The sequence below is a fragment of the Ictidomys tridecemlineatus genome, unplaced genomic scaffold (assembly GCF_052094955.1).
Source record: "Ictidomys tridecemlineatus isolate mIctTri1 unplaced genomic scaffold, mIctTri1.hap1 Scaffold_3482, whole genome shotgun sequence".
Lineage (NCBI taxonomy): Eukaryota > Metazoa > Chordata > Mammalia > Rodentia > Sciuridae > Ictidomys > Ictidomys tridecemlineatus.
This window is the reverse complement of record NW_027522413.1, coordinates 82,456-154,544: the sequence shown is the minus strand read 5'-3', so window position 1 is coordinate 154,544 and position 72,089 is coordinate 82,456. Positions and strand designations below refer to the sequence as shown.

General features: G+C 39.7%; 1 long non-coding RNA gene and 3 pseudogenes across 4 annotated transcripts; 1 reads left to right on the top strand and 3 right to left on the bottom strand.

Moving 5' to 3' along the window:
* Positions 1–20,501: 20,501 nt before the first annotated feature.
* On the bottom strand, positions 20,502–23,168 carry LOC144373285 (autophagy-related protein 16-1 pseudogene; annotated as a pseudogene).
* Positions 23,169–23,242: 74 nt separating this feature from the next.
* On the bottom strand, positions 23,243–24,396 carry LOC144373288 (myb/SANT-like DNA-binding domain-containing protein 3 pseudogene; annotated as a pseudogene).
* A 6,551-nt stretch (positions 24,397–30,947) lies between these two features.
* LOC144373284 (poly [ADP-ribose] polymerase 1 pseudogene) lies at positions 30,948–31,801 on the bottom strand (annotated as a pseudogene).
* A 2,079-nt stretch (positions 31,802–33,880) lies between these two features.
* LOC120890512 (uncharacterized) lies at positions 33,881–45,998 on the top strand. 4 transcript variants are annotated; one of them, XR_013433008.1, is made up of 4 exons: positions 38,926–39,662; positions 39,810–39,993; positions 43,194–43,368; positions 44,451–45,179. It is a non-coding gene; the product is annotated as an uncharacterized LOC120890512 (long non-coding RNA). The 4 variants fall into 4 exon arrangements; XR_013433010.1 differs by adding an exon at positions 45,592–45,998 and having other exon boundaries at positions 38,927–39,993; positions 44,451–44,656; XR_013433009.1 differs by lacking the exons at positions 38,926–39,662; positions 39,810–39,993 and adding an exon at positions 33,881–34,224.
* Positions 45,999–72,089: the final 26,091 nt, after the last annotated feature.

Genomic DNA, 72,089 nt, shown 5'->3' with positions numbered 1-72,089 from the left:
CAAGGCTATACTTGACTGAACATTCCCCATGGAGCCTGTTGGCTTATTTGCTGTCTCCTCTTTTCTAGCTGTTCTTGTCTTTTATTACTCCCAGGAAAGACTGTGTTTTGGCTTAACTGGTTTTGGTAGGTGTTTAAGATCAAGTTGGTCAAAATTGACTTTGTTTCTATCTATTGTTAAGAGTCAGCTGAGTTCCCATAGGGGTCGCTCGTGGGGGAACTTGAGAGCAGCTTCTTAGTTCTGCTAATGCCATTTGTGCTAGGATGGGTCCAGGTCTTGCTTGATCATGTGGGTTCCCTTGGAAACATCAGGGATGTCTCCTGTCTCCAATGACCCTCCTATTCACAGAAAGTGCACTGATTGGCTTTTCATTCTCCAGTGGTCTCAATAATCTCCCTGACTAGGAGGTTATGTGGCCCAGAGTTGCAAAGCTCTTTAGAGAAGTTCCCTGTTCCCTGGATTCAAACTGACTCAGAGGGCCAGAACCAAATATTGGTTTTCTTGGCCATTTCAATTTAACTTTAAGTCTTGATTATAACATCCAGCAAAGTCATTTTCACCCTAAATTAAGAGTATTGGGCTTTAGCTAAATTCTGGCCTACTTTGGAATCATTCTGACATGTAGTAAGATGGGAAGCATAGCCTTATCTCAGGTAAGGCTAAGATTTATAAATCTTAGGTAAAGTGTTCTACTATCAAACTGATCTTTGTTTTTAAATATTATTTTATAAAGTTTATATATGTTGTTACTTGATGTCACATTAATTCTAGGTAAAACAGTATATTACATTTAAATTGTACCCAGTGTATAGAATTTTATATTAATCTTATTGATAACAGGTTCAGTTTTAGAAGACTAAATGATATAAATAAATCTCCAATATGTTATTTTTATAATCCTAAAATAACCATGCAACCTTTTGTAGAACACTAGCTTGATAAAATTTTTTAAAGCTTCCATCTTAATGACATATACCTGGAAAATATGAACGCATTTAATATACAAAGAAGAGTAATAGTACCACGATTATTATTGATGTTTTTATATTAATCAAGTTTAGCTTTTAAAGAAATAACATATTACAATATTGCAAAATAACAGTTGTTGTTTAACCATAGTTGTATACACAGACCTTCTTTAGCACTTACTTAAACCTATGTAGCCAGCATACACAGACTTTCTTCATCACTTGCTTCAATCCTCTTATTTACTTAATAGACTCTCTTATCCAAAAACACATTTTTCTTCTATTAAATCCATACTTAGAACCTTCTAATTTCTCTCTCCTGTTAACTACTTCTTTATTCACACTTTGAAACAATCCTTGTAAATTTCTGAATTTAGGCAAATTATTCCATTTTAATAAGAGATATTTTGTTGTTTGCAGCACACATTTAATCACATCTGTTGACCATTTCATGAAAACATGAACAATGTTTAAGTATATAGAATTATACTGTAGTAGGGACAGACAAGGCAAGGCACCTAAGATAGCACTGAAGATAGGGAAATAGTTTTATTTGGTTGCAGCCAGATTCAGAAGGCACAGCTTCTGTTGTAATCAATTAATCCCCTGAACCCCAAGTTTAGATTGTTTCAGAATTTTGTACCCAACATGTAAGGGAAGGGGCTCAGAAGTTCACAGTCTGCAGAAGTTCACAAAAAGCAGTTTTTGTGTATTTGTGTGTGTGTGTGTGTGTGTTCTGGGCAAGTTAACCCTTCCAAGGACACACCTGGGAAGGGGAGAGCTTTTTCTTCCTTTTCTCTCCTCCTCACCCCCCCCCCACCAGCTGTTATCATGGAGCCCAGTTTGAAACTTCCTTATCTTAGAAATGTAGCCTTCTCTGTGAAACCCCAGCTCAAGGCCAGAGGCCTTGTTTACATATTTTGGGAAAACTAGTAAGGAGGTGTCCAGGGTCTGGAGTGCTGATTTTTTTCCAGACAGTGGCCAAGTAAAACAGGGCAACAGGAAAATAGGAAGTTTATCTACATTAATATTTTTGGAGAGATTCTTTTGCTGAAAGTCCTAAAATCAGCCATGGTGAAGATTTGTGGGGAAGGTCAGTTAAGACTTTTCTGTGGGCCTGGGTAAGGAGGGGAAGATGGGAAGGCAGGGCTGAGAGTAGCTGTGGATCTGAGAATGAGGAAGGAGTGATGTAAAAGAATAGGATTTTCTCTAGCAAGGAAAACTTGAGCAGTAGAACAGGTAGAGCAGAGGGGAGGATGGGAGTGGATATCCCAAAAAGCCTGTAAGGGACAATTCTTAGTAACCTGTTTTCAGTGATGACAAAGCAACTTTAAAGGCCATTTTCACCAGATCTCTGATAGGGTCCAAGGGCTCTCCTCAGCTAGTTTGAGCTTTGGGTTAGCTGGTAAGAGGACCTGGTGGGACCTGGTGTGGTTGCTGACAGAAGAATAGAGAAGTGGTTTACCCCTAAATGTAATCTGCTTCCTTTCTCTTGTAGCTTTTAAAATTCTCTCCTTAATCTGTATGTTGAGCAACTTCATTATAATGTGTCTAGGTGTGGATTCTTATGATTTTGCACATTCGGCATCCTGTAGGCTTCTAGGATTTGGGATTCTGTCTCGTTCTTCAAGTCTGGGAAGTTTTCTCGTTTATTTCATTGAATAGATTGCTCATTCCTTTGGGTTGTGCCTCTATACCTTCCTGTATCCCAATGACTCTTAAGTTTGGTCTCTTTAGGTTAGCCCATATTACTTGGATGTTCTGCTCATGGTTTCTTAACAGTCTTGCTGAGCTGTCTATGTTCTTTTCAAGTTGAAATACTTTCTCTTCATTGTCTGATGTTCTATCTTCTAAGTGTTCTACTCTGCTGGTAGTATTCTCAATTGAGTTTTTAAGTTGGTTTATTGCTTCCTGCATTTCTAGGATTTCTGTTTGTTTGTTTTTTATAACCTCTATCTCCCTGTATAGTTGATCTTTTGCTTCTTGGATTTGTTTATGTAATTCATTGTCAAAGTGATTTTTCATTGTCTGATTTTGCTGTCTAATGTCTTCCTTGAGACTCCAGATCATCTGAAGTATGTATATCCTGAATTCTTTATCTGACATTCCATCTGCTGCAGATATTACCTCTTCTAATATTGAGTTGACCTAAATGGGCTTGTGGTCCTTTCTTTTCTTGTCTTTTCATACTGTTGGCGTTTCTTTCTGCTTGGTGAAACTGTTGGTTTATTGAATTTTCCCCCTATATATTTATATTGCTCTTGTATAGTTGCAAAGTCTCCCTCCCAGGTGTGAGCGGCGGCTCTGCCCCTCCTCCAATTGGGGCAATGTTCTGCTGGTTGGTAACAGGTCTGCCTACCTTGCAGGCGTGGGTGGTGGCTCTGCCCCTCCGCAGGCCGCTGGGCCTGTTCTGTGGGTGGTCGCATTTCCGCCTACCTTTGCAGATGGGGGAGGGGTGGCTCTGTCCATTCGCAGGCCGCTGGGCCTGTTCTGCCAGTGGGTCGCCTCTCTGCCTACCTTGCAGGCGCGGGGGGGCAGCTCTGCCCCTCTGCGGGTTTCTGGACCTGTTCTGCTGGTGGGTGGCAGGTCTGCCTACCTTGCAGGCACACAGTGGTTCTGCCCCTCCCCCAATGGGGGCGGTATGTCTACCACAATGGCGGGCCGCTGGTCCTGTTCTGCCAGTGGGTCACAGGTCCACCTACCTTGCAGGTGCGTGGGGTGGCTCTTCATAATTTATTTTCAGTAATTAAAATGTTTAAAAGAAGGTAATTTTGGTAATTAAACCACAACATTATAAATATCACTATTTAATTTATTTTTTGATGGACACTCTTATGAGAATTCCACCTCAATAACACCAATAAGAAAAAAGTCTTGAAAACACTGAAGTCTATACAATTATAGCTAGAGGTGACAGAAATCAACTATGGAATTGGACATAACTTCCTTATCTTTGTATTTGAACACACAACCAGAGTAACTGCATTATGTAGGACCACAAAAATTGAATCCTAAATACAATGTCATACTCCATGTATGTGTAATATGCTAAGATATATTCTGTCATCATGCATATCTAAAAAGGACAAATAAAATAAAATAAAGAAACTATGAAGTTATACTCTCCCACATGTACTCTGCATCACCAAACTAAAGCATGAATGGTTGCACTGGAAACCAGAATTCAAGAGCTTTCTCTGTATCAGGCAGTATTGTTGTTTCATTGTTTACTTTGTCCTTATCTTTACAGTATCTTGAGCCCTGATTGGAAGACTTCTGGTCTTACAGATGAGTACACTTAGTTATAGGAATGACTGATTGTTCCAAGGTCACCATCTATGCAGACTGAGGCTCTGACAATCAATTTGTGTGATTTACAATCTACTGTATCAAATGAGAAAGAGAACAATCCCATTTTTAACAACAAAATCTATGAAACAGATCTTGGCTTCAATTCATTTTTGAAAACAAATTATATAATATTAAATAAAATATAATACTTGTGTATTTATGGGTGTATATATGCTGATTGACTGATTGACAGAGGAAAGATACCATATATTTACTTTTAATATAATAGGAAATTTCCAACAATTTACTATATTTTCCCTGATTCTATAAAGTTTACCAAGTCTTTTTTATGGCTATATCCCATGTTATTCTCTTCAACTTTAAGGTAACACAAATACTAAATTCACTTATTTATTTGACAAGGGTTTCTTTTTGGGAACTGTCCTTTGCTGGGCCTCATGAGGGTAGAAATAATAAACTTTGTTAAAGTTTTTAAACTCAGAATCCATACACTCTTGTATGGAGAAACTCAGGATGAGATGTATATCTGGTTGATGCATGGTTGGCTGTAGCATAATAGCAGGGATTTCATTCCAAGGAACCAGAAAAAAAATATGTATTCACAATATGTAGAGAAATAATCCTAGAATGCCAAACATCTCTTGAATTCTGCAGTGTCTCAAGAGCATTGACTTCCAATGTATGTAAAAATTGATGCAATTTATAGAAAAGTTGGAGGCACTGATGTGTTCTCTGTGTGTGCTGTAGGCCATGCTTATATCAAACAGGGAATGTTGAGAATCCATCATCCTCAGTGTTAGAGTCTGTAAACAAGTCTGAATGGCGCCTGGCAAAATGACAGAGGGAGTGGTTTGTGAAGTAATAGCAGCGAACCATTAAGTGTGGAGATTCCTTGTTGGTTGACTGATGTATTTAGTTTATGTTAATTAGATAAGCTGTGTGGAATGTGTAAATACTGTTCCTGTCTTACAATAAACGGCTTCCAATCCTGCTGTATCAATCTACACAAGTTGTTCATCACCCCCCCCACCCCGGGTTATTTTGCTGCAGCCAGACTGCGGCACCTCAGCACATTTTCAGTCAGCACATCTTCTTTTATGTCCTTCCATGAAAGCAGCAGCACTCTGCCATTATCCTAGGTGAACAAATTTCTTTCTCTTAGAAGGTAGTCCCCCTGATCTACTGTGACCACTCCCTTAGACTTCTTTCAGGACCACCTGGAACTCTTGCATCCAATATTTCTTGGTTTAATCATACACTTCATCACACAAGGCTGAACAAAGGGGGACAGGAGGAAAAGGAAGAAGTAGAAAAAGCCCTGAAGATGAGGGCCATAAGACATCCTCCACTTACTATGAACTGCCTGAAATCCACCAACTACCCTGCTCCAGTGTTGACCTGTTGGGTGAGTATGAAGTCTCTTCTCTGAGTGCAGCTTAGGAGTAGTCCATTAAAAGAGAATTATATTCACATCAGTCATTTTTCTGGGGGGAGGGGGTCAATGAAAATTTAGGATGGTGAACCCAGGAATAAACAGAGTGGGGTGGTTGTGGAAGAAGAGTCTTCTTTCTCATCAGCAATGTTACCTAACCAGTGAACTGAGCACCTGAAGCCCTCTCTCACACTCCACCCTCCTTCTGAAAATCCCAGGAAAGTCAAACTCTATAGTCAGGGGATTTATTTGTTCCCCTGCTTTGAAGGGATAAACACTCTGCTTTCTGGAGCTTTTCCTTGAATGTTTTAACCAAGACCAGGTGAGTCGTTGTACAGTCCAATATTTCAATTAGAGCATTCTGCTCTCCTTATATACCAGGTCTCAGCATGGAGCTGCAAGTAGAGGAGGACATGAATGAAGTGCTGATGAACTCATTGAATGAGGTGCTTTTGCTCATTTCAGTTGCCATGACTTGTCTCACTCATCTGGCCTCCCAAGCAAGAGTTAAGCCTCCCTCTCTGAGGAACATGTGGTGTACTCTTCTCTGCATGTGGCTAGCGAGTACACCATGCTTACAAGAAAAAGGTGGTGGAGTGGGGCTGTAGCTTAGTGGCAGAATGCTTGCATTGCATGTGTAAGGCACTGGGTTCAATCCTTTGCACTGCATAAAAAAAAACTAAACAAATAAAGGTATAAGAAATGAACAAATAAAGCTGTCCATCTACAACTGTTAAAAAATTATAAAGAAAATTGCAGCTCCTGAGGAAATCTCAGGTAGCTTCCCTATTCTTAATTTAAGTCATCTACATGGGTAGAGAGATCTCCCTGCAGGAAGGTTCCATAGTTACTCATTGGTTTAAGTCAAACTCTAGGACATGGTCTGAAGAACAGACATTGGGTGGGTAAGGTAGTTTGCACTCTTCCTACTTTTAGCCCCACCTGTCCCAACTGGCATTCACTGGCAATTGCAAGTTATGGAACATTGCAGGCATGGGTGAGGAGAGTGAATGTATCCAAAGAAACTTAGATAGTTCTTCAACATTCAGATTCCTCATTTATACAGAATTCTTTTCCCATGTTTCCTCTTATAAAGATTCTCAACAGTGCTTTTGAGCATTTGTGGCTATACAAGGATGGCAAAATAGTTTACATTTTTAGATATGGTATGTTTTCTTAGCTCTAAGCTCCAGTTCCAAATTCTCATTGCCCATATATTACATTTTATCTGAAGGGAATGCTTTACCCTGTCACCTGCAAAACCCATGAATGGCCAAGCGTCTTGTGTCCATGGAGCACCAATAATTCTTTCTCATATTCCATCTAAATCTACTTTTATTATCTTTTCTAATCTGAACCAACATCAAGCAAAGTGTCTGCTGAATCAAGTTACCCATGTGTTTTAGAAGGCAGCTAGGCACTTTTAACAGGATCTCTGGGAGAGAAAAAGTGCATGCTCCACTTTTGCCCTGAGTTCAGACAGTGGATCTGGGTGAATAATTTATCAGAACAAGACTGCATACTCACTTGGTCTCCAAAACAAGGCCATATTTTATCATAAGTTCAGGGTACCTACATTTAACTTCTCCTTCAGTGTTTTCCCCACGATGTCCCATTATATCTAGAGAAACATTTATATGCGTGTGTTTGCAGTGTGTAAAGCAGGGGTGGTATAATGTTGCTGGTCCAGTCTGATTTTATTGGCAAAAAACAAACAAGATAGTAAGGATGAAGAACAAGAGTCAAATTCCACCGGGTAATTCTGATCATTGAGGTCTGCTAAGCTAACTAATGTGATATGTTGATTGTATATCATCTTTCCTCCAATTCCAGGGAAAAATTGGTCTGCTGTATTTATGTACCTATTGTCCACAGTTTTAAAGTGTGTTTTGAAAGGATGTCACTTGATTTCTTCAATATTCCTGTATTAAATGCCCAAACTTATTAGTTTATGAACTTATTGAAATAGAGTTCAAGTAAACTATAAATGCTCATTGACGTCTGGCATTAAATGAGTCTGAATTGCACTGAAGGACTCCCCATGATACCTTCAGAAACACCTCTCTTAAATTCTTATCTCTTCTCAATACTGCATGCATTCTGATGCATTCCCTTCTGCCTGCATCAGGAAATTCTTTGTTCTAAGTCATGCTTGAGCTTGAGAGCTGTCACCTAATTACTTCAGCAGTCACAAGAAGAGAAAGATGCCTAATTTTCTCTCAGTCAGCATCTCAAGGACTTCCTTACCAAGAAAGACACTGACAGTCCCCTGGCACAGGTCCTCAGAGAGCAAATTGCTGATGAAAGCAGGCTGGCACAACACTTTTTTTTTCTACAAGCTTAACCCAGGTGGAAGAACAGAGAGAAACATGACCACACACACACAAGCTACTGATTTTTACCAATTCCATTCACTCTAACAACAATGCCATTGCCCACATAAGTTTGTATGTCTTTTGTTGTTTTTGTTTTGTTTTGTTTTCTTGTTTTTATTTGTTTGTTTGTTTGTTTGTTTTTTGGTACTTGTAGAGTTACTCTGAATGAACCACTCTCAGGATTTCCTATACATCCAGGTCCCATCCACCTTCTCATATATGGTCTAAAGGAAGAGTTAAATTCAGACCTTCTTCCACATATTTCATCTTTTGTAGTAAGGATCTCACAGTAAAGAATACAGTTAGATATATGTCTGTACTTACATATGTTTTTACCTATACATATGTATACACATACTTACATATGATTAAATGCATAAATGTATTTTTTCATAGTATCCAAAGAATAGGACCAAGAAAGTATACAAATTACCAACATTGGGTGTTTATTAGTCGACAGAAGGTAAACTGGCAAGTGCAAAAATGTTGAACAATTGATCAAAGAGTACCAGGATATTGGTTTGAAAGCTTCAAAGGGATATTGTCACAGAAATCCCTGTCCAAATCCTACTATCTCATCATTCATTAAGTTCTTGTTATAAATTTCCCCTTGTATCTTACCTTAGGTTTTTTTAATTTTCTGACTGAGGTTCAGGCACCAGAATTGGCTCACTGAAGGCAGAAGCTTCAGGAAGGGGAAGATGCTTCTTTCTTCTCAATAGGCATATCAAAAACTCCTCATCCAGCATGACCCTGAGGGCCATTGAGAATAACTGGCTGAGGAGCACAAGCTGGCAGAGCACTTTGTAAGTTGCTCAGAGGCCCTGCTCACAGGAAGCTGCTCCAAGGTGCGCAGCTCATGAGAGATTCCATTAGGCAAGTGATATTTGTATCTGCATTTTGTTTGTAGTCTTGAATGATGGAGACTGTCTCAGTGGGAGGATAGTAGATTCATCCACTAGGTACAGGTCATACTATCCCAACGTGTTCCTACCTGAACCAGGCATGTGTCCTTTAGATGGCAGGCAGCAACTACCTAACTAACTTTCAGGAAGGAGAGAGTTACTGGTGCAAGTGTGTGAGATTGAAAAGAACGTGGCCTAAGAAAGAAAACTTTATGAAATTTGCAGGCTGATTTAATTGTGGGACAAGGGAGATTTATCCTTTCTAGTTTATGTTTTCAAATATTTTCACAAATATTGCTTAAAATGCACATTGCATGATAGCTGTAGCATTCAAACAGGGATTGTTTATGAGTGTACTTTCTAAAGTCACTCCTAAGGTTTGTTTTAGGGAGTTGAAGTAGTAAAATCTGAGGGTGGGATATAGGGTACACTGGAATACTTAAAAAGTGGCATGGAGAGAATTTTCCCTTATTAAGTGATAGAAGTAGGCCTGTAGGGTTCTGTGTAGTTCCTAGATGTATGGAGTGTCATGGGACAGGGTTGTCTTTCTTCCCTGAAAAGGAATGAGTACATTTTCTATGAAAGTCATATTGGGAGCCTAGGAAGCAGCCATGTGACAGGAGGTAGGTACAACTGGAGCTTTCCAATGTTCACTGTTATCTCCAGTCTCTGTTCATGTGGGAATAAAACGACATTTATCCCTCTACCCAGTTAAGCAACTAGCATGCTGCTAAGGATATGCTTTGGGCAGGGGACACTTGGTTTCATGGATAAGAATACCTAGGTAGGGTATTTGTTTAAAGAAATGCATGAGACCTTTCTAAGTTCATATTAATAATCTCTCTGTGCCATGATAGGTCACTGTGTTTTTAATGGAGGAGGTAAAACTGCCTAAAATCTAAAGGAACTTATATAAATTTGGTTGTAGGAAATAGTAAAGAGCATGATGATGAAGAAAAAGCATAAGTCAGATCACTTGTCCCCAGGGAAACTTTACAGGAGGGTAATTATCAGACAAAAAGAAGCACACAAACAGGCCAAGATAGCTGCAAGGGTAAAAACCATCTGCTGGTGTCTCTGGTTTACTTTGTTTAACCAGTCTGTATTGCCTATTTTCTGTTGGGTATTTTTTTTTTCATCCAAGGAGTCTGGGAGACTTTTTCCCTTAAATAAGTCACTTGTTCCCTTGAAGGAACTAAAATGAGAATGACATGAATAGCTCTTTTCTTCAGTGTTATCCCAATATCATGGATAGTTCTGCCATAGAAAAAAACAGCAGCTACACAAACAACAACATGTCAAAATGTTGTAGAGAAAGAGGCATAGAAGGCACAAGCTCTCTAGAACTTTCCACATGCAGGAAGCTATATTCACTGGATAGAAGAGTATAAAACTCAACTTTGGTTATGCATAAGGTTGACCCTCTCTTATGTTTTTCACTCTGAAATTTTCTTTTCCCAAAGCTGCTGTCCTGCTCTTCTATGTAACTGCCACATTGAAGCAGAGCCAACTCAGTGTCCAAATATTATGAAAATTGTCTTTTAAACACAAGATACTGTCCCTGAAATCCCACACTTTGTAGGCTGTTTTGCCTTTTCTCCCCAGCATCCTCAGCTCCACTGCCTGTTTTTACTAGGAGGCATGATGTTTATAAATCATTGGCAAATGGATGCTTTTCAAATACCTAGCTTTTAAAACAATAGTAAGTAAACATGAAGGCCTTTTTTTTCAGTCAATATTTAACTTTTATACAAATTAAAAAGTTTAAATTGACCAGAGCCCCAATTACAAACCCTAAAGTGCAAGGTGGATTATAGGTAGAAAACAAATTGTTCTTAAGACAGTTGTCTCTTTATCACATCTGCAGAGTTATGTGCAGGACTCTGTATGTGGTACTCATGGACTCATTGAAGGGGACACTAACTAAAAGACATTAGATAATTCGGTAAAGGGACTTCATTCTTCATTCTTTTTTTTTAATATTTATTTTTCATTTCTCGGCGGTCACAACATCTTTGTTGGTATGTGGTGCTGAGGATCGAACCCGGGTCGCACGCATGCCAGACGAGTGCACTACTGCTTGAGCCACATCTCCAGCCCAACATTCTTCATTCTTATAACAGTGGTATGAAACAACTTTTATGCATCCATTGAGTCTACCTTGCCGGGTGCCTAAGTTCTTGGACCTCACTGGAAACTATGAAGACAGAGATGGGTAGAACATTATTTTAGATTTCACAGGACTGTCAATCTGGTGAACAGCAAGCCAAAGAATTGGTAGTGGGATAATTGATGGGAGTAGCTAGTGCTCTATCAACTAATGTTGGTAGTCAGGTTGATCCCCCTACTGGTTGTTTCCAACAGATCCCAGAATCATGATGAATGAATTCTCAGATTACTGTCAACACATGCTCTCCAGGTTGACTCATAGAAATTCATACTCTCAAGGTCTAAAGGGGATTCTGATGACAGCAGTAGCTACTAAGTATTTTCTGGCCAACTGGAGAAAGAGGAAAATTAAGTAACACACATAAGTTCATCCTTGCAAAAATTATTGAGATGTTTTCTCTAGATGTCAGCATTCTCTATCCACTTAAAAACAAACTAATATTGGTCACTCCTCAAAGTGTAACTCTTGTTTTTACTCAAACTTCTTTTCAAATGCAGAGAAAGAATTGAAGTAATTTTCAGGTTTGCAGTCCAAAGGGAGGAAGGTGGAAACAAAAGCCTGGCTTTCTGAAGTTCAAGTGGATGAGAGTCAACGACTCGTGTCCAAAGAAGCAGAATAAAATAAAATTTTCAGTTTTGTTACTCAATTTACCCTATTATATTTATAAAATCTAAAATCAACCTGTATCTAGAGAACTTGCATTATAAATGAGTTAAGCTCAATGAATGCATTTGCTGAGTTCCTACAGGTGCTTGTTCCTACATTGTGCTTGTTTCACTGGGGGCATGCTAGGAAGGGTATCCAAACCTTACTGAAAGGAGCTTAAAATATCTGCTCCAAATGCAGCCATGGTTCCCAGTAGGTGAGAACATCCATAGCAGACACCAGTAGACCGACCTGCTGAAGGAAGGATTGCCATGAAGAGCAGAGTCAGCACTGGACTTTATCTGCTGGGGACATAGTAAGAGGGATCTGGAAACCTCCTCCAGTGAGTGTCCCACAGTTGAAGGTTCACAAATACTTAGCATGGTTTCCCTCCATGTTTCTATTAACTGATCATATTTAGATAGTAGCAAAATCAAGAGAATCCTCACAGAGAGGAAGTGGATAAGCCTGATATATATGACTTTGTGATTCTCCAACAAGGTCAAGATTGTGCCCAGAAAGTGAAGCCAGAGGAATTCAATGCATTAGGGGGGTTACTGTCCTTTTGGGAGAGAATATTCACTGCACTTAGGACTCTTAATGACTTCAGGAGAAAATACATTTCCATGTAATATAATTGGTGGCCCTACGCCAAATGGCAAAGACTTCCCTTGACCTGAGTAACCTGAGGCCCCTCTTGCACTTAAACAAGCTGGAAAAATAATTGTGACTCTAGGGCCAAGAAAGGAAAGGCATCCCAAGGGCTTTGAAAAGAGCACATTAGCTGGCTCAGATTAGCACTATTTCTTAGAAAAGTACAGCAAAACGTTGGACCCAGTGGATGCTAAATATGTAGTCTATGATCTGCAGCCACTCTCTACCAATTTCATCATGTATTTGTCTGAGCCAATAGGAACTTTTGTAATGGAAGTGAGGAATTCCTTCAGAGTCCTATACACCAACAGATGTCCCAGTGAGAGAAAAGAGGCCACAATAAAAATGGAGTATGACAAAAAAAAAAATTGAGAAAGGGCAGAAAACAATTTCAAACATGGTTTACTTTTTAGTGTTATAGGATTCTAGTTGTTCAGGATTTTTAATGGATTTGGAAATAATGGCTGGATAGTCAGAGAAGAACATTATGACTGTTTTAGATTGTCAGTTTTGCATTTTAAGAAAAAGTCTTATGACCACTTTAATATTACGGAAATAATGAAGTGATTACTGGGAATTCCTGCAGATAATTTTACCTTGGTGGGAAACCATTTTTACTTTGAGGATTCTCAACATCCACCCATAGGAGAAAAGTGAAATATGGTAAATTTGGAGAAGGGAACAAAGAGAAGTTGGTAATATTGGCATGAGGGTATACAACTACTGACACTGCCCAATGAGTGGTGGTCTACGTCTGTGGTGACCTTCTGAAAAAAACAGTGGATCAGGCAGCATGAGGCCATTGGATGGCAGGGGCTCTCCACATTCCATGACATCTCCTACTTTCTAATTCTGTTAGACTGTTACCTAGCACACTCATCCCTACCTCCTCACTCCTGTTTTGTGTCTGAGCTATAGATTCACGTATCTGAATCTTTGTTTGGAAGGTGAAGGAATTTGAAGTGCTGAGTACTCATTTCTCAACAGTAAGTTAATCATGACAGCAGTTGTCATCCATTAGTCCTGATGAATTCTACTTGGGTTAATTTGTGTGTGTGTGTGTGGGGGGGTCAGGGGCACTCAACCACTGAGCCACATTCCCAGCCTTTTTTGTATTTTATTAAGAGACAGGGTTTCACTGAGTGGCTTAGCATCTTGCAGTTGCTCAAGCTGACTTTGAACTCCAGATCCTCTTGTCTCAGTCTCCTGAGCCTCTGGCATTACAGGTGTGCACCACTGAAGCCCGCTCTCAGGTTCACTTGTTTTTAACCCATAACATGTTTGGGTTCCTTCTTTGCAGGCCCTAGATGTTGTGTACTGCTACAAACACCATAATGGCAGTATCTTTCGGGGCTGAAATGAACCATGAAGGAGGGCCTGGAATGAATCAAAGAAATCATATGGGAATTACAATATGAATTAGAAGAACACAAACAGAGTTTCTGAGATTTGGAAAAAAAAATTCTTATGTAAATGTACCACCTATACCCTGGCTAAGAAGAACTGTGCAGTCAGTCTTGAACATTTCTTGCTTTTAAAGAAATCACTTATTAACTTTTAAGTTATAAAATCAGGATTTTATAACTGTCTTTCTATACTAATGGTCTGAGAGTATGGACAGGTGTGCAATGGCAAGAAAAGCAGAAAGACACCCCCTATGCCCCCCCCAAAAAGTATTATGTCAAAAATGGATAGATAAATTAACAGAAGGCCCAAGTTCTCTGGCACTCTGTTATATACCAGGCTGTATTTGCTGGCCATCTATATGTAAGTGTCAATATAGTCATGCAGGAGGTTCAACCAGAGCTTTGTTTCTCATTGTGTGCTCCTTCTGAGGCCATATACCTTAGAGATGGAGTCGAGCCTTCTTCCTCATTAGCTTGTTCTCTGGCTAGTACACTGGGCACTGGTGGCTCTCCCACTCTCATAGAGTGATAACTATGTCCATAAAATTTAAAAAAAATGGTTTCCTAGATCATATTTGAAGGGAGGGACTTTCTGGGGACTCCAACCTTCAGCTTTGAAGCAGGACCAGCTGGGAGGCTCTAGCTTCTAAACAACCTTGATTTCATCTGTTATTCTTTACTGTCTCAAAAGTCTCAATGGTGAATTGCAGGAAGAGAAAGAAAATGACCTCTTGCTGATCAAAAAGTATTTTGTACCCTCTGGTCAACTTGATTCACCTGACTCACAAGAACTTCTCAGAAGCTCTGTCTTCCCATCAATGAGCCTAAAGTCAGCTCTGCTGTGGATGAAGCCAGTGAGTACTCCTATCATAATTCAGATGAGTCCAACTTGTCTCCTTAGTGAAGCACAAATTCTCTGCCCTCAACTCCACTGTGTAGGCTAAGATATATGCATACAAAGGCAGGAGACCCATTTTGTTTCAGAGTAGGTACAGAGGTCAGGTGGATCTTAAGCTTTGCTATTTTCCTATATCCTGGTCAGTTTTCTTTCATTGTGCCTTTGCTATGCCAGCCATATATTTGCATATTGTTTGCACTTAGGAGGTAGGGGCATCTTATAGTTGCTGAGTCTCGATTTGAATTCATGATTCTCCTGTCTTAGCCTCCTGAGCCAATGGGATTATAGTCCTGAGCACTGTGCCCAGTACAGTGGACATTTTTAAGGGTAGAATCAGTCAGAGTCTGTGTAGTTCTCTACACATAAAAGTAAGCATAAGAGTAAAAGAAAGGAAAAATAAAATATCAGAGTCATTATAAGCTGCATATCAACTCATGGGCTTCCTTGTCCAAAGCTGCTTTCTTCATTTGGCGACCCTCTTAGTGGAAGAGTGTGTCACAGTGAGATCATAGATAATAAAGGATTCTGTTGTCTCTGGTTTTATTTTCAGAGCTGAATTTAGATGCTTCCATTCCAATAAAAAATCATGCCAAGATAGAGGATGATGCTCTTAAAGGATCATCTGACAACACACGTGGTTTTCAAGAGCATGTCCTTAATGTTGCCAGAGGTGTCTGCAAACAGAAGATAATCAGAAGAAAAATTCTGTTGAGAATGTGCATGTAGATTCCCTGACCTTCAAGCTTCAGGTATGTTGGCTCTGGAATGCACTTGACTCCTTTTAACTCTATATTATGTTGTAGCTCCAGACAATAAATAATGCCGCCGAGCTGTAATAACAAAAACAGCATGATATTGGCACCAACATAGACCCAAAGACCAATAGGACAGAGTAAAAGACAGAGACAAATCCACATACTTAGAGCCATCTGATACTTAACAAAGGTGCAAAAGAATATACATTGGAGGAAAAACATTTTAAATAAATGGTGCTAAGACAACTGGATAGTGATATGTAGAAAAATAACACTAAAACCCTATTTTGCACCCTGCACAAAACTCAAATCAAAATGGATCAAACACTTAAGAATTAGACCAGAAACATTACAACTGCTAGAAGAGAATATAGGGCTAACATTCCATCATAAAATTACTGGCACCAACCTCCTTAACAGGATACTCAAAAGTGCATGAAATACCCTCATTTTTATACAAAATTACACATAAGAGGAAGTGAGGGGAAAGGGAAAAAAAACAAGAGAGAGAAATAAATTACAGTAGATGGGGTAGAGAGAGAAGATGGGAGGGGAGGGGAGGGGGGATAGTAGAGGATAGGAAAGGCAGCAGAATACAACAGACACTAGTATGACAGTATGTAAAAACGTGGATGTGTAACCGATGAGATTCTGCAATCTGTATATAGGGTAAAAATGGGAGTTCATAACCCTCTTGAATCAAATGTATGAAATATGATATGTCAAGAGCTTTGTAATGTTTTGAACAACTAATAAAAAAGAAAAAAAGTGCATGAATTGAAATTAAGAATAAATAAGTGGGATGCCATCAAACTAGAAAGCTTCTTTCCAGCAAAGGAAAGAAATAAGTGTGTGAACAGAGAGCCTACAGAATGGGAAAAAATCTTGACCAGCTACTCATCTGATAAGGAATTAATATCCAGAATATACAAAGAACTCAAAACACTTCACACAAAAATATTCCAAATAACCCAATCAATAAATGGGCAATATAACTAAATGGAAACTTAACAAAAGAAATACAAATAGTCAAATATATGAGATAATGTTCAACCTCACAAGCAATTAGAAAAACACAAAATGAAAACAAAACTGAAATTTCACCTCACCCGGAAATGGCAATTGTCAAGGATACACAAACAAAAAATGTGGGCAAGGTTGTGGGTGAAAGGTGCACTTGTACATTGTAACTGCAGACTAGTACCATTCCATAAGCAGAATTGAGATTCATCAAAAAACTAGAGATGTAACCATCCTATGAGCATCTTCCCATTCCTAGGTATTTTCCCAAAACTTCTAAAATAAATATACTACAGTGACAGCTTCCTCAATATTTACAGCAGCACATTTTGCAATAGCTAAATTATGAAATCAACCTCAATATTCCCCACAATAGATAAATGAATTTTAAAATTCTGATCATATATATATATATATACATTATATATATATATATATATATATATATATATATATATATAAAATGTTTGTGTGTATGTGTGTGTGTGAGACAGAGAGAGGGGGGTGGGGAGAGATGCACTGGAGTTCTACAAAACCATAAAAGAGGATGAAATTATGGTGTTTGCGAATAAATGGATAGAAATGAGAATATCATGCTACATGAACTAAGGCAAACACAAAAACTTGAAGCTTGGATGTTTATTCTCATGCTGAAACTAGAGTAAAACAAAGGAAATGGGGAGGGCAGAAAAGGATATTTTACACATAAAGGAAAGAACAGTAATGAAGAAGATTGTGAGGCAGAGTGCAGGGATGGGTAAGGGGAGGCAGTGAAGAATGATTTTTTTTTAGTTGTAGATGGACACAATATATTTATTTTTACTGGGTGCTGAGGATAATACCCAGGGACTTGGGCATGAGAGGCAAGTGCTCTTCACTGAGCCACAACCCCAGCCCCAAAAGGAATTCTGAAAAAGTTGTTATATGCACATATAAATATACCACAGGGAACTCCACCTTTATACATAGGTAGAAAGAACCAATCAAATATAAATTATTATATTAGGAAAAGGAAGTCTAGTAGAGTAGATGAAGGATATTTGGGAGAAGGAGGATGGGAGGAAAAAGAGAGAGGGAGAGGGGCAAATCATGAACTGAAATTGCATAGATGTATGAATCCACTGCTACATATGACTGTAAACTTCTAAAGTTAAAAAAATGTAATTATTGTAAAATATAAAAAGGCAAAAACAAAAAATTCTATGGAAGTTTGGCTATAGGTGGGAGACATATATTCGCCTGGAGCCTGTTTTTTCCAATTTCATTTATAGTAGGACAGGTTTTACTATATTTTTATAGTTTACACGACCCAACTGGCAAAGTGTGGCACTGAGACTTTAATAGACAAGCTGGGGTTTACACGGCTTAGAGACCTAATAAAGTGCTTAGCTTTTTAGTTGGTCTTCCTTCCACCTCACTAGGCTCTGTCTCATTATTATAGACCTTCCACACTCTCTAGAGTGGCTTCCTTTTCTTCACCTAGGGGGACCTCAGTATGTGGCAAAATGTTCCTGATTCTAAGGAAACGAGGACTGTGAAGAAAGCACTGGGTGGAAGGCACATTTATTTCACATGGTTGACTTTCAGTCCTGCCCCAATCTCTTGCCTGCCTCTTCAGATAAGTATGTTCACCAAATTTCTCTGGCTCTCTTCAATATTCCTAGGTTAATTTGAGTGTTAACAGAGGCCCCACTCCTCAAACTATTGACACATCATTCCACTCTGTGTCTTCTGTTTTGCCTTTTGGGAGCACCAATTGATTCTCAGTCTCCAATCACCTGCATGGCCATATCCTCAATCACTTCTGCTCAGGTTTCTCTAAGTCTGAACCTTGAAATTCTCATGCCAGATATTCTTGGGTCATGTTAGTCCTTATTTTCTCTGGTTGCCCTGAATACTTATTTCTCAGATGATGACCTCAATTGTCAAATAAAAATGGACAATTTCATGGATTTTTAATTGTGGCCTTTAAGTAAGAAACATCTGTGAAGTGCTAAGCACAGTACCCAGCTGGCAGGAACTGCTAAGCATACATCAGGTTGTTGACTTCCCCTTTTGGAGCTGCCATGGTGGGTGTGGTGTTGAGCCACATCTTCATTTCCTTCTAACACAGTCTTCCGCATCACTGTTTTCCCATGTACCAGCTAAGGTGTAACACCATGGCTCATCCCAGCTCTTCTTGTTCATAGACCCCAGATTCCTGAACTAGAGCCTGGCTCTGACCCGCTCTCCTCTTACCACACTACTTTTTTTGTGATACATAACATTTTGATCAACTTTCATAATACAGGAAATTTGAGCTCAAGTCCTTCTGTGTGCTAAGTAAGCATTCTGCCATTGAATAGCACCCCAGCCTTTGATCAATATTTTAACATATACATATATCACATATATTCATATGTGTATTATATATGTGTGATTCTGTACATATTTAAGTTTCATTGCAAAGCATTGAACTAGACAGCACATAAAAAATTATACTCACAATTGGTTTATAAATTTATACCTAACAAGTTTTAAACTGGAAGTTAAGTTCATTTGGAATACTTGTCCATCAAATTTTTTTGTTGTTGTTCTAAATAATAGAGACATATCTGACGACTTTTGGTTTTTTATGTGGCATATGCATGCTAATGAGAGGGAAGTCCTGGAACCTTGTGTGGTAAAGGCTAAACTGTGTATGATTTGGGGTGCAGGCTGTTTGTGGTGTCCTACACACTGGTTGTTTTTACTCCCTAGATTCAGTTATTTTCTCTGTAGTTTGGGGTGTTGGCTGGGTTCTCTAACTCTGGTCTTCGACATCTCTTCTTTTTCTTCTCCTGGCTCAGGTACTGTCATTGTCACCAGGACAAACTAAAGGACTTGGACACAATGAAGGAAAATTATTAATGCAAGTAACTGTTGGTCCTCTGTGTGTCATGTGAATTTATAAAATTTTCTGTGCACAACAAAACCTTCAGTCCTGTTCATTGAATCTTCTGTGGCTTCTTCTCATTCTTCTTCTTGCCACAGTTGTCATATTGCTCTGTCTGGGTCATTGCCCTGTACACATTCTTTTACTTGTCTGTGCCTTTTCTATCCAGAAAACTTTTCATGTTTATACTATTTGTCCTGAATAGCTCACTTACCAGTGAAGACAAAGTTTGTCTTCTGGCAAGTTTATCATTATGCAGTGATGTAAGAAAGATTATAAAAATAAAGAAATCAAAATGTCTCTATGGGCTTGACCCACCCTGTAATTTGAAGACTGCCTTTCTTGATTCTTGAAAGAAGGTTTGGTTCATAAGTAATTGCTAGGGAGTTTAAAATTAAAGAGACAAGACTCTCATTACCTTTAATACCAGCTCTGAGATGGCTTCTCCTAGCTCCTGCCTCCAGCCACCTAAAGTGGTGGCGAGGTTTACAGAAGAGGTGAGAGAGAGAGAGAGAGAGAGAGAGAGAGAGAGAGAGAGAGAGAGAGAGAGAGAGAGAGAGAACATGTCAGGGAGTGGGCTTTTATTGGGGAACAAAAACTTCCAGGGAAAGTATCATCCAATGAAGATGAAGGGGGGCAGCATCCCAAGGTCAGGGGTGATGCTTGGGTCTTCAGGGCAGTGGCCAGACATGCCTCTGCAAGGACAAGCCCTCAGACCTGGAAAAGGGTGGGGAAGGCTCTAACACAGTTGTTTCTAAGCGTCTCTCACCCAGCCAGGGAGGTAACTCAAATCACATGCAAGGATGGCCTCCCATAGCTGTGCATCTGGTAGAACTGGATGGGAGCAGCACAGCTGCGGACAAAATTGGACATGTGGGTGTCACTGGCACTGTCATCCAGTGAGAAGAGCTAGAGGGGACCCTGTGGCTCCCCAATGAGGTATGGAAGATCAGAATTACTAGTGTTTCCCACACCAACTGAGACAAGAGCCTGATCCTTGGCCAGGTGACTTGCAGGGTCAGGCTGTTTCAGTATTTTTTCCTCCGAGCCATTAGAGAGCTTAGTCAAAATTCTCAGAAATCCTGTACAAAGGAAGGCCACCATGTTGCATGACATGGGCTCTTCTCTGGAAGGACCTGTGCCCACAGGACAGGACTGTGTGCATCCCTGCTACTCTCCTGAAGGTCATCAATTCTGTGCCCTTAGCATAGATTTGCTGCTTTTGTTCACACTGACAACATGCACACTGGAGAGACACCACACCACAGTGTTGACAGAAGAGCTTCTGGGAGAGACAAGAAGAGCACTGGAGTCAAGACTGTAAACCATACCCAGTGCATTCCAAATCCAGCTGTACCTGCCTAGGCAGAGACTCGTTGACAGCAAAAGAATTCTAGAGAAATTCCCCATGCACTGTAAGTCTGGCTCACTTAGCAGTCGGGCCTCACTGAATCCAGCCTAAGGGAGCAGCTGTGCTGTTTTGAAAGAACCTTCTCCTCTTTCCCTGTGAGCACTATCCAGACATAGAGAACAGAGAGAGCCCTTGGCCAAGACTGCTGCCACATAACTGCAATCAGGCCTGAAGACTCTGGTACAGAGCTGCACTTGAATCCAGGTGCACTGAACCTCTGCTTGAGAGCATTTGTCTGAAAACCAATGATTTTCAGCAAGTCATCATGGGAAGAGCTCAGAAGTTCAGTCCTTTCTGGGTTTAGATCCAAAGCAAAAATCTTCCCCAACAGCTCCATTTCTCACACCACACTCTGACCAGATGTCCCTGAAATGACTTTTCTTGTCAAAAAGTCCACTCATCACACATTGCTCTGTGCAAACAACATCATTGTAACTGAATCCTGCAAATGCTCTCTTTATGCTTTCTTGCATAGATCCCAGAGTTCAAGAGTCAGGTCATGACTTCCTGAGACATCCATGCATTGTCCAGCAGGAAATCAGCAGGGAACACTTTCCCACTATGTCCTGTGAGCATGTGCTATAATCAATAATCATCCACAGTCCAGCTTCAAAATTATTTGAAGTTGTAAGCCCTAGTACTATCAAATGAATCCTAATGTTATATATAACCAACAAGAACCAATAAAAAATAGAAAAAGAAAAAAAAGAAAATTCAATGCTTGGGGCTGGGGATGTGGCTCAAGTGGTAACATGCTTGCCTGGCATGCATGGGGCACTGGGTTCGATCCTCAGCACCACATAAAAATAAAATAAAGATGTTGTGTCCACCAAAACCTAAAAAATATTTAAAATCTCTCTCTCTCTCTCTCTCTCTCTCTCTCAAAAAAAAAAAATTCAATGCTTGTAATTCCAGCATTACTACCAGATAGGGAGCCTTTGAACTCATATTTGTCTCCAAATGCTTCCCATAACTTAACATTTCCATTCACCTGTGGCCAGTAATAGGGAACCTGCCCTGAGCTGCACAGGATTAACTTCCCCATCATGTGCATCAAAGACACATAAGGCAGTAGTAGTTGGTACCCTCATATGTTTACCAGAGCCAGGATGAGTGCTCACATTGTCTTGGGGGAGTGGAAACGGAGAGACAGAGAATCCTGAAGACCTCCAGCGGGCTGTGAGGGTCACTTAGCAGCTGCTCTGCTGATAGCTTGCACAGGGGAGATCTCCTCTGTGTGCTCATCCCACCCACAATGACTTCAGTGTCATCATCCTGTTCAATGGGCAGCGGTTCCTTTGTGGCTTCGGCAAGCTCTTTCTGCAGCCAGGCCTGCTGTCTCCTGGAGTCCCTTTCCTTCTCTGCATTGAGGCAGCTGGCTTCCTGGGCCTTGTTGGCCATCTGCCTAGTGACTGGCTCCTGGTTCTCTGCAGTAGTTGTCCTCAGGTTCTCCTCAAAGACAGTAAAATGACCTTCATGGCATCATATTTGTCCTTCAAGGTCTGGTTGGATATGTCAACATTCCATGTGCCACTGTGTCCAGGAACTGCAGGATTATCTCCCCAAAGACTCTCTCTGCATCCAGTTACAGCACCTCAGCTCCTCTGCAAGGTGGCATGTCAGCTCGAAATGCCAGCAACACTGAAGCCTGAAGAAGTGGCATGTTGCCACAGCACCTAAGGGACTCCTATCCTAGTGGAGGCCTCCGACCACAACATAAGGGGACCAAAGGAGACAGGAAGGAGAGCAGCCCCAGAGATCAACTCCAGACACAGGTGCTCCCAATGCCATGTCCATTTTGTAATTTTTTGAGATTTACTTTTTTCTTTTTTTTTAATTCCAAGTCTTTTTTAAATAAAACAAACATAACAGTGTAGAAACCTAAATAAACATTTCTCCCTCAAAGTTGTTACATCCTTAGTTCCCAACAAAACTCTCTACTATTGGAGACAGTATTTGGAAGAGCCTTAAATGGCAGTTTATGAGCCACATTAGAAACTATCCTTTCAAATGCTGGGCTTTTTGGAAACAGAAAATCCACAGTCAGAGGATGACACTGGAAAAAGTGAAAGAGGTGCTGCAGCTTTTGCAGAAATTCCTTAAAGACCTCTAGCAAGTTCTGAGTAATAACACAGCCACTGGAGAAACGGGTGGGCACCCTGCCTGGACAGCCACTTTCAATGGGGAGAGCATTCATTTGATAGAAAAATTCTGTTGTCTGCTTAAAAAAAGAAAAAAAATCAGCCACACTCCTTTATAGTCACACTTGCATTTGATTAAAAAAAGATACAACACTCACACATCGTTCTTATATGAATTCTAATTAAGAGACAATACATTCAGAATTATAGCACTCAGATAATTTTCAGAAACTATAACAGCTTCATTGCCACTTAAGGGATACATAGGGTGCAGCTGTTTACCTGAATGTATTCTTAAATAAGTGACTACTACCACTCTAATTTTCCTAGTTGTAGCTCTGTTACAGGTTACTGACCGCAAGTTCATGTTCCAGATTTCCTTTGCCAACACAGATTAATTACAAGGGAGCCAACCCCAAAGTCTTAGGGTGAATTGGGAAAGGGCCGGTTAAATGAAGAAACAGGCCATTCCTTGGTAAAAGTTTGTAGTTTTCTTTCCCAATACATCTTCTTGTTATTGAGAACTTCCATTTTTATCCTGTGTTCCTCCTCTGCCATCTCACACTCTCGCTCTATCTGCTGGATTTTGGCCACATGCACCTCATTCATTTGTATCAGCTGCAGTTGTAAGATGGACATTTGTTGATGGTGTTCTTCCTCATGCATCTTTCTTAAAGCACCTTCCTGAGAGGTTTTGCTCCTGTAGTTTTTATTGGCTGTTATTCTGACAGCTGAACACTAGGGTTCAGGTTGAGAGGTCCCCTCACATACCGGAAAATGTGAACTCTTTCTCATCATCGCACAGTTCTCTATTTGAAACAGCAAATGATTCTGGGGCTGCGGCATCAGGATGGTACTCGGGCTCCTCCTCGGGCGGGCTCTGCAGAAAGTACAGCTGCCCGGGCAGCATGCTGGCCATCTTCTCCTTCCCCAGGACGTGGGTGCTCAGCAGTGGGCTGACGCTTCGCTTCACTTTCTCCTTTCGTGGGCCATAATTTTTTTGGTCCGAGCCTTGATCTTCTCCCAGCACTTCTTGAGCTGTTTGAAATCCCGCAGCGACACGCTGGGCTGAGAGTTGTCTTCGTGGGCAAGCGCTTGCCAGGTCCGCTGCTTGAGGGCGATAGTTCAGGCATCGCTTTTCTTGCACTCCAGCACATATTTGTGCTTTTCTACCAAAGCAAGCAAGATGCTCTTTTCCCACTCTGAGAAGTATTTGGCAGGTTTTATAATTTCATTGTTTTGCATTTTCCACTCTGTTTCTCTGGGCATTTAGCTATCCTGAGGGGGTGGCGCGGCGGCCGCGGAGACCCGGGGAGGGGCCGGCGAGGCGCGAGCGCGGCGGCCTCGACTCCTCTCGCGGGCTGAGCGGCCGGGAGGGCCGCGGGCTCCGGAGCGCCTGGCGCCGGCGGCGCGCCCCCTGCCGGCCAGGCCCCGCCGCGCGCCCCCTGCCGGCCAGGCCCCGCCGCGCGCGCCGCGGCCACAAAGCCCGAATCCACCGCCCTGTCGCGGGCCACCGCCGCCTGCCGGTCGGTAGGCGCCCTTGGGATGACTGAGGTGCTTGCTCAGCAGTAGAATCCTTGACTAGGGTTCACAAGGCCCTGGGTTTGATCACCAGCACTGAAAAAAGTGATACTAGTTATAAGTTTTAATAAAACATTTAAGTGTGGTTTGGGCATTTTGTGACCAGGATCCTTCTGACCTCATATTATGGGTTTGGCTGTATCATATATCCAGGGCATGTTATCAGAAAACTTTGGATAAGGTTAGTCTTATTTCTTTCTTAAATATTTGACATAATCACCAATGAAGTCATAGTTTTAGAGTACATTTGATATGTTTTTATAAATTTGGTTACTATCACATGTATATATACTTATTCAGATTTTTCACTTTTTTCTGGTTTTTTAAAAAAAATATGTTGTCATTGAATTAAATGTTTTTTTTTTTACAATAGAACCTTACAGGAAGATACACAATACTACATTATTGTAGTACATTAGGATCTATTGAGATGGTTTTTGTATTTGGTATTGCTTATTGCGCTTCTCTCTCTTGCTTGGTCTTGCTCTTTAGCTTTTTGAAGAATCATTTTCCATTTTATTGTTTTTCTTTATGGTGTCATCATTTTCTCTTTTATTTTTCCTCCTATCTTTATTATTTCCCTTCATCCATTTACTTTGGCTTATTTCTTTTATTTGTAGCTTCCAAGGTGGGAGCTCAAGACATCCTTGATTTTATGTGTCTTTTTCTAATGTAACCAGGTAGACGTAGAAATGCTCTTTTAAGATCTTCTTCATCTACCTACTATTGCTGTTGCTTGGTTGAATCTCAGTTATCCTTCAGCTCAAAATAATTTCCAATTTCCCTTGTAATTTTTTTTAACACACATGTATTTTAAAAAGTAATATGCTACTCGATTCCAAAAGGTTTGGTTATCTTTCAGATACTTACAATGTTGACACATAATTTAATTCTGTTGTCAAATAATATACACTGAAAAAAATTCTTAAGAAAATCTTGAGACTCACTTTATATTGTATGAGTTAACTTGCCAACACTGTGACAAAATACCTAAGATAAACAACTTAAAAGAAGGAAAAATATATTTAAGCAAATGTTTTAAAAGGTTAAATCCATGGATTCTTTGCCCCTTTTCTTTGACCTGTGGTGAAGCCAAACACTTTGGTTGGGGTCATGTGGTGGAGCAAAGGTATTCACATCATGGTGTGTGGGAAGTGAGAGAGCAGAAGAGGTCCAAGTACTTATGGCCTCCTTCCAGGACATGCCTCCAATGACTTTACTTCCTCAAAATAGGTCCCAGTTCCCAAAGTTTCCACCACTCCTAATAGTGCCATCGGTGAGGGACCCAACATTCAGCACTTAAGTATGTGTGGAAAATACAAGATTAAATCTATAACCAAGATGTACCTTACAGTTTACTTTGGTGAATGTTCCATGTAATCCTGAAATGAATGTTTCTTCTCTATCTGCTAGATATAATAATCTAAATACCCTTGTAGTATTTAAATCTTCTATAGCCATACACACTTTTTTCTTTTCTTGTACTTGTTCTACCTTTTACAGACAAATGTTTATAACTCTATATGTGATGATAGATTTCCTTTAATTCTTGTCATTTTTCTCTACACGTATTTTGAAACCTATATTAGGTGCACACACATTTATGAATTGCATGTTCTCTTAAAATATCAATTATAATTTTAGTCTAGATTATAAATTTAGGACTCTTCTGGTTTAATGTGGTGATGAACAGATGGAGAGGAACTGGTGGGTTCCAGCTTTCCCTTGCTCTCCTCCACTTGCACAGAGCTCTCCTTCGTGACTGCTGCCAGCATAGACCCACAGTGGCATGAAGCCCATACCCAGATATCTGGGTGCAGAACCACAAAGGAATAACTCCCTAGGTGAGTCCAGCACTTCTTTCCTTGAGGTCACACTTGAGTTAATGGACATACCAGCTCTATGCATTACCTTCATTACCTTCTCAGTGGTTCTTCTGACTCTCCAAATCCACTGTTCAGATCCTCTCTCCCACAATTCTTCCTTTAATTTTTGAAAATGTTATTTTCTGAGAAAGTAAAAAATGTAATATTCTAACTGGTATTTATGAAAAAGGAAGGAAAACACATATTAGTATTATCAAGAATGACTCTGAGGGCTCCATGCTTGCTGGCACTGGAGGTCTCCACCCCGTGGCCAATGGGCCCCATGACCCTGCAAGACCCCCTCTGTCCTCAGGTGACCCTAAGCCGCTGACCACCAAATCCTTCGCCAGGACACCTGCTTCTATTTAGACCTATTGTCCTATTTCCATTCAAGTAGAAAATACTTGAAATAGGAAAAGGTGTTCCTAGGCTCAGAGGTGGGATGATCAGACTCAGTTTCCAGTCCTGGGTTCAAGCGGTTGGGAGCAGTTCAGTCAGTTACTTAGATTCTTAACTGTCACCCACGTTTGACCTGAAGAACCGCGCGCTTCCAAGCATCTATTGAGGCCAGTAGGGGGCGCAGGTGCCCAGGGTCTTGCGCCTCAGTGTAGGGCATCCCAGCGGAGTTCGTCCTGGGAGAAGGCGAGAGGAACCTGAGCAGCTCAGGGGCGCCCCCAGCATAGCAGGGTTGCTCCTCGCTTCTGCCAGGCTCTGCTCTGTGGAGGCGCCTTGGAGACCATGAAAAGTTATGGCGATTTCCTCCTCTTCACGGAGAAATTTAGGAGAGGACTTGAAAGGAGCTTCCTGTCTAGTTAAAATGTTCCCCACCTGGCGCTAGACAGGCTTTTCTTTCTTTTTTTTTTTTTTTTTAATTTCCGTGAAAATGATTGCTTTTTGGAGGGACGCACTTGGGAGCATCTGAAAAGAAAGAGTTGGGGGGGCTGGGGATGTGGCTCAAGCGGTAGCGCACTCGCCTGGCATGCGTGCGGCCCGGGTTCGATCCTCAGCACCACATACCAACAAAGATGTTGTGTCTGCAGAGAACTAAAAAATACATATTAAAAATTCTCTCTCTCTCTATCTCTCCCCTCTCTCACTCTCTCTTTAAAAAAAAAAAAAAAAAGAAAAGAAAGAGTTGGGAGCCTTGGATGGTCCTGTAGGGAGGGGATGGCAACAGAAAGGAGAAAGACAATGGAAGGGTAACTGATGTGATACAGCAATCTGTATACGGGGTAAAGTTGGGAGTTCATAACCCGCTTGAATCAAACTGTGAAATATGATGTATTAAGAACTGTGTAAGGTTTTGAACGACCAACAATAAAAAAAAAAAAAAAAGAAAGGAGAAAGAAGAGGGTCTACCAGCAAGGAGCCAAAATGGTAGTTTTCAGTTGCTGGGTTTGGTTTTTCTTTTTTTTGGGGGGGTGGGTGGGTGTAGGGGGGTGAGTAACAGGGATTGAATTCAGGGGCACTCGACCACCAAGCCATGTCCTCAGCCCCATTTTGTATTTTATTTAGAGACAGGGTCTCTCTCAGTTGCTGAGGCTGGCTTTGAACTCCTGATCCTTCTGCCTCAGCCTCCCCAGTTGCTGGGATTGTAGGCAGGAGCCACCACTCCTGGCAGTTGCTGGGTTTGAAACACCAGATTTGCCCAATATATATGTTTGTCTTGTTTATGGAACATCAAAAAGCTTAAACTGAGTCATAAATGGAAGATGTACCCCCTCACACAGCTGTGAAGGTAGGAAGCCTGCAGTGTCCTATTCTGCCAACCCAGAGGGTCTCTCCTCTCCATATTGCATCTATTAGTATCCTGTGAAGACAGTGCCCTTTGGTTTCATTGTCCAGCTGCCTCCACTATCCACTACCAGCTGCAGTTCCAGGGCTGGAGATTGATCCACAGTTGTCCACCCAGTTGTCTTGCTTGGCTAGGCTAAGTGGACACCCTTCCTGGAATCACATATGAAGTGTACTCCTTTGGGGGTAGTGAGCCCACCTCAGGACTACTGATTGATCATGACTTTTATAAAAGAACAGGCAGTAATTAGCAGGCTCTTAAGCTTTCTACAAGAGTGGGACGATGCTGGCAAAGTCGCAAGGAATCACATCCTCAACAATTTCATTCAAACCCACCAAGGCATGACTTCCCCTGAATTGAAGCAGGAGTTTTCCCAAGGATCCAGCTTGTGCCTTGTAAGCTTGATCCTGCCTTAGAAGCAGGTAGCCTTTGCTGAGTGGTGGAAACAATAGAAAATTTCAAAAGAAAAAGAACAGTTTTAAGGGAGCTTTTCTCTTGATATTCTCTAATATTTTAGAACAGAACATTTGATGATTAAAAAAAAAGCCATGTCCTCAGCCCCATTTTGCATTTTATTTGAGACAGGGTCTCACTCAGTTGCTGAGGCTGGCTTTGAACTCCTGATCCTTCTGCCTCAGCCTCCCCAGTTGCTGGGATTACAGGCATATCCCCAAAATCAAGGATTCCATCGACTTCCATATTCCCAACTTGTAAATGTGTCCCCAGTCGGACCTCTATCTCTTTTTTCTCCTATCAGAGTGGAAGTTGGTATTCTTTCTTAGGACTAATTCTCATTTGTTCAACAGTTAAATCCCTTCCCATCTCCTCAAGGACTTTATTTTTTCTCTCCTGTAGTGTTCCCCTTTGCCTCATTACCAGCTTTTTTCATCAGTATTTTGTATGCTGGAATCTCTTTTGCCTTAAAAATAAAATTAAATCCATGCCTCAAACGTAAGTTGCACCCAGATCCTGCCCTTCATAGTGAAGCTTGTTGAAAAGGCTAGTTACTCTCCCTGTCTCCACATGCTCTCCTGGTTCCTCCTCAGCCTACTGCAGTCTAATAATCCCTGTTGCCAGGACTCCACTGATGCTGGTCTGGTCAAGATTACCAATGGTTTTCTAATTGTGGAGCCCAGTGACTACATCCTCATTCCTTATACATGACCAGAGTGGCATTTTTCAATCAAACTTTCCCACTTCTCAAAACACTCTTCCCTGGGTTTCTGTGATGCCAAGACTCTTTGTTTCTCCCTTTTTTTCTTCTTTAAGGGAATACTTTCCCTTAAATGTAGTTGTTCCTTGAGACTCCGTCTATTTTACCTCTTCTCTGCTCACACTATCAAATTCTCCCTAAGTGGTCTCATGCGTTTTCATGATAATTTCCTTCTGAAATCTGGGCTCCATATTTATATACCCAGCTACTCTCTCCACTCATGCCTCAGGGTGATTCTCATATTTCTGGCTTGGGAAACGAGGTGAATGGGAAGATAACATAAAAAAGAAGCAAGTTTAGATGTAGTTAAGTTTGATTTGGGACATGCTGAGTTTGAGGTTCCTGTGTTCAGGAGCCGTGTAGGCAGAGCAAGACTGAAAGCAGATTTGGACATCTTTGAGGTGGTTTGTATTATGGAAAGATCTGGGGGTATTCTTGGTCTGTCTGCCTGTGGATTCATCTCAGACCATTTCATTTATTTTGTTTTGTTTGGCAGGACAAAGGATTGAACCCAGGGTTACCGTATTACTGAGATATAACCCTGTGTTTCCCCTTCTGCTGGTAATAGCACGTTGATTGTCCCTTGGGGATTCATGCTTCCTCCACTCTTGGTCATGTGAATTTAGTGGGGTAAACAGGTGACAGGTTCATCATAGGACTGATGCACAAGCAAGCATTTCATACATGGCTCAATTAGCTTCTGTCCATATCACCACCAGAAGACCAGACAAGATTTTTTTTCTAGCTGGGCACAGTGGTGCACATCTGCAATCCCAGCAGATCAGGAGGCTAAGACAGGAGGATCACAAGTTCAAAGTCAGCCTATGCAACTAAGCAAAACCCTGTCTCTAAATAAAAATACAAAAAAGGAAAACAGAAAGAAAATGTATGTAACCACCAAAAACTATTTGTGTTTTTAGAGTTCTGGTCTTGAGAAACATAATAGGCAAGTGATCACTGATGATGTTGACAAATATTATTAATGGTAGCATTTTTAGTATGAAATTACTTTTTATGTTTAGCTCAAAATAAATGCATCACACATTGCCAGAATTAAAACTAAAGATGAACACTTAGAGAAAAGGGTGGAAACACATTGTTTCCATCTCTTGGGAAACCAATAAGGCAAGTGCTGTAATTTGGCTTGGTTTTTTTTTTTTTTTTTTTTTTTTGAAACAGGACTAGTCTAAGCAAACAAAACAAACCAAAAACCTCTCCCCCACTTTCCCTCTACTGTCAGATGTATCTGTCAGGACTGTGCCTGGCTAGATAGAACCCTCAAACCCTCCAATGCAAAATTAAACATAAAAAGGATTTGAAAATTTGAGAAAAACCTTTTAACCTGTTTATGTAAAAACCCTTTCTAAGGAGATTTAGTAAAGGTAACATCCATTGGCAGCTTAGTTGAGGTTTCTGCTGGGTGTGTTGGTGCATGAGCACACAGTTAATTCAAATGAGAGTCACCAGGGTGCAACTCATATTTCTGTTTACCACAGAGAGGTCTTAAAGTTGAATTTCAGTTTCAGCAGATACTTCAGATTTACCTGAGCAATATCAAAGACAATGTATTCATTATATAGTAGGCAGGTATAGATAACACCTTATGAGATACCAGTCCTTTATCCTCTCCCGAGTAATACTAGCCGAAGGATCAGGGATAGTTTTGCCCAAATCTTTTGACACTCTGCTTTCCCTGCGGTAATTGGTTGATATGTGAAGCATGCTTCAGTTCATCCATGTTCCCTAGGACAACTTCTCCCAATAGGATTTAGCCTATCTTGTCTCCTTGAGATGTGTGGAAGTAGTAGATACTCTTTGAGACCATATCAGAAAAAAATATGCCTTTGCCAAACATGTAGCCTGTCACAGGTGCTTCAGGCAGGGCTATGCCTAGAAGGGGACCAGGATAGTCCTGCACCTGTGCCATGCAAACTTCGATTGTGAAGCTACTTAAAGGGTTTGTAGTGTTGGCTCTCCCCTTTGCACTCTACCTTAGAGATATCCAAACTTCCAGGTCATAGGCATTGTGCGTGTGTGTTCCTAACATACTTCCTGATGATCTCTGCTTCTTCAGAGTCTTTGTCAACTACCTTAATGTCACTTTTGAGCTTCTTGTAGTTGACATCAATGGGGTCCTTGCTACTGTCATCAGATCCACCCCTAAGCCAACTGCAGGCCATCCCAATGTCCAGGAAGTTGTCCGGCATTTGTACTTTGGCCTGCACACTGTCTGCATTGTTCAGGAGCAGGACTTTCTCATCCCATAGTCAAGGGGCATCAGGGTGTAGAAGCAATTTGGTGGGGAGTGGGGAGGTGTATCTGGGATTGAATTCAGGGGCATTTGACCACTAAGCCACATCTTCAGCCCTATTTTGTATTTTATTTAGAGACAGGGTCTCACTGAGTTGCTTAGTACCTTGCCCTTGCTGAGGCTGGCTGGAACTCCCCATCCTCCTGCTTCAGCCTCTTGCACTGCTGGGATTACAGACATGTACCACCACACCCAGCCTGCACATATAAGCCAAAGAGTTTTAAATTTTCTTTTAAGTAGAGTCCTGTTTGGTGACAAGTTAACACTCCCACTAAATGAAATGAATAGATTTTAAATGGATATTAAAGAAAAGGCTATCCTGTCTCCAAGAAAGTATATAAACTTCTCCAAAAAACATACAATTTAAGACATGTCAAGTACAACCCACTGACAGTAAAATCTGATACTCTGTACACCTGCAGAGTTACACATCTGAATGACAATAAGCCTCCAACATTAAAAGGCTGATGCTTGCTGAGTATCCAAGAAGCCTTCCAACAACACAAAACAATTCCCACCAATACTGCACAACAGTGCTTGTGAGCTGGGGCAGGATGTGGAGCCAGGTGCTGCAGGCCAGATGCCAAGACTGGCATGCCCAGGAGGCACAGGCTCTTGATGGAGAGACATCATTGATCATCTGGAGTGCAAGAGAGTGTGAAACAGAAGTGAGCCCAGGAGAGGAAAGCACATACATTTTGCAAGAATCCCTCTGCTTGGTCACAGCTCTGAGTAACTAGTCCCCCAAGTTCACACTATCAGATTCACTGATTTTTTTTTCATGTTTTACATGAACAATAGCAATCTTTTAATAAAAATTAGTAACATTTCCATAGGAAAGGTCTCTAATTGAATACAAACTATACAGATGATAAAAACTGTCATAGATTGCATCATACACAAGTATTTCTACATACCCACATTTTGGCAAAGAAGATCAAGGACATAGATAGAAAACCCAAGAAGGCAAGTTCTATTTGTGCCTAATTCATGCAAAATAGGGGTACCATCTTGTGGGCTTTGCAAAAGACCAGGAAAGTGATGCCTATGACACCCATCCCAACTCAGTCTTTAAGAGGTTAGGGAGAGGCCTGTGTAATCATGTAATGTTCCTTATTTTTCTAAAAAGTGAAAAAGATAATCCATGAAACATAAAAATATCTGATTTTGTGTTCTTTGTTTTTCTAAGATAAGTATATATCCTTGAGTACCTTCAGGGAAGTCTCATCATGTTTGACATGACATATAAAAACACTGTTTTTCTCCCGTATAAAAGAAGTGAATTTTGTAATCTTGACACTACACTGAGATAAAATAGTTTGGACATGACTTACATGTCCATTTAGTATCTATTTAATAAAATTGCAAACTTTTCAGTAGAAAGTTTTCTGACTATATGATTGGCACTTCAATTTTGTCTTTTTTGTATAAATACTCAGTTTACCCTGATTTGGTTAATTTCGCTTCCACTGCTAATCTGCTAGCCAAAAATTCTTGTCACTTGAAAAAAGAACTCTCTTAATACTTCATTTACCTTTCATTCTTTAATTATTTATTTAGAATTTACTATATCCCTGGTTACATATATGTAAATATGTATAAGGTATGTTTTCTCTTGCAAGAGATAAACCAGCAGTGGTGATGGTGTGTGCAAAAGTTGAGAGAGAGAGAGAGAGAGAGAAAGAAAGGGAGGACAGATGCAAACCCCAGCTCTCTGCCCCATGACAGCTCTGATTCTCCTTTCTGTGACAAGCGGTGGTCCTTAGGCCTCAGAGGAAACATTATAAGTGAGAAATAGGAAAAGAAATTACTTTGCACCTAGCGGCCAGTGGAACCAAAGCAGAAGAGTGGAGCGCCCTTTTCACCTGCCTGAGGTGCAGGACGTGGGAACCTGCAGAGCTCTAGAGCCTTGGTCAGTAAGGACATCTGGGCATGTGTCTTCCAAGGCACAGAGTTGGCATGGCGTACCCCCTTCTCCTCGCTGACTCTCACTGGCCTTCACCGCCCAGAGCTTGAGAGAGCTGAGCGCAGACAGTGAACTGCGTTCAACCAGCACAAAGCGAGGCTGGACTCCCCGCTGCCCCCACCTGCGCTCCGTCCCTAAGGCGGGGGAAGGCGTAGGCGGGGCGCCAGCTGCGCTCTTGGACTAGGGCGGAGCGCACAGCGTGGTCCCCTCCGGGATTCCGCTTTCCCCACTTTCGCTTCTGGACCCGCAGGGGGCGGGACTCCTTGTTAGACTCCCTTGCCACCTCCTCCCCTTGCGCTGTCGGTCCCCCTCCCTCCCACCTCTTCCCCAGTGAACCGCTCCTCCGCCGGCATCAGGCGGGCAGGCGGGCAGCACAGCGGCGGTGGAGACGGGGGTGTGCGAGATGGAAGGCTGCAGCAGGGAGACCAAGCTCCAGCGTCCCACGTGCATCAAGCTGGGCGTCCAGGGCATGGACTTCTGCTCGCAGGTAGACCCCGCTCTCCAGGAGCGCTGCCTCCTGTGCGGACCCTTCCTCCTCTTCATTGCGATATTTATACCTGCACATAACACAATTTGGTTAATTTCATCCCCCAGTACTTGCGCGCTCTCTCCCATCCTCCCGCCCCTTGAACCCATCCTTTACACTACTGTTCTCTCTTCTGTCTTTATGAGATGTTGCATTCCCCCCTCCTCCCTTTTCTCTCTACCTTCCACGTATAATGGATTCAGATGACTCTCACTCTCTGAGTCTGGCTTATTTCACGTTACACCATATTCTCTAGATTCATTTTCCTACTAATGACATAATTTTGTTTTGTTTTCCAGGGCTCAGTAAAACTCTGTTGTGTCTATATGTATCACATTTTCTTTTGTCTTTTCATCTGGTGACAGACACCTAGGCTGCTTGTACGACTTGGCTATAGTTAATTGTTTTACTATAAACATGAATTGTGCATGTTCTGCATGTTTATAAACATGATTATGTTTGCTCTATATGTGCTAACTAAGAGTTCTTCTGGATAAATACTGTGGAGTGGTGTAGCTAGGGCATATGGTGGTAATATGACTACACTATTGAAGAACCTTCATATTGATTTCCATATTGGTTGATCAATTTAGGATTCCACTGAGGGTCCCTGTTCCCTTTTCCCTGCATCCTTGTCAGCATTTCTTACTATTTGTACTCTTGATGGTTGGCATTCAAACTGGAGCGAGATAAAACTCAGTGTAGTTTTGATAAATTATTTTTTAAAAGGAGAAAAAATCCTGAAAATTAAGAAAGGAACTTTTGGCCAGGCATGGGGGCGCCCTCCTGTAATCCCAGTGGCTCTGGAGGTGGAGGCAGGAGGATCTCGAATTCAAAGCCAGCCTCAGCAATTTAGAGAGGCGCTAAGCAACTCAGTAAGACCTTGTGTCTAGTAAAATACAAAATAGGGCTGTGGATGTGGTTCACTGGTCGAGTTTCCCTGAGTTAAGTCCATTGGATGCCCCCCTCCCTCCCCACCAAAAAAAAAAAAAAAAAAAAGAAAGGCACTTTTGCATGACCATGTGATCCTAATATCATTCTGCATTGTTTTATGCAAATTTATGTCAAGAAATTGTTATTGCATAGTGAATTTTTCTTCGATTAATAAGCATATGCTTTACATTAATACTTAAGCAAACCAGAAAAAGTTTAAAATAATAATCTTTGTGATAGAACCACAATATTGAGAACAAAGCAATAACAGTTTTTTTCCCTTGTTTTAATTTGTCAAATGATGTTAAGTTTGGAATCTCATGATAGGTATTTCTATTGAAAAAGTGTCCTGTGTAACAAGGTTATTTTCATATTAATCATATGAGTCTGTAGTAAACGGTCTTTGCTTGTATAGTTATACTGAATATTGAACATCATCAATTTCATTTTTGATATTTTTTTTGTGTTGATTTATGCTTAAATAATCTTTGTGTTCTTTTAGCTGTTAAATAATCACACCCTTTATCTATGCTCTTCTGTAGTCAAGCAGCCACTGAAATTCCATTCAACATTTAGCAACCTTAAAAATCTCTAACTGGACACACACAAGCTGCACAAAATGGTCATGAAGCAAGACCCACAGAAAATAGACACACACAATAAGGAACTGTGTATCTTGGAGCACATTTTCTTAAAAATAGTGATTCACTGTTTGGGGTTTTGTTTTTAAATTGCTATAGGGACCTATGTATCTAATCTTGTTCTTATAGGTATAAAATGATGTCCGCTAATATACTCATCCTTGAAAGAATTACAAACAAAATAATTTATTGTACTATAGCATAAATATAATAGTTTGTGTACTGTTATAAGACTGTTGACACTCTTATAGGTAACTGATTCACTGTTGACTAATTGTTGCCCTTATTAGCCACACAGTGAAAAATAGCATATTGATTTTGTGCCTAGAATTGGAGGATAATTAATATGAGCTATATTATTCTATATTGTGTCTAAATGAACATCTTAATGTTAAAAAGAATGATTTTGTGATTCCTTATAGTATACTTTGAACATATTTTCAAGATCTAAAAATTGGAGAATTAGAATTTCATCAAAATGAAATTAAGTATGTATGAACATTTAGCAATTAAAATAAATATAAAATTATTTCAATTTCTAGTTTGTTATCATTAAATGTAATTTTACTTTTTTTCTAATTTGCATGGCTATGATATGAAGCTAATACCTAAAAACAGTAAATCTTAAATTACTTTTTTCTGTGCAGATTAGACATAAATTTTCAAACACCAGACTAGGTACATACTTTCCTCCTTCACCCTCTAGAGACATAGAGTGTTAGTTGTTGCAGCAGTGTAGACCTTGTGACATAATTGAAGGCTTCTGAGTTCTTATGGTCCATCAGGCCATTGTGATGTAGCTGATTAATAACTTCCACAGGATGGTAGTAATCCAGAAATTCCAACTTCACCTTAGCAGTCTTTGGCTCTCCATTTAATAATAACATAAATGATTGAAATTAACTTAAATAATGTGCTTTTATCCTTAATCTTAATTCTACCTATAGGCAAGCAAGCAAAGGCATCATTAACCGAAAGGTGGGAAATGTAATAATTGATGAAAAGATGAGATAATTACTTGGGAGTGAAGTAATTATCAAGAAAGAAGAGAGAAATGGAAGCAGTTGTATTTTTGCAAAAAACTGCTTAGAGAGAAAACATACTGGGTTAAAACTAAAAGCTTTTTCTGAACAAAAGCAACATTTTCCATGCAGTACTATGTTCTAAAACAGAAGATGCAGTTTTATTTTGGAATATTTTGTTTTCCATTAATTTGTTTTGTGCACATGCTTTATTTTAATATATTTAGTCTCTTTTCTAGACATTATTGGATTACATCAATTCAGATATGTAAATAATTTTCCATTTTCATATTCCCTAAATTAAGGTGCATTTTTAAATTGGTAAATGTTTAATGTAGTTTTTCTTTTTTGAAAAACTTTTGTCGACTTGAAAGACAGTATTACAATAGATAGCGCCTTAGAAATGAAGATAGATAGATCTTTCAATAAACTCATTCATTTAACAAGTATTTACTGATGTTTCTCTTCTGTGAGAGATAAGAGTAGGCTGTAGGAAATCCGTGCAAGGAGACAAGGTCTTAATCATTTTAAGAGTTCTTGAAAGTAAAATAAATATATAAAACCAAAACCTTAGTCTATAATCTAATAAATTATCACTGCAGAATAATGCGAATACTTTTAAAATGCTGTAGGGTGGGCTGGGGTTGTGGCTTAGCTGGGTTTGATACTCAGTACCATATACAAATAAAATAAAGGTATTATGTCCAACTACAACTAAAACAAAATATTTGAAAGAGAAAGTACTATGGGGTATCCAAAGAGAGAATAATTCTGAATGTGGTTTTCAGAGGAGAAAGAGCTCATCAAGTGGAAGGACACCTGGCAGGGGAAGAATCTATGCAAAGGCAGGGAGGTGTGACATGTCAGGGTGAACTGGAATGAGGAGTGCTCTAGCAGAACACTAGTAAAGGGCAGGTTCTCTGAAACATGAATAATAAACAGAACGTTTTAAAAAGAAAAATCAATTTGAAAGATACATAAAAAGTTTATTTCACAATAAATTCCAGAAAATATTAAAAAAAACTCAAGTTGTAAAATTGAGTGACAGAAATGAGGTAACTCAAATTTGTTTCTTCCTGTTTATAATAATATAATGTCTGTGCTTATATTTAATCTATTGTGACTTTTAAATTTTACTTTATTGTGGTAAGAACACTTAACATAAGATGTATCCCCTAACAAACATTTAGGTATAGAAGACAGTGTGGTTGAGAGGAACAAATTTGTACAGCAGATGTCAAGAATTTGTTCAGCTTGCATTATTGACACTGTATGCCCAGTGAGGAATAGCTCATGTAATCTGTAGTTTTATTGCAGGGATAGGTAGTATCACAGGGTCTGTGGATATGAACTCTGCCTGAAGTGAGTGCAGAGGATATCAAAACTTCATGACCACACTCTTGACTGTGTAATGAAGGTGGCTCAATTAACACCCATATTCCATACAGTTTTTTTTCCTCATCAATTTAAGGATCACTAGTGAAAACATGATAATCTGAAAATTGCAAGTATACTATTAAAATTCAACAATAGCCAAAGCAATTGTTTAGAGCTTTGACAAAGAATTTTTTTAAAGAGAGAGAGAGAGAGAGAGAGAGAGAGAGAGAGAGAGAGAGAGAGAGAGAGAGAGAATTTTTTAATATTTATTTTTTAGTTTTAGGTGGACACAACATATTTATTTTATTTTTATGTGGTGCTAAAGATCGAACCCAGTGCCCTGTGCATGCCAGGTGAGTGCGCTACCACTTGAGCCACATCCCCAGCCCCAACAAAGAATTTTTGAGAGGCAATATGATTTTCACTGACCTAGGTTAGAATTACCTGCATGCTGGTAGAGTATTTCCATTATTCAACCATTTGTAGGCCACTTAATTATGAGATAATAGTAACAAATCTGAGGTAAATATACTTTATGTCCTAGAAATTTTTTGTAGTTACTTGTATTAGTCATGGTTTGCTTTACTGCACGTTCTTTTATGTATTATTTCCCAGTTTTGTAATACATGACAGGGATAAAAAAATTGGGCCCACAGTTCAAATCTGACCTGTTATGAGTGTTTTTGTAAATAAACTTTTGTTAGAATAACCATGATCATTCATGTACATATTGCCTGCTTTTAAGCTTCAAAGTAAGAATGTAGTAATTAATACAGATTAAGTGGACTGAAAAAACTAAAATTTAAGCTACTTTTTCCCTCAAAAACAAGTTTACAAAATCTGTATCTGTTACATGTACAAAATCTTGGATATGTTAAAGTTTACTTCATATTGAATTAATTTATTGTACTGTGTTAAAGAGAATCAGGAAAGCAGATAAAATTAATCTAGCTTGGCTAGGATGTACGTGCTGTCTGAGAAAAGCATTGCTAAGGCAGCAGTTGTTTTAACATGCCTGAGAGGTCAACAGAGGAAATAGGTTTATATTTATTAATATTGGAACCAAAATAGCATTTGTAGAAGAAAAATGATTGATGCTTTAGCATCCATACAAGGTAGAGTTACAGGAAATAATTTTTCCCCAGATGATTTATAACTTTGTTATGCAGAGACAGATGTCTTTGTAGTAAAAATATTTCATATCTGGAAATGGGTGTTACAAATGCTATTTTTCCCCTTCAGCACAAGCTGCATGAACTGCTTCACAAGTTTGGTGGTACAAATACCGTTGAATATTGTACTTGCCCAATTAATGGCATGAGTTCTCTCCTTTTTGCCAAGAAGTCTAATATCAACTGTTTTGGACCTCACAAATTCCAGAATTCTATTAGTTTGGAGGTTTTTCCATTCTAAAGAATACACAAATGTAAGTTGATGAGCTCAAAGTATTCTGCACACAAGTTTCCATGTTCAAATGCTTCTGGGCCCTATTGCTGGAAGTAGCTCTGAAATTTAGAGTCTCTGTAGGCTCTGGATGTTGACTCCTGAACTCTGTTCCTTTTCTTCCCAGCAGGCTCCTTGTCCTTTTTCTACAATCATTTCTACACAGGAAGGGGCTAGTGGTCAGGGAAGCTTCAGTCAGAACACTGAAGGTCAAGTATCTCTGTCCCCATTCACAGAAGCGTGATTTTTCGTCACACTGTTGCATAATTGGGAGGACCACTCAGTTGACTTCCTAAAATAATACAATTTCTAAGGTAAAACTGGGCCCAGCTAGAGAAAGATGTGGGCGACAACTTTTTGTTTCTAATATAATACGTACTAACAACTTTACAAGTCATACATTTAAGTGTGGAATTAGTAAGAATTATAAGTAGTGTATGCTTTTAACTGTTTAATATCTTCCAAAGTGTTTTAAAGTTATTTTCAGTAATTTGAAGGGAAATACTGACATTGAGCTAAATTACCAAAATAAAGGAAACCATGTAAAGCTGAATAAGATGTATTTAATAATGTAGTCACAAATACCTTATGTAGTCATGATTTTAAATTGCTTTTTCTGTCTGTTATGCTTGATATTCTATTTAATCTCTCATCCTTATGCTATATAAACTGTAGTATTTTCATATCATAAATGAGCATAAAGACTATTTTGTCTCCATCTTATCATCATAATATTAGATGTCACTCACTACTATTGGCTATTCGTCCTTTTCTCTTCCCCTTGACTTCTGTGTTTTGTTGAAATGATATTCTTTTGGACATTCCTTTTTTAAAGTTTCTCAACATCCAGAATTGCTATGTATTTGGGAGCTTTGTTTGATCTATAGAACACAGAGATGTATTCTGGAAGTCCAGTAGGTAGAGAAAAGTTCCTGTATTAAGTGTCCCTGGCTTTTGTTGTTGCCTCATGTTCCAAGAGCTCTGATATCCAGTTTAGAATCCAGTTAGTCAAATAGAAAGACTCTAAAAGGGAAACTTTGTCCTAACATCAATATTCATATTTTAAAATTTAAGTTTGAAATTCCATATATGAAATTTTTAATATTTTAGTATCTGGAGTTTATGGCACGCAATTGGCAAACATTTTTTGTGCACTTACTGTGACAAAGTGCTTGGCATTCAAACATACAAGATATAAGACCCTCAGGTGGTGTGTGGTATCGTTGCATAAAGTGGCAAGCAGAAAAAGAATTTGTGCACGTTCTGTATCTGTTGGATGGGAATTAACAGAGTGCCATAGAATCACCTAGAAAGAGCAACTGAGCGAATTGTAAGCACCAGTTATCAGAACATCCCACTGATAGACTCACTTTAGAAAGCTAGGTAGGAATCAGTCAGGCAATGACATGGTATGAGGCAGGAATTATAAGTCATTGGAAATGCCATATTAAGGAGTAAGGGATTGAAGGTGCACAGAAATACTCAAGCTTGACCATCTAGAGAACCCAAAGTGGTTTGCAACACTAGAATTAGCATTTTTGTTTTAAAGTGCAAAAAAGCAGGTCAAATTAGTGAAAAGGATCCAAGTCATGAAACACCAATCCCCCCAAATAGAATTTTTCTAAAAACAAAGAGTGATATTGAATGATTTTAATGACAATAATGCAATCGGGTATACTCTCTGTGAAAATTGCATTGATAGAGTTATTAGAGTCCTTTATTGTATGTGTGTATATGTAGTTAAGTGAATTGAGGAGGAAATGAATAATAAGTATACTATTATAATAATTGTTGAAGATCTGAGCTCTGGAAAGACAAATATGAATATAAAGGAAGAATACTATTTTAGAATTGTGATTAGAAGAATTTATTAATTTATGAGAGTTCTAAGCCTTTCATCTCTTCCTCACCATGAAAAAGGTTTTGAATTTGCCTTTACACAGTCCTCTGTGATTACTGGGGTAGTTTTATAGCTCCCACCTGGGTAGAAGCTGATTCAAAGCCAGTGAAGTCTCTAAGATGTCAAAAGAAAGGAGGAAGACTGCTCATGGTCAATGGGAGATGAACTGAAAAAGAATGGACAGAAGATAAAGGTTGTTGCCTAGAGTAATTTCTGGAGCCAAGCATTTTGTTATTTTAGAGCTTCCTTTTGGCACTGAAGGCTGGGGGGCTGTCAAATGAGAATAGAAAGTCAATAAGAATGGACAAATCTGTTAATATATTTCGTGGGAAAGTCTGTTAATATATTTAATCTGTTAATGTATTTAAAGGAAGGTAGAAAGCAGAAGGGAATGCAGAAAGTGAATCAATTTTATTAAATGAAGGAAAAGATCAGTATCTTCTAAGAAATTCCTATTATCAGAGTTAGTCTTCAATTTTTTTCTAACAATGAGCTGTCATTGATGTCATAAAATCAGTTTCTGAACTGAGAAATAAGTAGTCTTGCAGCACTTGTAGATTTATTTACATTTTTTTGGTCTTTATTAGAACATTTGAACATTTTATCCAACATTATGCTCTTAACCCCCATCCTCACTATTTGTGAAAGTTTGAAATACAGTAAGCAAATAGCAATTTGTGTCTTCCCACTTTTAAAGAAAAAAAAAAAAACCTTTTTACAAACAAAACACTTGTAGAAGTCACTCAACAATTAGGCAATTGTATTTAACTTAGAGATATACACAATCAACTCCTTTTTAGTCTAACGTTGACACTTGACAAACACTACATTATTGGATAATATCAAGTCTGTCTTTTCATATTCAATATCATTTTCTAGGGTTGAATTGCATAACAACCATTATTCATAATTCTATTAATTACTCCCTTTGACTAAAACAACCTCATTGTAGTTACTAATGGATCTCTTCAGTGCTTATTAACACACTACCTTAAATACAACTCTCCTGTCTGTTAGCACAATGCACTTTGACCTTCCTAGTACCTGATGTGCTCATCAATAGTACCTTTAGCTAAGAAAGTAAGAGGTGCTTGAACTGCTGTCTGTTTAATCATCAAAGTTTCCATAGAGCTCAATAATTTTTGTTTTTGTCCTTATCTCAATGAAACTGTCCTTTCCCAATATGTTTTTTAAGAGAAATATACCAAGTATTAAAGAATCAAAATGATGGGCTATATTGAAAATCAGTAGTAAGATATGAGAATTATTTTTAATCTTAAATTATATTGACAAATATGATTACATTTTAACCAATTAATCAGTCATATTTTTCAGGTGTTCAACTATTGAACCTCAGTACTGTGTTACAATGTACTTCATTGTGATTTGGGAGCTCTGAAGGAAGGCAAAGACAGCCACAAGACATGTTCAGGGTCTAACTTTGTACTCCTGTGAATTGAGAGATTGCAAAACACATGCTCACTTATCAAAAGGAAAAAACAAAACAAAACTACTTTTCTCGATTTGAGATTTGATGTGATTTTTTTTTAAAAAAAAAAGAGAGCAGAGAATCTTTTTAATATTTATTTATTTATTTATTTATTTATTTTTTAGTTTTTCGGCGAACACAACATCTTGCTTGTATGTGGTGCTGAGGATCGAACCCGGGCCGCACACATGCCAGGCGAGCACGCTACCACTTGAGCCACATCCCCAGCCCTTGATGTGATTTTAGTTTCTTTTGTACCAAATTCAGGACTACATGAGACAAGTATAAATTTATCATCATGTATGTAATACTTAAAACTACTTCTTATAAAACTGAAATATGAAAGCAGATTTTCAAAATGTTGCAAACGGCTGCTTTTCAGTGTCTTTTCCAGTGGCAGTGTTTATTCTAGAATCTTTTTTCGGATCTTTTATTTCATGACATCTAGCAAACTTTACTGATAATCAGGGGTGAATAACTTATAAATATCTGCAATAAGTATGTAATCAAATCTGATGAAAAAACATTTATGCATGCTTATTACATTTCTCTATATATTTTCAAATGAACTATTTTAAGGATTGCTATTTAAAACTTTATTCTGAAGATCTTAAACTAGAAATGTTCTTTTTGTAATGAATACTCCAGTACAAATAGGAATATTCAAAATTAATGTGGTATTAGTAGTGGCATTTAAAATCCAGTCTTTATATTTGATTTTGTTTTGTCCTTGTCTTCAGTCTGGTGCTAATTTGTATGTTAGTATGAACATTTTCAGGAAATAACTTTGTTCTTCAGAGTCACTTCTAAATACTTGGCATCTAAAATGTTATTAGATGAAAATTGATTGCATTTCATAAAAAAGGACAATTTACAAGACTGTATAATCATAATAAAATAATGACTGGACTACTAATGGGAATTAAATGTGATGCTGGGTGTTCTGACCTGTGGCCTGGAAGCTAGATCTGCATATAAAAATGTTTCTATCCCTGCCTGTGAATGTTGAAACTCAAAATAATTAATTCCGTCAAATAATTAATTTTGTTGATAGGACTAAGTTCAGAATATACAACCTCACACACATATATTACAATTATTCAGAATAACAAGATGATATAAGACAATAATCTTCGATTCTGGCTGTCAAACTTGCTCAGATCATTTCTTTTAGTACTTTTGCATTTCATGTTACTAACTTTGAATGGAGCATATAAATCATTATCACTACTGCCATTCACGTAGAGTATATTTATTGTCATTGAAGGTTGCTTTTTGTGTGTAAGTATAGGAAAAACTAGTGTTTGTACAAAACACTGCAGTGATATACTCTTCTGAAACTAAGAAAATGCAGCCATGTAATTGTTTTGTATATCATACAGGTCTCTGCATGGAGCTGCAAGTGGAGGAGGATATGAATGAAGTGCTGATGGACTCATTGAAAGAGGTGCTTTGGGCTCATTCCAGCTGTCATGACTTGTCTCACTTTTCTGGCCTCCCAAGCAAGAGTCCAGCCTCCCTCTCTGAGGAACATGTGGTTTACTCTACTCTGGATGGGGCCAGTGAATACACTGCTTCCATGAAAAAGGTGGTGGAATGGGGCTGTAGCTTGGTGGCAGAGTGCTTGGCTATGTGTGTGAGACACTGAGTGTGATCCTTAGCACTGCATAAAAAACTAAAGAGATTAGAGCATAAAAACAAAACAAATAAAACTGTCCATCTACAATTATTAAAAAAAATTAAAAAGAAAAAGGTGGCTCCTGGTGGGTTCCCAGGTAGCCTCCCTATTCTTCAATTTCAACCCTCTATGTGGGTAGAGAGATCTCCCTGCAGGCAGGTCCCATAGTTACTCATTGGTATGAGTCAAACACTAGGACAAGGTCTGAAGTACAGGCATTGGGTAGGTCAGGTAGCTTGCACTCTTCCAACTTTTAGCCCCACCTGTCCCTCCTGGCACTCACTGGCAAATGCAAGCTATGGAACATTGCAGGCAGGGATGAGGAGAGTGAATGTATTCAAAGAATCTCATTTAGTTCTTTAGCATGCAGATGCCTAATCATCTATCCAAAAGACTCTTTTGCAGTGGGTCCTCTTATCTCTCCTCTACTTGTCCTGTTAAAATATCAATTCTCCACAGTGTCTTTTGAACATTTGTGGCTATCCAAGAAGGACAGCAAAATCGCTTATATGTTTCAAGATGGTACCATGTTTGCTTGGCTCTAAGCTCCAGTCCCAAATTCTCATTGCCTATGTATGGCATTTTCCCTGAAGATAAGGCTTTACCCTGTCACCTGCAAAATCCATTAATAGCCAAGGATACTGTGTCAATGGCACACCAATAAATGTTTCCTTTGTGAGAGTTTGCATATTCCATCTAAATCTATTTTCAGTGTCTTTTCTAATCTGAACCAACATGTAACAAAGTGTCTGCTGAGGGAACTTACCCATGTGTTTTAGAAGGCAGCTAGGCACTTTTACCAGAATCTCTTGGGGGGAAAAAAGTGCATGCTTGATTTTTTCCAGAGTTCAGAGACAGGATCTGGGTCAATAATTTATCAGAACAGGACTGCCTACTCACCTGGTCTCCAAAACAAGGCCAGTTTTTATGGTAAGTGCAGGGTACCTTCTTTTAAGTTCTCCTTCAGTATTCTTCTCAGGACATCCCAGTGTACCCAGAGAACATTTCTATGCTCGTGTTTGCAATGTGTAAAGCAGGAGTAGTTTAATGTGGCTGGCCTAGTCTGGTTTTATTGGCAGGAAATAAATAACATGGTAAGGATGAAGGACAGGAGCCAATGCCCCCAGGTAATTCTGATCATCCAGGGGTGCTGAGCTAACCAATGTGATATGTTGATTGTATATATTCTTCCCTCCAGATCCAGGGAAAAATTGGTCTTCTGTATGTTTGTACGTATTGCACAGAGTTTCAAAGTGTGTTTTTAAAGGATATTGCTTGCTTTCTTCAATATTCCTGTATTAAGTGTCAAAACTTATTATTTCTGAACTTACTGAAATAGAGTTCAAGTAAACTATGAATGCTCATAGACTTCTGGCATTAAATGAGTCAGAATTGCACTGAAGGACTCCTCATGATGTCTTCAGAAACACCTCTCTCAAATCCTTATCGCTTCTCAATACTGCATCCATTCTGATGCATTCCTTTCTACCTGCGTCAGGAAATTCTTTGTTCTAAGTCATGCTCAGGCTTGAGAGCTGTCACCCAGTTACCCCAGCAGTCCCCAGAAGGGAGAGATGCCTAATTGTTCCTCAGTCAGCATCTCAAGGACTTCCTCACATGGAAGACTCTGACAGTCCCCTGGGGAAGGTCCTCTGAGAGCAAATTGCTGATAGGAACAGGCTGGCACAGCACTTTGTCTCCAAGCTCAACCCAGGTGGAAGGACAGAGAGAAACACGACCATGTACACACAAGCTGCTGATTACTACCAATTCCATTCAACCAAACAGCAATGTCATTCTTCACATAAGTTTGTTTTCCTTTTGGTACTTGTAGAGTTACTCTGAATGAATCAGTCTCGGGATTTCCTGTACCCAGGTCCCATCCACGTTCTCATGTAGAGTCTAAATGCAGGGTTAAATTCAGACTTCCTTCCACATACTTCATCTTTTGTAGTAGGGCTCTCAAAGCAAGGAATGCAGTTAGATATATAGCTGTACTTATGTATGTTTTTATCTATACATATGTACGTGTACATGTGTATACATATACATTTATATGCCTAAATGTATAAATATATACACATGTACAAATGTATTTTTTAATAGTATCCAAAGAAAAGTACCAAGAAAGTACATGAAGTACCAACATTGGGTGTGTAGTAGTCTGCAGGAGGTAAACTGGCAAGTGCAAGAATGTGTGAACAGTTGCTCAAAAAGTACCAGAATATTGGTTTGAAGGCTTCAAAGGGATATTGTCATAGAAATCTGTGTCCAAATCCTACTATCCCACCATTCATTGAGTTCTAGTTATAAATTTCCCCTTGTATCCTACCTTAGGGATTTTAATTTGCTGATTGAATTTCAGGCACCAGAATTGGCCCCCTGAAGCTTCAGGAAGATGAAGATGCTTCTTTCTTCCTCAGTAGGCATATCAAGGACCTCCTCATCCAGCATGACCCTGAGGGCCATGGAGAGGAACTGGCTGAAGAGCACAAGTTGGCAGAGCATTTTGTAAGGTGCCCAGAGGCCCTGCTCACAGAAAGATGTTCCAAGGTGCCCAGCTCATGAGAGATTCCATTAGGCAAGTGATATTTGTACCTGCTCTCCTGGTATCTGCATCTTGTGTGTGGTCTTGAATGATGGAGACTGCCTAAGTGGGAGGACAGTAGATTCACCCACTAGGCAGAGGTCATACTATTCCATATGTTCCTTCCTGAACCAGGCATGTGCCTTTAAGATGGCAGGCAGCAAATACCTAGCATACTTTCAGGAAGGAGAGTGTGACAGGTGCAAGTTTGTGAAATTGAAAAGAGCATGGCCTAAGAAAGAAAACTTTTAAGGAATTTGCAGGCTGATTTAATTGTGGGCCAAGGGAGATTTATCTTTTCTGGTTATGTTTTCTCTTCTCCAAAATATTGCTTAAAATGCACATGGCATGATAGCTGTAGCATGTAAACAGGGAATGTTTATGAGTGTACTTTCTAAAGTCACTCTCAGGGTCTGTTTTAGGGAGTTGAAGTAGTAAAATCTGAGGGTGGATGTAGGGTACACTTTAATACTTAAGAAGTGACATGGAGAGAATTTTCCCTGGTTAAGTGATAGGAGCAGGCATGGAGGGTCCTGTGTAGTTCCTAGATGTATGGAGTTCCTAGATGTATGACAGGGTTGTCTTTCTTCCCTGAAGAGGAATGAATATGTTTTCTATGAAAGGCATATTGGGAAGTAAATCACTGTGCCTGGGAAGCAGCCATGTAATGGGAGGTAGGTGTAGCTGAAATTTACCAGCATTCACCAGTTGTTTCCAGTTTCTGTTCATGTGGGGAAAAAAGGATATTTTTCCCTCTGCCCAGTTAATCAACTAGCATGCTGCTCGTGAGATCTACTTTATGGGGGCCACTTTGTTTCATGGATAAGAATACCTGGGCAGGCCATTTCTTTAAAGAAATGCATGAGATCTTTCTAAATTCATACCGATATTTTCTCTGTGCCATGATAGGCTACAGTTTTTAATGGATGAGATAGAACTGCCTAATATCTAAAGGGGGTTTAATAAATTCAGTTGTAGGAAATAGTAAAGAGCATCATGATGAAGAAAAGCATCACTTGAATCACTGGCCCCCAGGGAATCATCATGGGAGGGTAATTATCAGACAAAAAGAGCACATAAACAGGCCAAAATAGCTGCAAAGGTAAAAACCATCTGCTGGTGTCACTGGTTTCCCTTGCTAAACCTCTCTGAATTGCCTGTTGAGCATTTTTATCATCTGTCTGAGAAGTCTTGGGGACTTTCTCCTTTAAAAGAGTCACTTGTTCCTTTGAAAGAACTACAATGAGAATGACATGAGTAACTTCTTTCTGAAGTGTTATTCCAAGATCCTGGACAGTTATGCTATAGCAAAAACAGCAGCTACACACACAGCAACAACATAGCAAAATACTGTGTAGGTAGAAGGCACAAGTTCTCTGGGACCTTCCACATGCAGGAAGCTATATTCACTTGATAGGAGAGTGTAAAATTCAACTTTGGTTATGCATAAGATTGACTCACTCCTGTGGTTTTCACTCTGAACACTTTCTGTATCCAAAGCTGCTGTCCTGCTCTTCTCTGTAACTGCCACACTGACGCAGAGCCAACTCAGTGTCCAAATACTATAAAAATTGTCCTTTAAACACATGGCGCTGTCCCTGAAATCACACTTGTAGGCTGTTTTGCCTTCTCTTCCCAGCTCCCTCAGCTCCACTGCCTCTTTCTCCTGGGAGGCATGGTCTTCCTAAATCACTGGCACATGGATGCTTTTCTAACACCTATCTTTTAGAATAAGAGTAAGTCAACTGTAAGCCTTTTCTTCAGTCAACCTTTAACTTTCATACAAATTAAAAATTTAATAAAAAAATTTAAAACTGGGAAGAGCCCCAATTACAAACCCTAGAGTGCAATGTGGATTACAGGTGGGAAACAAAGTGTTCTTAGGGTAGTTTTCTCTTCTTCACATGCAGAGTTATGTGCAAGACTCTGTATATGGTACTTGTGGACTCATTGAAGGGGACACTAACTAGAAGGCTTTAGATGACACTGTAAAGGGACTTCATTGTAAAGACAGTGGTAGGCAACCACTTTTATGCACTCATTCAGTGTATCCTGCCAGGTGCCTCAGTGCTTGGTCTTCACTGGAAAATGTGAACACAGAGATGGGTAGAACATTATCTTAGCTTTAAAGAACTGTCAGTCTGGTGAACAGCAAGTGAAAGAATTGATAGTGGGCTAATTGATGAGTGTAGCCAGTGCTGTATCAAAAAATGTTGGTAGTCAGGTTGATCCCCCTACTGGTTGTTTCCAACAGGTCCCAGCATAATGATGGATGACTTCTCAGACCAACACCTGCTCTCCAGTTTGGCTCATAGAAATCCATATTCTCAAGATCTGAAGATGATTTTGATGACATCAACAGATACTGAGTATGTTCTGGCCAGCTGGAGAAAGAGGCAGGATAAGTAAGACACATAAGTTCTTCCTTGGAAGATTATCGTGATGTTTTCTCTAGACCTCTGCATTTTCTATCCACTTCAAAACAAACTAATATTGTCATTCCTCAAAGTTCAACTCTTGTTTTTACTCAAACTGCATTTCAAATGCAGGTAAATAATTGAAGTAATTTTCAGGTTTGCAGTCCAAAGGGAGGAAGGTGGGGCTAAAAGCCAGGCTTTCTGACATTCAAGTGGATGAGAGTCCATGACTCTTGTGTTCATAGAAGCAGAATAAACTAACTCCCCTGCTTTGCTCCTCAGTTTACCCTGTGACGTGTGTAAAATGTAAAATCTCCATGTATCTAGAGAACTTACATTATAAGTGGGTTAAAGCAAATGAATGCATTTGCTGAGGTCCTACAGATAAAGCACTGGGCTCATTTCCCTGCAGCATGCTAGGAAGGGTATTCAATCCTTACTGAAAAGAGCTTAACGTATCTTCTTCAGATTCAGCCATGGTTCTCAGTAGGTGAGAACATTGATTGCAGACACCAGTAGCCTGACCTAGTGAAGGGAAGATTGCCATGAAGAGCAGAGTCAGCACTGGACATTATCTGCTTTGGACTTAGTAAGAGGGATCTGGAAATTTTCCTTCCAATGAGCGTCCCACAGTTGAGGGTTCACAAAGACTTAGCATGGCTCCCCTCCATGTTTCTATTCTTTCCATGTTCCTATTGCCTGAGCCAATTGGAACTTTTGTAATAAGTGAGGAATTCCTTCAGAGTCCTATACACCAACAGATGTCCCCGTGAGAGAAAAGAGGCCACAATAAAAATGGAGTATAACAAAATAATATTAAAAGAGTGCAGAACACAATTTCAAACACTCATGGTTTACTCTTTGTTCTGTGTTTTTAGTGGATTTTGAAATAATGGCTGCATATTCAGAGAAGAACATTATGACTATGTTACATTGACAGTTTTGCATTGTTCCCTTGAGGAAAAGCCTTATGATCCACTTTATTATTAAGGAAATAATGAGGTGACCACTGGGTAGTCCTGTAGATAATTTTAACTTGTTGGGAAACCATTTTTACTTCGAGGATTCTCAAGATATACCTGTAGGAGTAATGTGAAATATGGTGTTTGGAGAAGGGAACAAAGAAAAGTTGGTAACGTTGCCATGAGGGTACACAAGTACTGAGACTGCCCAATGAGTGGTGGTCTACATCTGTAGTGACCTTCTGAGGAAACCAGTGGGTCAGCCATCCTGAGGCCATTGGAAGGCAGAGGCTCCCACATTCCGTGACATCTCCCACCTTCTGATTCTGTTAGACTGTTACCTAGCGCACTCAGCCCTACCTCCTCATTTCTCTCTTGAGTCCATGCTATAGACTCAGGTGTGTGGATCCTTGTTTGAAAGGTGAAGGAGTTTGAAGTGTTGTGGACTGCTGAGTACTTAGTTCTCAACAGTAAGTGAATCGTGACAGCTGCTGTCTTCCCTTAATCCCAATGAATTCTACTTGGGTTATTTTATTTTTTTTTTAAATATTTGGGTCAGAAGCACTCAAACACTGAGCCACATATGCAGCCCTTTTTTGTATTTTATTAAGAGACAGGGTCTCACTGAGTGGCTTAGCACCTTGTCATTGCTCAAGCTGACTTCTAACTCTAGGTCCTTCTGTCTCACCTTCTGAGCCTCTGAGATTATAGGCGTTTGCCACTGCATCCAGCTCTTGGATTCACTTGTTTTTAACCCATAACATGTTTGGGTTTCCTCTTTGCAGGTCCTGGCTGTACATTTACTGTACAAACATGGCAGTATTCTTCAGCCCTTCCCCTGATGGAGGGGCTGAAATGAACCTTGACGGAGAGCCTCAGATGAAATTGAAAGAAATCATACGGGGACTACAAGCCGAATTACAAGAACACAAACTGAATTTCCGTGATCTGGAAGAAAAATTCATCTTATGTCAATCTACCGTGTATACCCTGGCCAACGAGTTCCAGAAATATCGTAAGTTGCAGATAGGTTTATGGTCACTAAAGTGAGGTATGATTGTCTGTTTCCCCTCTGAGAAAAAGATCTTCTCCAAAACTTTTTCTCCTCTTTTCTTTCATCAAAAGGAAATCCATCATTTCTAGAAGTAAAGATATTGTTATTTTGCCTTCAGTTTACTAACAATGGAATAATGAAACACAAAAACTATAGCAACTTCTTGTTTACAGGGAAGTGTAGGGTGGGCATAGGTTAATTCCCAGTTACTGATGTCTACTGGAAACATGAAAATGCCTTTTCATCCTCAAGAATAGCTCAAATCTTTTATATCAGGATCCAGTGTGTACCATATCAGTTCCACAGACATATAACGGCCATGTTGGTAAAGGTCTGGGACTAATGATTCTCCATTGAGTTCAGGCTTCCCCTGTGTTTGTAGTGAGTGATGTAGAAACTACTCATTGACTGACTGGCCATTTCTGAATTTGATTTCAGGGAGTGGTGCAGAGGAGGAGAGTGGAAAAGAACAGGAATTACTGGCTCCCAGGTAACAATGAGTGTTAAGAGCCTGGAAGAGGATGGGTTAAATATGAGGAGGGTCCCCAGATGAGCAAACCAAGAGGTACAAAGTGTCCACACTATTCACATGCAAAGGCAAACACAAGCTGCTGGTATGACTGCATTCCTCAACCATGGAAGAAGTCCATCTTTTAAGGAGGTGTTTTTCTTTTCTCTGCGGTTCTTGTCTGTATCCAACTAGAAGTAATCAAACTAACTAAATGTTTGTTTTTAACCTGACAGAATCTACATGTCCTGTCTGGTATGGGTCCATTGAATATGAGATATAAATCTATTTCTTTCTGGTTGATAAGACTTTTTGGCAGGGATGTCATAGCTGGGTGGGGGGAATACACATACACACACACACATATACAAATGTGCGCACAAACACACACATAAAGTTCATTTTCTGTGTATGCTGTGGCTCATGGTTGTATCACACAGGGAGAGTGGAGTCTGTCCTCAGCTCTTTTCTAGTCAGTAGATTGAGCCCCTCTTCCTATCTCCTGTCATAAAGACATGTGCACCCTGCCCACATCCTAGGAGGATCATTTTCTTTCTCTTTGAAAGGAGTACCCTCTTGCCCTTCTGTGACCACTCCCTTAGGCCTCTATTTAGACCAACTGGGACTCATATTTAATCCTCTCGTTTAATTGTACTCTTTATCCCTCCAGTCTGAGACAAGCCCCACAGGAGGAGAAAGAAATCCTGCAGGACGTATTGAATGAGGGCTGTAACACTTGCCCCAGTCACTCTGAATCATCAGCTATCCACCAGCCCACCTGCTTCAGTGCTGATCTCTTGGGTGAGCATGAAGTTTCCCTTTGTCTAGCTGCAGCTCATGACCACTCCATTAAAACACAAATGCACTTCTATTAATTATACTTCTGAGGGTCCAGTGACAAATTCAGGATGGTAAACCTAGAACTAACAAGATCAGGGAAGTTGTAGAGACTGTAGCCTACTCACAGGTACCATTTATGTGTGTGCATATCAGGGCTCTGCATGACCTTATTCTTACAACCTAGGACAACTTATTTCTCCTAAGTGTTCTTGCTCATGTTTAATTCTTTGATTACAAGCACAAGCCTGTAATCCCAGCTTCTCAGGAGGTTGAGGTAGGAGGATCTTGAGTTTAACGCCAACTCAGAGAGCGTGGGATGTGGCTCAAGTGGTAGGACAGTCACCTAGCATGCATGAGGCACTGAGTTCAACTCTCGGCACCATAAAAAAATAAAAAATAAAGATATTGTGTGTCTACCTAAAACTAAAAAAAAAATTTTTTAAATTTAAAAAGCCAGCCTCAGGAAAAAGCAAGGCAGTAAACAACTCAGACCCATCACTAAATAAAATACAAAATAGGCCTGGGGATGTAGTGCAGTGGTCATGTGCCACTAAGTTCAATCGCCGGTACCAAAAACATAAAAGAGAGAGAACATTGAAATGGTTAATTTTGCTTCCATTAAAATGCTAGAATCAGGTGGTAGTAATATTTATACCAGAACAGTTCTGAAAGAGGAATTTCCTTCTAGTACACTGCCAAAGTTAACTTTGCGATCTTTAAAAAAAAAAAAATCCCTAGTATTGAGAAAAATGAGGCTCAGGGCTTTTAATCCTCTTCATAGAGAATGAAACTGGTTCTATTTGAGAATTGTGAGGGGGCCCAGAGCCACTAAGTCTTGGAATGAGCTTTGTGGAAGGAAGGAAGCTGCAGTTAGTGAAATCCAGAAGAACCTGGACGAGTATCCAGGGATCAGGAGACCAAAATGCATTTTGACTTTGTCCAATTACATGAAGAGCATTCCATAATGATCCACCCAGTCAGAGACGTTGTGCATGATGGATCAGCATAGCATTTCAGACCATTTCTTTAAACTCAACATGTGAGTTCTCCCAGGTTAAGTCCCTTAGTTGCTCCCTGAATTATATATACATAAATTATGTCTTCTTCTGAGGGAGGTGTCTGTATTGGAATGAGTGAAGGGGAGTTATTTAATGACTTCTGCATTTCTGAATATGTTTACAGAACACCATGACAATGAGGACAATGATAAAGAAGAGTCACTTTATTTCAGGTAACAATGAATGACCAGGGGCTAGAAAAAAATGGATAAAATAAAAGGGGTGCAGGAATCCTAAAAGTACAGAGCATGAGGTCAAATGTAGTCAAAGTTTCTTAAAGGCACAGTAGGAGTGCTGATTGCAGTGAAGTTGTTGATTCAACCCAAGATGATGGAACCCATTAGCAAAATTCTTTGTCTTCTTTATAGTATTGTAAGAGTAAGTCTTATCAAGAATAACTGAGCAGCCTTGGGCACTTCTAGATCTTAAATAAATTATATGTTCCCTTTGTAAATGTCAAACTCAGGATGAGACTCAAAAATCATTTCTGTACTGTTAGCCTGAGCTCATCAACAGGTATTGCATAGCAAGAAATATAGATAGAATAAAAATGATATCATGTCATAACATGGATGTGCAAAGAAGGCAAAATGTCTCTGAGACTCTTCAATTAAGGAGACTATTGATCAGACACTTGTGTCTAAAATTCACCATGCTTTATGCACAAGGTTGGCCCCTGCTATGCTTCTCATTGTGTGATCCTTCTGTGACTGTGTCTTATAGGTGAGTTAAGCCTCCTTCCTCATTAGCTTGTTATCTTGTTATCAGTACACTGAGCACTGGTGGCCCTTGGTCTCTCTCATACCCTGGCACCTAAACTATGTCCTTGAGATGAAAGTGGTTTTCTGGATCATTTTTGAAGGGAGGCACCTGTTTTGGACTCCACCCTTCAGCTTTGAATCGGGACCAGCTGGGAGACTGTAACTTCTAAATCACCATGATTTCATCTTTTGTTCTTCCCTGCCTCAGCTGTCTCAGCAGTATCAACAGTGAATTTCAGGAAGAGGAAGAGAATGACCTCCAGCTGGATGAAAAATATTTTCAGTACTCTGGTCATCCTAATTCATGTGACACACAAGAACTTGTCATAAGCTCTGTGTTCCCATCACATGAGTGTAAAGTCAGCTCTACTGTGGATGGAACCAGTGATTACTCTTATCCTAATTCAGATGAATGCAACTTGTCTCCCTGGTAAATCACAAATTCTCTGCACTCAACTCCACTATCTAGGCTGAGACATATGCCTGAAGAGCCAGGAGACCATTTTGTTTCTCAGCAGGTGTAGAGGTCAGGTGGATCTGAAGCTTTGTTATTTTTCTTGCCAGGTCAGCTTTTTTTTAATCCTGGTCTGCAATGTGCCAGCCACAGTTGCAGGTAGACTGGAGTTAGGAGGAGGGGATTAGAAGCATCTCACAGACATCACTACAACATGTTCCAGGAGGGATTGGTCTGACCTCAGTCTTTAAAGGGGTTAAATCATTCCTTCTGCAGTGTCCTTGGAAATTGCATTTATTTTCTAATGAAATCCTCTCTTCTTTTCATGAGATAGAATATTCAAAAATCATTGTGGAGGTCTTTTATGATTCTTGAGTGTTGACGCACTTTCTCAACTTCCTCTGAGAAGGCTATCCTTCAATTAATCATTCCTGTTTCTGTTCCACCATACATTGCTGTAGTTTTCAACCCAAAGGAGCACAAATGATTCTTTCCTCCATAGATTACATGTTGAATCATCTGTTCCATCTGAGAGTTATGTTCTCATGTAAATTGTCAATGGCCAGTGTACATGATGGGGAACTGACCCAGTTATTCAGACAGCAAAGAGCATTTCTCTCCACAATTCCCAGGAATGTCACTCTTTTTGAACAAGAGCCATGAGTGGTAGAAGCTTTATAGAGTATGTAGACAAAAAAATATATTCTTCTTGCCTCTCACTCAAGGTAGAGTTCAACTTTTCCTCAGATAAACTTTTGAAATTCTTGAGTCTTTACTCATTAAATCAGTTTTTAGGAAGAGCAGAAGTCTGATGTCTCACTGTATCAGAATGTTTTATAGTAAAATTAACTAAATTTATTTTCCAACCCTTGCTTTAGTCAGTGCCTTTTCAGGTGTGACCATCTTTTTCTTTTTCCCATTTCCACTGAGGTGCAGTGATGCAAAAGTTGAATCTCAGTGTCACAACATTTCAGAAACAGAAATAAAATACATGTGTGAACTGTAACCACTGCCAAGGGATCTCTGTATACAGACTACTCCATTAAATCCTCAAGAGACACTATTCACAGTTGGTGGTGTCTCTAGAGTAGTGCTGAGGACACTGAGATTCAGCATGGTCACTGCCCCCCAATCTCCACTAGTGTGTGGTGGGGAACATAGGGCCTATGTCTGCCTGGCTCCTCAGCCAACATATTTTTACTGCTGTGCAGCCTGATCTATCAAAGAGGAGGCTGGGTTGGGTGTTCACCCATTTCTAATTCTGTAAGTTACAAATGTTTTTGAGACAATTTCAAAGAGAAACAGACATTGCTTCTCTGGAACAAAGAATTCATAAGGCCTCTCACATGGGTTTTTGAGCTATTAATCAGTATACTTTATCCCTGGGAAGAGCCAGTGCCTCATCCATTCCCTCCAAATAGAGCTGGACACATTCACCTTTATACATGAATCTGAAATGAAGAAAAAGAGCATTCTAATTGTACTAATATTCATCCTGTGTGGGTTCACTGACTCTAATGTGTATATTGTGAACAGGACACAGCTGTAACTACAGTAGTGGTGCTGACCTCTCTGCTCGGACCTATCCTGTGTGTACATAGAAAGCCCTGAAGAAACAACATGAATATAACTAAGCGACAACTTGATATTTTGTTGAGGACTTTTGCATCTTGCCCACTAATAGCATGCAACAATACTTTTAGAGTTTGATAAATGGCTCCAATAGTTGCAGAGGATCTTCTACTGTGAGCCTTGAAAAATGTCAGCAAGGTTCCTCCCTGATAAAAGCAGGCAACCGAAAACAGGACAAAATTCTAACCCAATTTAAAATATTTATTGCAGATGACCTAGAGGGTAGTAGTAGCTCTGTAGTCATTCACGGAAGTGGTAGAGAGAGTGAGTCTACATTGAATTACAGCCACTTTGAGACCAAACTACCCCAAAGCCCTTCAGTCTGAGTTCAAGGTAGTTTAAATGTAATATCCTTGAGGGAAGGTGAGACTTTCCCAAGGGACTTCACAGATTTGGCCACTTTTCATAATAGATACTATATGTAGGAGGGGCTGGAGGTTTAGACACAGTGGAAATAAATATTGTACCCAATGATTGAGGGATCCAGCCTCAAGGAACTGAAAGAAGTAGATTGAAGGGGAGGAAATTTGATTTGATATAATGATACTAAATAGGTTTTCATGAAAAGGAATGGGCCAGGATTTCAGGGGTTGGACATATAAAAGGAGTTCTCCTTCCCACCAAAATTATGTAACGACAGAGTGGCTGGTAGAAAGCATGCTGTACAAGACCTCTGTGAAGAAACTGTCCATGTTGCCAAGAGTCCATGAAGAGATTCTTGTGTCAGTGGCCATTTTCAATCCTTCAGGGTCTAATCTCCTTTTTTTCTCTGTTTCACCATTGCTTTCACAAACAGGTATATTGGTTTAAGATACTTTCTCCTTCAGGTCAAGAGGATCTCTCATGCATGTTACTGAGTGTCTTCAATGACAGATGATTAATAATGGGTGAACTGAGACTTGGGGACACACAGTACGTGACAGGCAGGGAGCAGCACCTGTAGACAAAGACATGAATGCTGGAAGACAGAGAAGCAGAGTGAGAGTCAGGGAGGAGACAGCCTGACAAGGAAGGATGGTGTATTGGAGTGTTGGGATGTGATGTTGGATAACCTTGTGGGGCCAGGAATGAGGACTTCAAATGCAGGATAGGGAGTTGGAATTATTCAGGGGGATGTAGGAATGCAGAGTGGGAACATGGTAAGAGCAGGACATTGAGTTAGAGGTTAGTGAGGCTGGGCTCAGTGGTCCCAGCAGGAGGTTCTCTCATGGCCAGGAGCATGAGGCCAGCATGGGTAACACTGTGCAGCTGTATCTTAACAAACATTAACCTGATGAGACAGTTGATCTTTGGGGAACTTCACAAGAAGAGAAGGTAGTGAGGAGGAGAGTGGAAGAATCTAGACACCAGTGATGAGAGTATGATGAGGTGTGCTCTCAGGGTGATGGAGCCAAACAGTCAGATTGAAGAAATTTTGAGAAAACTGAAGCAGATCGTGGTGAGAATGAGGGATTTTCAAGGAGAGTGTGTGGAGAACACAGTAGTGGGCAGCAGGCCCTATTGTACCCAGTTCTTCCTGAGTCTGACCTGGATAGACATGAGGCTGCTGGAAACCTCCAGTCAGCTCAGTTTCTGAGGACATTATTCATTTCCCTAGGGACATAGAACTCAAGTATATCAGGAGGAATGTCCAATTTGCCTCTGTAGTATGTGGAAAATATAAGGATTATGGACCCGATATCTCTTCACAGTTTCATACAGTTGATTCACAATAAGGAGCCAGCTCCTCTGCTGCATTGCTTATAACTGCTAACAGCCTCCAGGTGGCAACAGACTGTATATGGATTGTAGGTGGTATATAGGCCAGAAGGAGTCATAGGCTTCCAAAATGCAGAGAGGGTCCCATAACTAGGAATGTTATACAACCACTGGACACCCCTCTCTATGGTATCCTAGATTCTTTCCATGATCTTTCCTCTCTGGGGGGAGAGATCAATAAACCATTTTATTTCAATCACGTCATTGAGTCTCAATAGAATGTCCTCTCTACAAACAGTGATGGAGTTTAATAATACTGGGAAAATAGCCTTGAACTCATTTTTTTCTTCAAAGCCATCTTAAGTGGATGATTTTTCTTCAGGGACACTCTTTTCTGGACACCTGCCTTTGTTGTTGTTGTTCTTGTTTAGTAACATATGACAGTAGAATGTATTTTGCAAATTACACATTAGTAGAGTATAACTTATCCTGTCGATGATCCCGCTCTTTTTGTTTGTGATGTGAATTTACCCTGGTTATGTATTCAAATACAAGGCTAGTTAAGTCCAGTTAATTCTATTGTCTTTCCTGTTTCTCCCTCTCCTCCCATCCTTTTATTTTCCTTTGTCCAATGCAGTAGATTTCTATTATTCCCTTCCTCAACCTCCCTTGTTTCCGGTTAGCATCTAGAAGTCAGAACACAAAGCCTTTGGTGTTTGGGATTGGCTTATTTCACTTAGCATGATATCTCCAGTTCCATCCATTTCCTGCAAATGCCATTGTTTTATTTTTCTTTATGGCTGAGTAATATTCCACTCTCTATATACATTACATTTTCTTTATCCATTCATCTGTTGATGATGTCAAATGGTGGTTTCATTCCAAGTTTTCTAAGGAATCTTCATACTGCTTTCCATAGTGGCTGCTCTAATTTTCAGTCCTACTCAAATTTTTGAGAGTACCTTTCTCACCCCATTCCCCACCAACATTTATTGTTACTTGAATTCTTTATAATTGCCATTCTAATTCAAGTGAGATGGAATCTCTGCACAGTTTTAATTTGCATTTCTCTAATTGCTAGAGATAATAAAGAGTTGTTCATGTATCTTTTGGCCATTAGTATTTTTTTGGCTGTGAGGTGCATGTTCAGTGCTTTGCCCATTTATTTATTGGGTTATTTAATGTTTTTTTTTTCTTTTGGGTTTTTCGTTTTTTGAGTTCTTAATACATCCTGAGGATTGAATGCTCTTGTCTGAGGTACATGTGGTAAAAATCTTTTCCCATTCTGTAGGCTCTCTCATCACGTTATTAATTGTTTCCTTTACTCTGAAGACACTTTGCAGTTTGCCATCCCATTTATTGATTCTGGCCTTCTTAGCATCCAGGCACAGAAACCAAAGGTGACATATCCATCACACTCATGATCTCTGTCACTGTACCTGAGATACAAGCTGGTTTCCCCAACAGACCGGGACATAAGAAATGGGCATTCTGGGTGGGGGTACTAAAGAAAGAAAGAACCGGGATAGTTACCCTCTTCTCCTTTTAGGTGTCACTAAGAAGGCCTGCCTCCAATGGCCTTTGAGTGGGCATGTGAGCCCCAGTGTGTCAGAGATGCAAGCCTCTGATGCACACCTGGATGTAAATGCCCAAATGAGTAGTTGTCAGGGGACAATGTTGGATCACCAGTTAATCTGTGGTGATGGTGGAGCCAGGCTGAGTCTTTCCTCTGCTATCGATAGCTGTGTAGCCAACACTGACCCTGGAAAACAGTGGATGCTCTTCCCAGATAGGAAAGGAAAGGGAATTTGTAAGCTCTGATCCACATGTTGGTTGTCAGAATATTGTGGGTGGCAGAGATGGTGGGCCTCTCCATGTTCTCTCAGTCAGACTTAAAGCTGCGATTCTCTGACATAGTGATGTGAGCTGGAGCCTGGGGCCTAGGGTTAAATACACTCTCAGGTCCTGGGCTGGCCTTTACCAAGTGCATATCTTAGGTGCTTTCATCTCTTTCATGGTTTATTAATATAATTTCCATAGTACCAGTTCAATGAAAATAAAAATTTTTCAATGAAAGCTTTGACTCTGTAATCTCAAATCCTCAGATAACTTCTGGTGATTTGATAAATATAATTTCACAAAAGATATTTTCTTTTGATGTACAGCAATTTTTCAGTAATAGTATAAATCCTGGGCCCACAATTCTGTGTCCTGACATATCCAGCTCACTTTTCACCTTTCCTCATCTCTTTGAATTAATGTGACTCCTTCACACAGAAAGTGCACAAATTGTCTCCTTGCTGATTAAACACTGAGTCCATCCTCTCCATTCATCTGTCTCCATAGCCATGTTGTCAGTGTACTCACAAGGACTCAATTCTGCTCAGATGTGAAGACTAAGTTTTAGTCCCTCCTTGTCCCCTTAATCTGGGTTGTGTTCATCTTGATTCTCTGTCTCCCTCAATATCAGCTTCTGGAGCCTCTGGTTCTCATGTCAGGTGCCACACTCATCTGACAGATGTGGGCACCCTTGCACTCATTACAAACCTCTGAGGGTCATGCATTAAGAAGAAACACCTGTGCCTCATGTGGAGCACTCCCTGGCTCAGTGTGTGTCACTGGTGTGTAGTTCTTGAAGCACGTGTGAAAACTTGCAGAGGTTCACCATCTTTTCTTCCTGCTGGACTCTACTGGGTGCTCCCACAATCCCAGTCAAGACTAAGCCTACAGGCTCAGTTGAGTGATTGTGTTCTTGTGTCTCACAGGGAATTTTTGAGCATCTGCTTTTCAAACATCTCTTTTTTTCCCTCAGGTTTCTAAATTATTTCTGACTTCTAGTGGCCAGAATATTGATATTATACAATCCCACATGTAAATGTTCATAATTTTCTGTTCATCAGATATATCCATTATATGTTAGGCATATACAGTAGTTCTATTAGTAATAATGCCTGTATATAAAATAAGTTAGTCAGAGTAAGATTTAAAATATTCCAGGGATGATTCTTCCCCAGTTCTCTACTTTCATATAGTTTTCCTTCTATTATGATTTTGCTTAACTTTGATGATCACTTCCTGACTAAAAGCTCTGCCTAGATCTCTAGTGGTATTATTGCCTTTTATATTGGGGAGCTATAGGTGTCTATAACTTCCATATTTCTTGAATATTTTCAAGAATTGGAAGCACACTTGCCTCCTGTCAAGTTTATCATACTGGATATGCCAGAATCATCAACAAAATGAAAGTATCAGTCTCAATGTCTTTATTTTTATGTGGTAGTGAGGATAGAACCCAGGGCCTCATGCATTTTAGGCAAGTGCTCTAACTTTAAGCTACAACCCCAGCCCTGAAAGTATCAGTCTCTATAAGCTACACATCAACCCTTAGACTTTCTTTAGCAAGGCTGCTTTCTTGATTAGGTGACCCTTTGGGGTCAATAGTTGTGTCACAGGATAATAGTTCCTGTTTTATTTTCAGAACTGAATTTGGATACTTGCATTGAGCTGCAGAACCTTCCCAAGCTTGAGTGTGATGCCCTTGGAGGCTTGGCTGTCAAAACACCTGGATGTGAGCTGCATGTCCTCACTGATACCATGAGTATCATGAAGCAGAAGATCATGAAAAGAAAACAACTCTTCTGCAAGTGGAGAATGGCATGCAGATTCCCAGGACTTCAAGCTTCGGGTAGAGTGGTGACAGCTTCTGTGGCTCTGGGATGCACTTACCTCTTTTAGCTCTCTCTATGAGGATGTAGCTCCTTCTGCTGTGATTTCTCTTCACCATTGGTTCTTTCCAACAGCAGATGAAGACTGTCTTGTCTTATGTCTCTATTTTATGGTCTCTCACCCTGAGAGGCCGTTCCATCTCCACCTCCTGTTTGCATTCAGAAATCTGCTCTGTTCCTACATCTGCTGTCCTGATATTCCCTGTAACTGACACAGGAAAGCCCAGCTTAATTGGGGGTCCTAATCCCATGAAGAGCATCTTTCAGACACATGCCACCTTCCCTGGAATCACACACTGTCTAGGCTTTTGATCTACCCTGCTTCCTTGACTCTGCTGCCTCTTTATTCTGGGAACATGGCCTTCATAAGTCACTAGCACATGGCTCCTTCTTGGACCCTCCTTGGCAAACAGGACTAAGTCAACACACAAAGAAAAATTGTGAAAACTGATGGGAAAGATTATGACAACTGAACTTTATCTGGGCTATACGTGGCAGAAGTCATTTTGTCTTCACCCCTTAGCCCACTCCATTTTCCATGACTCTTTTTTCTGCTCATTCCTGATCGAAATTGTTATAACTTTCAAGATTTCCTGCAGATTCTTATTCCTGTCTAGCCAAGGTGACTGAAGAACCCACATGGGCTCTGTGTTGAAATGGGTGAAATAGCACTATGTAATGACTCCTGGATGTTTTTGAATTGTTTGTAGAAAACCATGAAAATGATGATGAAAAAGACCAAAATTCACTGAATTCCAGGTAACAACAAATAATCTGGAGATTGTAAGAAAAGGCAAAATAAGGGGTTAAGGATAACCTGAAAGATTAGACCATGAGGTCAAAAGTAGACACATTTGATGACCAAATGTAAAAAAGACTACTGTTGGCAGGGGTGATGTTGACTAAGCCCAGTGTGATGGAGCCCTTTAGCAAGGTTATCTTTTATCTTCCTGGTGCTGGTACAGTGGGCGTGACTGAGAAGAACTGCACAGTCAGTCTTGGGCATTTCTTCCTTTTAACAAAATCACTTGTTTATTTTAAGTTGAATAATCAGAATTAGAGACATACTATCTTTCTATACTATGGCCTGAGAATCCCAGACAGGTATGTCATAGCAAGAAAAACAGAAATACGCTCCCTTTCAACCCCTTCCCCCCCCCAAAAGTATTATGTCAAAAAAATGGATAGAAAAAGTTCTAAAAGGCACACATTTTGGGGGCACTCTCTCATGTACCAGACTGTATTTGCTGGCCATCTATATGCAAGTGTCAGTATCAGTCATGCCCTAGGTTCAACTACAGCTTTGCTTCTCATTGTATGATCCTTCTGTAGTTGTACTTTATAGATGAAGTTGAGCCTCCTTTCTCATCAGCTTGTTATCTGGCCAGTACACTGGACACTGGTGGCTCTCACTCTCTCTCTCATACTATGGCACCTAAATTATGTCCATGAGTTGAAAATGGTTTTCTAGATTATTTTTGAAGGCAGGCACCTGTTAGGGGACTCCACTCTTCAACTTTGAATCATAACCAACTGGGAGGCTGTAGCTTCTAAACCACCTTGATTTTTTCGGTTATTCTTCCTTGTCTCAGCATTCCCAATGGTGAACTGCAGGAGGAGAAAGAGGATGACCTCCTGCTGGGGAAAACTTATTTTCTACCCTTGGATCATCCTAATTCATCTAACACACAAGAACTTGTCAGAAGCTCTGTCTTCCCATCAGCTGAGCCTACAGTCAGTTCTGCTATGGATGAAGCCAGTGAGTATTCCTATCATAATTCAAATGAATCTAACTTTTCTCCCTAGGAAAGCAAAAATTCTCTGCACTCAACTCTACTGTGTAGGCTGACATATATGCATGCAGAGGCAGGAGACCCATCTTGTTTCAGAGTAGGTACAGAGGTCAGGTGGATCTGACTGATTCTGTCTTTAAAGTATGTCTGCTGTGCTTGGCATGGGGGCTCAGGCCTATAATCCCAGTGGCTTAGGAGGCTGAGACAGGAGAATGATGAATTCAAAGCCAGCCTCAGCAACAGCGGGGTGCTGAGAAACTCAGTGAAACCCAATTTGTAAATTAAACACAAAATAGGGCTGGGATGTAGCTCAGTGATCAAGTCCCCTGAGTTAAATCCCTGTTGTCCCCCCCCCCCCAAAGAAAAATATGATGTCCACCATTTCTATTCATGATCTTTTCTGCCTGTGGATCAAGATCAATAAATTCCTTTTTTTGTCCCATGCCCTGGTGTCTCTGTAGAATGTTCTCTCCAGAAATAGTGACTAAGATTAATTATATTTGGATAATAAACATGAATTCATTGTTACTTTAAAGCCCTTTTTGTCAATTGTATTACTTTATTTTAGGAACTTTTGCATGGGCACCACCCACCCAAGAATACCTAGGCACATGTACAAAAGATGACATGTCCATTGGACACGTGATTTCTGTCACTGTGCCTGGGTTGCTAGGTTGGGTCAATTGGCAGGGACATAAGAAATGGGTTTTCTAGGAGTAGTTAGCAAAGGGAGAATTGGGATTGTTACTGAACCCTCTTCTCCTTTCAATTTCCTCTGAGAAGGCCCAAGGGCCTTTGAGTGGACATGTGAGCCCATACATATCATAGATGCAAGTTTCCCATGCACAGGTGGAGTCAAGAGCCTAAAGGAGCAGTTGTCCATCAGATAAATATAGAGATCCCTCTTGTGTGTATTACACATTTTTTATATGTGCTTTTTCATATATAATGGGTATACGTGCAGTGTATTATTATTATGCATATTTTTAAATTCCTTAGGATGAGTTTTCCTTTCTTTAATTATGTGTTTCTCCTTTGATTTTGCTTGATTTTTATTATCTCTTCCTTCCCCAAAGCACAACCTACCTCCACTCTGATTTTCTAGTGTTTGGAAATATATCTGGGTGCTATTGCATTTTACAAATCCTGTCTTATTTGCACATACTTACAGAGCATGTCCTCAATGATGCCACAGGTATCAGCAAAGAGAAGATGATTACAAGAAAAATTCTGATGAGCAAGAGGAAACTAGCATGCACATTCCCTGGCTTTCAGGCTTCAGGTATGTTGGCTCTGGAATGCACTTGACTCCTTTTAACTCTGTAAGATTGTAGCTCCTCCTTCTGCAGTGATTTCTCTTCACCTGTGCTTGTCTCCAACAGGAGATGGAGCCTCTGTTTGGTCTTATCTGTACTTCCCATGGCCTCGTAGCCCTGACCTGCCCTTCCATCTACATTTCCTATTTACATTCTGAAATCTGCTCTGTTCTCATGCCTGCTGTCCTAATATTCTTGATAACTGCAGCAGGGAAGCCCAGTCCCAACCCTATGAAGAGCATCTTTCAGACACATGCTACCTTCTCTTAAATTGTATACTTTTTACACTTTTTTGCCTTCTGTACCTGAATTCCTTGACTTCATTACCTCTTTGTGCTGCGAATGAGTCTTTACTAAGTTAGTAGCTCATGGATCTCTCTCTGGGGGTTTTCATAGGGAACAAGTCTAACTCAAACCTGGGTTGTTATCTTTTTTTAATATTTGTTTTTTAGTTGTAGTTGGACATAATGCCTCTATTTCACCTATTTATTTTTATGTTGTGCTGAGGATCAAACCCAGGGTCTTGTACATGCGAGGCAAGTTCTCTACCATTGAACCACAAACCCAGCCCCCTGGATTGTTAACTTAGACATGCAAATTAAAGTGTCATTTTTATTATGTTTTTTATGACTTCTTTTTAGTTTTTCATGAGAGTAGAGCCCATTTTGAGATCATATAGAAGCATGGAATATATCTTAATCTAATTAGGACCCCAGGCTTTTGATGTACATAAAGGTGACATTCTCTGCATTGTGTTCCTATATGTACATAGCAAAATTATGTCAGGTTCATTCCTTTTCTTACCATTCATTTCCTTTCCTTACCATACTCTTTTTCCTTCATTTCCCTTTGTCTAATACCTGGAATTTGTATTCTTCCACTCTTCCCTCCTTAGTGTAGATTAGCTTCCAAATGTCAGAGAAAACATTTGATACATTTGATATTTGTATTTGGGGAGACTGATTTAATTCACTTAGCATGGTAGTCTCCAGATTCATCCATATAATGGCAACTATTATAAAGTTATTCATCTTTATGGCTGAGTAATACATGTATGTGTGTGTGTGTGTGTGTGTGTTGACTCCATAGCTTAGCTATTGTGAATTGTGCTGATAAAAACATTGATATGATTATATCACTATAGTGTGCTGAGGATAGCCTCTTCAACAAATGGGGCTGGAAAAACTGGAAATCCATATGTAGCCAAATGAAATTTAGCCCCTCTCTCTTAAAACTGAACTGAAAGCATATCAAAGACCTGAGAAGTAGACCAGAAACCCTGCATCTACCAGAAGAACATGTAGGCCTAACACTCTAACATTGAGGCTCAGGAACTGAATTCCTTAAGTACACTCCTAAAGTTCAAGAAATAAAATGAAACATCCACAAATGGGATGTCATCAACCTGAAAAGTGTTAAAATTGATGAGCAATCATCCTGGATAAAAAGCTGTATTGCAAGACCAGAAGATGATGAGATAGTGGAAAGCTGCATTACCTTGTATCATGAGCACAGCAGCAGGAATATAGACACCTACTGAGGTTGATGAAAAAGGAATTTCACAAAATATAATAGTGTACATTCAGTTGGACTAGGGAATCAGAAATTTGAGTACAACAACAAAATATAAGAATATATAGATGCCAACTCACCTGCCACATGGGTACTGAAAGCAGCAAAGAGACCCCACAAAGGGAGGAGAGAACACAGAGAAACACAGATTGAGTACAGAAAAACCTGAAATCAGAGAAGCTGCCTGAACTTGTTTGATTTAGAGGTTGCAGTATTTAAAATCTTAGCAATTAGAGAAATGTAAATCAAAACTACACTGAGAATTCACTCACCCCACTCAGAATGGTAAATATTAAAAATAAAAGCAACAGTAAATGATGGCAAGGATGTGGGGAAAGAGATTCACTTAATACATTGCTGGTGGAATTGGAAATTGTTGCAACCATTCTGGAAAGCAGTGTGGAGCTTTTTTACAAAACTTGGAATGGAACCGCTATTTGACCCCATTATCCCACTCACTTTGTACCCAAACAACTTAAAATCAGCATACCGCAGTGACATACCACTTCAATATTTAATATCAGCTCAATTCACAATAGTTAAGCTATAGAACCAACTTAGGTGCCCTACATCAGATGAGTAGATATAGAATTTGGTATACATACAAAATGGAATACTACTCAGCCATAACGAAGAATGAAATTATATCATTCACCAGTAAATGGATGGAAGTGGAGACTATCATGCTTTGTGAAATAAGGCAGTCCCAAACCCAAAGGCAGAATGTGGATGCTAACTCACAACTAGAGAGTGAAAGATTAGAGGTTCATTGGACTAGACAAAGGGGAATGAAGAGAAGGGGGGAACATGTAATAGGAAAGACAGGAGAATGAATAAGACACATCTTTCCTATCTTCATGTATGAATATAGAAACAATGAAGTTCTTCGTCATGTACAACCACAATAATGGGGGATCCTATTTTCAACAAGTTATACTTATTCTATGTATGTATAATATGCCAAAATATGCTATTGTGTAAAAATAATAATATTTTTAAAAAGAATTTTCAATAAAAATACTGTATTCCTAGATTTGGTATTGTAGCTCAGTGGCGGAGCACTTGCCTAGCATGTGTGAGGCACTGATTGGATCCTCAGCACCACGTAAAAATAAATAAAGTAAAAGTATTAAACAAAAATAGCTCTGCCAGAAGAAAAATACTGTATTCCTAAATATATATTGTAATTCCTACCACTTCAAGTTGGGGTGTTAATATATTAGCCTACATAGTTGTCTCCTACTATCTAATTCTTGAAGTAGTTTTCTATTTCAGTTTGTTTTTTATTATTGGTACCACTGTTAAATACAAAACTCCAGACAATAAGTAATGCTGCAGAGCTCTAGTAACAAAACAGCATGATATTGTCACAAAAATAGACCCAAAGACCAATAGGACAGAATAGAAGACAGAGACAAATCCAATCCTTAGAGCCCTCTGATACTTAACAAAGGTGCAAAAATATATATTGGAGGAAAGAGGATTTTTAATAAATGGTTCTGGGACAACTAGATAACTATCTAGAAAAATAACACTAAAACCCTATTTCTCACCCTGCACAAAACTCAAATGAAAATGGATCAAACACTTTGGAATTAGACCATAAACCTTGCAACTGTTAGAAAAGAATGTAGGGCCAACATTCTACATATAATTGCTGGCACCAGCTTCCTCAAAAGTACATGAACTGAAACTATGAATAAATAAGTGGGACACCATCAAATTACAAAACTTCTTCCCAGCAAAAGAAAGAAATAAGAGTGTGAAGAGAGAGCCTACAGAATGGTAAAAGTATCTTGGCCAGCTACTCATCTGATAAGGGATTAATACTCTAAATATATAAATAACTCAAAGCACTTCATACAAAAATATCCCAAATAACCCAATCAATAAATGGGCAATAGAAAAAATGAAATAGAAACTTCTTAAGAAAAAAATTACAAATAGCCAAATGAGAAAAGGTTCAATATCACTAGCAATTAGGGAAAGCAAATGAAAGAAATATTAAAATTTTATCTGACTCCAGAATTGCAATGTTCAAGAATATACATAAAAATGCAGGCAAGGTTGTGGGGAAAATATACACTTGTATATTGTTAATGGGACTGCAGACTAGTACAAGTCCAGAAACCACTGTAGAGATTCATCAAAAAACTAGAGATGTAAGCATCCTGTGAGGATCTGCCCACTCCTTGGTATTTTGCCAAAACTTCTAAAATCAGCATACTTCAGTGACAGCCACCTCAATGTTTATAGAAGCACATTTCACTAAATGGTGGAAACACCTTAATAGATAAATAAATTTTATGATTCTGACACATATATATGATATGTATGTAAACACACATGCGCACGCGCACACACACACACACACACACACACTAGGGTTCTTCAAAGGCAGAAAAGAAAATGAAATAATGGCATTTACAGGTAAATGGATAGCAATGAGAATATCATGCTATGTGAAATAAGCCAAACACAAAAACTCAAAACTTGAATGTTTACTCTCATGCAGAAACTAGAGTAGAACAAAGGAAATGGGGAGGGCAGGATAGGATATCATACAGATAAAGGAAAGAGCAGTAATGGAGAAGATTGAGAGGCAGAGTGCAGAGATGGGTAAGGGGAGGCAATGCAGATGATTGTTTTTTGTTGTTGTTATAGATGAACACAATATATTTATATATATTTTTAACCTGGTGCTTAGGATTGATCAAAGGGACTCAGGCATTTGAGGCAAGTGTTCTCGACTAAGCCACAACCCCAGCCCCAGAATGAATTCTTAAAAATTTGTTAGGTGGACATATAAATATACCACAGGGACTCCACCTTTATGCATAGGTAGAAAGAAGCAATCAAATATAAATTAATAGATGAGCAAAAAAGAAGTCTAATAGAGTAGATGAAAGAGATTTGGGAAATGTTAGGGGGAATGGGAGAAAAAAGAGAGAGGGAAGGGGGCAATCATGAACTGAAGTCAAATTGCATGTGTGTATTTTTTTGACCGAATGAACCCACTACTATATATAACTACACAGTTCTAATTTTAAAAAAGAAATATAGGTAAGAAAATCATTATGAAACCTAAAAAGGCAAAAACAAATTTCTATGGAAGTTTGGCTATAGGTGGGAGACACATACTGGCCTGGAGCCTGTGTTTCCCAATGTCATTTATTGTAGGACAGGTTTTACTACATTTTTATATTTTACATGATCCAACTGACAAAGGGGAAACTGAGACATTAATAGACAAGCTGGGTTTACAGGGCTTAGAGACCTAATCAGGTGCTTGGCTTTTTAGTTGGTCTTCCTTCCACCTCACTAGGCTCCATCTCAGCATCACAGACCTTCCACACTCTCTAGAAGGGCTTCCTTTTCTTCACCTAGGGGGACCTCAGTTTGTGGCACAATGCTCGTGTCCCTAAGGAAATCAGGGCTGTGGAAAAGTGCTGGGTGGAAGGCACACTTATTTCACATGGTTGACATTCAGTCCTGCCCCAGTCTCTTGCCTGCCTGTTCAGATAAGCATGTTCACCAGATTTCTCTGGCTCTCTTCCATATCCAGCCTGTATCTTGCCTCCCTAGTTTTAATTTGAGTGTTAACAGAGGCCCCACTCCCCAGCCTCTTGACACAACATTCCACTCTGTTTCTTCTGTTTTGTCTTTTGGGGGGCACCAATTAATTCACCCTCTCCAGTAACCTGCATGGCCATATCCTCAATCACTTCTGCTCAGATTCCTCTAAGTCTGAGCCTTGACATTCTCATGCCAGATATTCTTGGGTCATATTAATCCTTATTTTCTCTGGTTGTGCTGAATACTCATTTTTCAGTTAATGTCCTCAAATGTCAGATGAAAGTGGACTATTTCATGGACTTTTTATTGTGGCCTGTAAGTAAGATATATCTGTAAACAGCTAAGCACAGTACCCAGCTGGCAGGAAGTGCTCAGCATACATTAGGTGGCTGCCTTGCCCTTTTGGAGCTGCCATGGTGGGTGTGGTGTTGAGTTTCCTCTTCACTTCCTCCTGACAGGGCTTCCCTGTCACTGTGTTCCCATGTACCAGCTGAGATGCAGCAGCATGGCTCAGTCCCTGCTCTTCCTCTTGTTCCCAGCTTCCAGAGGCCTGAACTGGAACCTGGCTATGACTCACTCTCCTCTTACCAGGAACTCCTTTTGTTGATAGTTTACATTTTGATCTACTTTTGTAATACAGAGAATTTGAACCCAAGTTCTTCTGTGTGTGCTAGACCTGCCACACTATATAGAGTGGTTTTTTTTTCTTCATTCTACCACTGAACTCTGCACCCCAGCCCTTGATAAATATTTTAACATATACATATTTCATATATATGCATATGTATGTGTATTTTATATATGTATGTGATTTTGTGCATATTTAAGTTTCAATACAAGGCATTGTACTAGAAAGCACATAGAAAATTATACTCAAAGTTGGTTTATGAAATTGTACCTAACAAGTTTTTACTGGAAGTTACATTCATGTGGAATATCCATCCATCAAACATTTTTTTTTCTAAATAATAGAAACATATCAATCTGTTGACTTTTGCTTTTCTATGTGACATATATAGGCTAATGATATGAGAGGGAAGTCCTGGCACCTTAGATCTTGTGTGGTAAAGGCTAGACTGTGCATGATTTGGGGTGCAGGCTGTTTGTGATGTCCTTGACACTGGTTGTTTTTACTCCCTAGATTCAGGTATTTCCTCTGTGTTTGGGGTGTTGGCATAGATTTTCTAACTCTGGTCCTCCACAGCTCTTCTTTCTCTTCTCCTGGCTCAGATACTGTCATTGTCACCAGGACAAATGGTATAAATATGACAACTAAAGGGCTTGGACACAATGAAGGAAAATTATTAATGCAAATATCTCCTGGTCCTCTGTAAGTGTGTCATCTGAATTTAGAAAATTTTCTGTGTGCGACATCCTTTTTCCTCACAGA